This window comes from Saccoglossus kowalevskii, chromosome 20 (assembly GCF_978046115.1).
Source record: "Saccoglossus kowalevskii chromosome 20, keSacKowa6.1, whole genome shotgun sequence".
NCBI classification, from domain to species: domain Eukaryota; kingdom Metazoa; phylum Hemichordata; class Enteropneusta; family Harrimaniidae; genus Saccoglossus; species Saccoglossus kowalevskii.
Window position 1 is genome coordinate 30,870,968 of NC_140660.1, and position 72,089 is coordinate 30,943,056.

Below are 72,089 nucleotides of genomic sequence, written 5' to 3' on the forward strand. Positions count from 1 at the left end.
TCAAGCCTAGCAAGGTGTGATAGAATTGGCCTGTTATGTTCAGATTCAAATAAGAATGAACCACCAATTTGACAGGGAAGTGATACTTATAATGCAGCAAGCTGTTGTGGTAGAGTTTTTCTATTTTCCTGTCAAATGCATTTATTGGTCCACTGAAAAATCAAAATAATGTTCCCTGTATCTTATACTCTTATTGATCAAGGCATTTTAAAAATCATGGGTGTTAACTCCCCTCAAGTTATGACCCGTTGTCCCCTACATATAATGGTTGCATCTAATATTAAAATAAAGATGGTGGGGTATAGCGTTGATTCATCTCGCTCTACTCTGGATTACTTGGAGTCAATACAGATCATAGAAAGTTAGTATTTATATGCCTGTGTGTTTTTTTGTTTGTTTTTTCACTGTCTTTGACTTTCCCAGTATGTTTGTTGCTGTTGACAACAATTCAGTCCTCTGCCAGGCTTCAGTCAATGTTTTTCTTCACTATCTACCCTCGTTGGGCACTATGTAGCTGGTGTGGTATATTTATCACAGACAGTAGGGCAATTGTCACATTTAGTGCTCCAAGAAAATATTCTCTGTCCATGTGTATTTATATAAATAGATGCAGTTTCTTTGGCTTGAATAACATTCACTGGCTTCGTACATACAGGTATACTGGTTTACCTGTTTCTAGTTGAAATTTAGCCAATCTTATTAAGCAAGACAGTTGGACTTTTGCCACATGTCACAACACTCATTTCCAAGTGCCATAGCTTTAAACAAGTAGTCAAATCTGATATTGGCTGGAGCTTTAGTTTATATGGACATGGTAAATGGCAAACTAGATGGTCAGAAAGTAATAAAAATAATCACAGCTTTACTCCACCCACCCCACTATGAAGTAAAAGGCTGTTTATAAGGCCATGTATGATGGTTTCATGTTTCTTATGGAAAACAATTTTAATTATAAACTTCTATGCTATGCTTCTATTTACAATTTTTAAAAGCCTGGTTTCCATAGCAACATGCTAGGGTACAGCAATGAATTCCCCATTCAAACTTCACATATAGCTAATACACAATACTGTAAAATACTTTATTTTGGCTGGAATTAATTTTTGCTGAATATACTTTTTGGGCATTTTGTATGGAATTTATTTTCACTGATTTTTGACGAGTTGAATGTAAAATATAGGGAGAAAGGTATATTCGTTGGATTTTATTTTCACTGAATCATTCCTTCAGCGAAAATATCGAAAATAAATTTCAAGTGAAAATCAGGTATTCTACAGTACATTACGTATATTGATACATATAGACTCAATTCCTCAATTAAAGTGTACTGAAGTGTCTTTTTGGTCAAAAAATAATGTTTTTTCAACATTTATGCTTTGCATACACCAAATTTATTCAACTTTGGAATATATATTAAGTGTTATGAAACACAGCTTTAGGGAACACATAGTTTTGTGGTTCTAGAACATCTCAGGAGTGTTTTGGTTAAAAAAAATGTCATCTTCATTCACAAAGTAGGCCAGAAATTATTTTGTTTTCATTATTTAAGCTTCACATACTCAGTAGTATCATAGTTTTGTGGTTCAAACACATTTCAGGTGTATTGTTCAACCTGTTACTGTAACAGAATCAAATGATGATGGGTTTTGAGTCGTACACATGCAAGTTTTTCTGTGAAATCATGCTTTTTATTAGAAATTTAAGGAATTTTATTGACATCAGGATTCATTTCATTGACATTTAATTTAACATCCCTAATTGGTTGTAATTATATCAAAATTATATATGAATTTGAGAGCTCACATTTTATTGACATCCATTTATTTTTTCTGATTAATCTAAAGGAAGAACATAAATTAAATAATTGAAATTGTAAATTCAATGGTGAGGACATGTATTTTAAGATATACTCTGTATTCTTAGCAAAATACTCAAATTGATGGTGTGAACTGAAGGTTACTATGACCTTTAGATCCAGTTCATGATGACCTGTCACAATATAATGTACACATGACAACTGGAAATAAGGAGTACAATGTATGTTACATTACACATGACTAAGGAATTTTAAAAATAAATTTGACAGAAAAATAATACTTCATATAATTTTTTATTTTTTTGTTTTTTGGACTAACTTTCTAATGAACTACATGTATATGGCATCACATTTTGTAGGCATTTTGCCACAGAAGTCATATCCATGTTTAGGACTACATGACAGGGCTGTGTGGCCATTCTCTATCAAATGATAAGCTGGCGTCCACCAGGCTCGGTCAAACACAAGCACCTGTTGATCTTAACCAAGGTTCCCCCAAAGTCACATTTGTTAGTGAATAAATCTCAGCCAGTGGATTTGGCCATCCCATTGAGTCTGTGGCACACTCACCCAAGGGAGGGGTCAACCCTTTTGATGTTCAGCCTCAAGTGGGATTTGAACTTGGGACTACCGATCATGAGTCCGATGTAACAACCACTAGACATTTCTTCACAACTAAACAAAGTTAACATGGAATGTGTTACATACCATATCCATTTGCCTTCCTGACGATGACGAGTAATATATGCATGCATGCTTTGGTTGTTGCCATGTTTGGGGACTTATAATTCGGTCTCCATCTGTTTGTCTGTGCATCTGGAGTCGTATTTTCAGAACCCTCTTGACCAAATCTGTTCATTCTTTGCATGTGCCTAGTACTTTATCTGGGACATATACACATGAAGTGGTTTACTGATTCAATCCATGATCGGATCAAAGATGACTGACTGGCAGCCATTTTGTTTTTTGAAAATGTGGTATCTTGTGCTTGTTTGTCGGTTTGTGTTCAAATTTGGTACATACATAATACATGTTAGGATACATGTCTGACGATTCAATTCATGTTTGGTTCAAAGATGGCTGACTGGCAGCCATTTTGTTTTTTGAAAATGTGGTATGTTATGCATGCTTGTCGGTTTGTGTTCAAATTTAGTACATACATAATACATATAAGAATACAGGTCTGGCGATTCAATTCATTTTGGATCAAAGATGGCTGACTGGCAGCCATTTTGCTTTTCAAAAATGTGGTATATTATGCATGCTTGTTGGTTTGTGTTCAAATTTGGTACATACATAATACATGTTAGGATACATGTCTGACGATTTGATTCATGTTCGGTTCAAAGATGGCTGACTGGCAGCCATTTTGTTTTTTGAAAATGTGGTATGTTATGTATGCTTGTCAGTTTGTGTTCAAATATAGTACATACATAATACATATAAGAATACAGGTCTGGCGATTCAATTCATTTCGGATCAAAGATGGCTGACTGGCAGCCATTTTGCTTTTCGAAAATGTGATATCTTATGCGTGCTTGATGGTTTGTGTTCAGTTGATACTTGACCAACCACTCTAAATTATTCACTATGCTTTTGGTGCATATTACTTTATTTTATTAGTTTTATATATATATATATATATATATATATATATATATATATATATATATATATATATATATATATATATATATATATATATATATATATACCGTATATATATATCAGTTCTTTTTCTTTAGATAATGGCAATTTTTTGGTCAGAGCGCCCTCTAGTATTTGTGGAGAATCATGTTCATTTGGAATGCTCTGATTGGATGGAAGTTCAAGCCTAGCAAGGTGTGATAGAATTGGCCTGTTATGTTCAGATTCAAATAAGAATGAACCACCAATTTGACAGGGAAGTGATACTTATAATGCAGCAAGCTGTTGTGGTAGAGTTTTTCTATTTTCCTGTCAAATGCATTTATTGGTCCACTGAAAAATCAAAATAATGTTCCCTGTATCTTATACTCTTATTGATCAAGGCATTTTAAAAATCATGGGTGTTAACTCCCCTCAAGTTATGACCCGTTGTCCCCTACATATAATGGTTGCATCTAATATTAAAATAAAGATGGTGGGGTATAGCGTTGATTCATCTCGCTCTACTCTGGATTACTTGGAGTCAATACAGATCATAGAAAGTTAGTATTTATATGCCTGTGTGTTTTTTTGTTTGTTTTTTCACTGTCTTTGACTTTCCCAGTATGTTTGTTGCTGTTGACAACAATTCAGTCCTCTGCCAGGCTTCAGTCAATGTTTTTCTTCACTATCTACCCTCGTTGGGCACTATGTAGCTGGTGTGGTATATTTATCACAGACAGTAGGGCAATTGTCACATTTAGTGCTCCAAGAAAATATTCTCTGTCCATGTGTATTTATATAAATAGATGCAGTTTCTTTGGCTTGAATAACATTCACTGGCTTCGTACATACAGGTATACTGGTTTACCTGTTTCTAGTTGAAATTTAGCCAATCTTATTAAGCAAGACAGTTGGACTTTTGCCACATGTCACAACACTCATTTCCAAGTGCCATAGCTTTAAACAAGTAGTCAAATCTGATATTGGCTGGAGCTTTAGTTTATATGGACATGGTAAATGGCAAACTAGATGGTCAGAAAGTAATAAAAATAATCACAGCTTTACTCCACCCACCCCACTATGAAGTAAAAGGCTGTTTATAAGGCCATGTATGATGGTTTCATGTTTCTTATGGAAAACAATTTTAATTATAAACTTCTATGCTATGCTTCTATTTACAATTTTTAAAAGCCTGGTTTCCATAGCAACATGCTAGGGTACAGCAATGAATTCCCCATTCAAACTTCACATATAGCTAATACACAATACTGTAAAATACTTTATTTTGGCTGGAATTAATTTTTGCTGAATATACTTTTTGGGCATTTTGTATGGAATTTATTTTCACTGATTTTTGACGAGTTGAATGTAAAATATAGGGAGAAAGGTATATTCGTTGGATTTTATTTTCACTGAATCATTCCTTCAGCGAAAATATCGAAAATAAATTTCAAGTGAAAATCAGGTATTCTACAGTACATTACGTATATTGATACATATAGACTCAATTCCTCAATTAAAGTGTACTGAAGTGTCTTTTTGGTCAAAAAATAATGTTTTTTCAACATTTATGCTTTGCATACACCAAATTTATTCAACTTTGGAATATATATTAAGTGTTATGAAACACAGCTTTAGGGAACACATAGTTTTGTGGTTCTAGAACATCTCAGGAGTGTTTTGGTTAAAAAAAATGTCATCTTCATTCACAAAGTAGGCCAGAAATTATTTTGTTTTCATTATTTAAGCTTCACATACTCAGTAGTATCATAGTTTTGTGGTTCAAACACATTTCAGGTGTATTGTTCAACCTGTTACTGTAACAGAATCAAATGATGATGGGTTTTGAGTCGTACACATGCAAGTTTTTCTGTGAAATCATGCTTTTTATTAGAAATTTAAGGAATTTTATTGACATCAGGATTCATTTCATTGACATTTAATTTAACATCCCTAATTGGTTGTAATTATATCAAAATTATATATGAATTTGAGAGCTCACATTTTATTGACATCCATTTATTTTTTCTGATTAATCTAAAGGAAGAACATAAATTAAATAATTGAAATTGTAAATTCAATGGTGAGGACATGTATTTTAAGATATACTCTGTATTCTTAGCAAAATACTCAAATTGATGGTGTGAACTGAAGGTTACTATGACCTTTAGATCCAGTTCATGATGACCTGTCACAATATAATGTACACATGACAACTGGAAATAAGGAGTACAATGTATGTTACATTACACATGACTAAGGAATTTTAAAAATAAATTTGACAGAAAAATAATACTTCATATAATTTTTTATTTTTTTGTTTTTTGGACTAACTTTCTAATGAACTACATGTATATGGCATCACATTTTGTAGGCATTTTGCCACAGAAGTCATATCCATGTTTAGGACTACATGACAGGGCTGTGTGGCCATTCTCTATCAAATGATAAGCTGGCGTCCACCAGGCTCGGTCAAACACAAGCACCTGTTGATCTTAACCAAGGTTCCCCCAAAGTCACATTTGTTAGTGAATAAATCTCAGCCAGTGGATTTGGCCATCCCATTGAGTCTGTGGCACACTCACCCAAGGGAGGGGTCAACCCTTTTGATGTTCAGCCTCAAGTGGGATTTGAACTTGGGACTACCGATCATGAGTCCGATGTAACAACCACTAGACATTTCTTCACAACTAAACAAAGTTAACATGGAATGTGTTACATACCATATCCATTTGCCTTCCTGACGATGACGAGTAATATATGCATGCATGCTTTGGTTGTTGCCATGTTTGGGGACTTATAATTCGGTCTCCATCTGTTTGTCTGTGCATCTGGAGTCGTATTTTCAGAACCCTCTTGACCAAATCTGTTCATTCTTTGCATGTGCCTAGTACTTTATCTGGGACATATACACATGAAGTGGTTTACTGATTCAATCCATGATCGGATCAAAGATGACTGACTGGCAGCCATTTTGTTTTTTGAAAATGTGGTATCTTGTGCTTGTTTGTCGGTTTGTGTTCAAATTTGGTACATACATAATACATGTTAGGATACATGTCTGACGATTCAATTCATGTTTGGTTCAAAGATGGCTGACTGGCAGCCATTTTGTTTTTTGAAAATGTGGTATGTTATGCATGCTTGTCGGTTTGTGTTCAAATTTAGTACATACATAATACATATAAGAATACAGGTCTGGCGATTCAATTCATTTTGGATCAAAGATGGCTGACTGGCAGCCATTTTGCTTTTCAAAAATGTGGTATATTATGCATGCTTGTTGGTTTGTGTTCAAATTTGGTACATACATAATACATGTTAGGATACATGTCTGACGATTTGATTCATGTTCGGTTCAAAGATGGCTGACTGGCAGCCATTTTGTTTTTTGAAAATGTGGTATGTTATGTATGCTTGTCAGTTTGTGTTCAAATATAGTACATACATAATACATATAAGAATACAGGTCTGGCGATTCAATTCATTTCGGATCAAAGATGGCTGACTGGCAGCCATTTTGCTTTTCGAAAATGTGGTATGTTATGCATGCTTGTCGATTTGTGTTCAAATTTTGTACAAATGTACATATATAATACATGTTCGGATACATGTCTGGCGATTTGATTCATGTTCGAATCAAAGATGGCTGACTGGCAGCCATTTTGCTTTTTGAAAATGTGGTATATTATGCATGCTTGTTGGTTTGTGTTCAAATTTGGTACATACATAATACATGTTAGGATACATGTCTGACGATTCGATTCATGTTTGGTTCAAAGATGGCTGACTGGCAGCCATTTTGTTTTTTGAAAATGTGGTATGTTATGTATGCTTGTCGGTTTGTGTTCAAATTTAGTACATACATAATACATATAAGAATACAGGTCTGGCAATTCAATTCATCTCGGATCAAAGATGGCTGACTGGCAGCCATTTTGCTTTTCGAAAATGTGGTATGTTATGCATGCTTGTTGGTTTGTGTTCAAATTTTGTACAAATGTACATACATAATACATATAAGAATACAGGTCTGGCGATTCAATTCATTTCGGATCAAAGATGGCTGACTGGCAGCCATTTTGCTTTTCGAAAATGTGGTATGTTATGCATGCTTGTCGGTTTGTGTTCATATTTTGTACAAATGTACATACATAATACATGTTAGGATACATGTCTGGCGATTTGATTCATGTTCGAATCAAAGATGGCTGACTGGCAGCCATTTTGCTTTTTGAAAATGTGGTATATTATGCATGCTTGTTGGTTTGTGTTCAAATTTGGTACATACATAATACATGTTAGGATACATGTCTGACGATTCGATTCATGTTTGGTTTAAAGATGGCTGACTGGCAGCCATTTTGCTTTTCGAAAATGTGGTATGTTATGCATGCTTGTCGGTTTGTGTTCAAATTTTGTACAAATGTACATACATAATACATGTTAGGATACATGTCTGGCGATTTGATTCATGTTCGAATCAAAGATGGCTGACTGGCAGCCATTTTGCTTTTTGAAAATGTGGTATATTATGCATGCTTGTTGGTTTGTGTTCAAATTTGGTACATACATAATACATGTTAAGATACATGTCTGACGATTCGATTCATGTTTGGTTCAAAGATGGCTGACTGGCAGCCATTTTGTTTTTTGAAAATGTGGTATGTTATGTATGCTTGTCGGTTTGTGTTCAAATTTAGTACATACATAATACATATAAGAATACAGGTCTGGCGATTCAATTCATTTCGGATCAAAGATGGCTGACTGGCAGCCATTTTGCTTTTCGAAAATGTGGTATGTTATGCATGCTTGTCGGTTTGTGTTCAAATTTTGTACAAATGTACATACATAATACATGTTAGGATACATGTCTGGCGATTTGATTCATGTTCGAATCAAAGATGGCTGACTGGCAGCCATTTTGCTTTTTGAAAATGTGGTATATTATGCATGCTTGTTGGTTTGTGTTCAAATTTGGTACATACATAATACATGTTAGGATACATGTCTGACCATTCGATTCATGTTTGGTTCAAAGATGGCTGACTGGCAGCCATTTTGTTTTTTGAAAATGTGGTATGTTATGTATGCTTGTCGGTTTGTGTTCAAATTTAGTACATACATAATACATATAAGAATACAGGTCTGGTGATTCAATTCATTTCGGATCAAAGATGGCTGACTGGCAGCCATTTTGCTTTTCGAAAATGTGGTATGTTATGCATGCTTGTCGGTTTGTGTTCAAATTTTGTACAAATGTACATACATAATACATGTTAGGATACATGTCTGGCGATTTGATTCATGTTCGAATCAAAGATGGCTGACTGGCAGCAATATTGCTTTTTGAAAATGTGGTATGTTATGCATGCTTGTTGGTTTGTGTTCAAATTTGGTACATACATAATACATGTTAGGATACATGTCTGACGATTCGATTCATGTTTGGTTCAAAGATGGCTGACTGGCAGCCATTTTGTTTTTTGAAAATGTGGTATGTTATGTATGGTTGTCGGTTTGTGTTCAAATTTGGTACATACATAATACATATAAGAATACAGGTCTGGCGATTCAATTCATTTCGGATCAAAGATGGCTGACTGGCAGCCATTTTGCTTTTCGAAAATGTGGTATGTTATGCATGCTTGTCGGTTTGTGTTCAAATTTTGTACAAATGTACATACATAATACATGTTAGGATACATGTCTGGCGATTTCATTCATGTTCGAATCAAAGATGGCTGACTGGCAGCCATTTTGCTTTTTGAAAATGTGGTATATTATGCATGCTTGTTGGTTTGTGTTCAAATTTGGTACATACATAATACATGTTAGGATACATGTCTATTGCGATTCGATTCATTATCGGAGCAAAGATGGCTGACTGGCAGCCATTTTGTTTTTTTGCTGGGAAAGGCAAAGCTTTGACCAGCTTTGTTATTAGTCCAAAAAAATTGTTCAGCTTGGAATGTGTCTGAATCCCTCATTAGTATGCAAGAATGTGGGAATGTACCAAGAAAATTGTTTTTCTGGAGTAAATTGTAGTGTATTTTACTTATGAAAGGTCAAAATGTTCATGGAGATTTTATGAAAATGTGTGGATGTTAACAGAATGATGTCATGTGGTCACAGTTGTGCAATAAATGATGGACTTATTTGGGCATAGCGATAAAATGTGTGACCGAAGTACTCACACCTGTGCATGATTCCAATAGTTTGTGCTGTGAAGAAACTTCATTAGAAAATAAGTATTGTGTAATTTGTAGTGAGAATGTATTCAAAATGTATGTGAAATCATGGTACTGTTTTGACATTATACAACTTGCAGTTCCCTTTTGATGGATTTTATGTGACTGGCTGTGTTATCGAACTGTATTATTATGTAAATCTGCCCAGGAAAATCTGCAAGCAAAGTTTCAATTGCCATTTTCACGTGGAGTCTGCACAATTGTTCGTCTCGTGTTCCCCGGTGCATTTAAACATCCCTTTTTGGGGACTTCGTGTGACTGACCATGGTGTTTGTAAACTTTAGTTGAACTGTAGTAATGTGTATTAAATCTGCCACAATGTGGAGTTGCCATCGTCTCTTGTTTACCAACTCATTTAAATACGTTTGTGCCTCAACGAGGACTGAAAAGTGATTTTCATTTACTTCGTCTGTTATAAATCAACTGTATTAGCTTCCTTTGAACTTCCTATTGCCATCGGGATTGTGTCTGCTACACTCGACGGTGTAGTTCGTATCGATCTTCTTGTATGAAATGCACCTGAACCTGGAAATCGATGGCAAATTGTGATGTCACGTAATGTCTTATCTTGTTCTTGATCGAAATACGCTTGGCTATGAACTTCCACATACACACGCTTATGGGAAAAGTGCATCGTTGGTAATACTGTATTGATCGAGGTGAAACAAACATGGCTGCTGTAATGCCTGTTGTTTGACTACATCGCTCGTGTTTCTCTTCCTGTCGTAGAGTTCTCTGCTTTCTTTTATTTTTTTATTTCAATTAAACAGCGATTTGGTTGTGACCATGCATTTAGTCATTGTTGACTGTTTTTCTCAAATTGGTTGATTGTCATAGTAACATACACTAAGTACAATTAAACGTCCGGAGTTGAACAGTAGTCATTTCTAACATGATTATTTAATTTAGTTTAATTCCTTCAGTTAAAAATTGAGTTTCCAAAATAAATAAATAAATAATAATATGTACCCTCATGTATACTTCAAGTTTTCATTAAAACAAAGACAAAGTCTTTGAAATTGCTTTTCTGCCTGTTCGCCAATCCATTGCTCCAAAACACACCTTTAAATACTCTTATTTTCCCAGCATCGAGATGGCTCTGCCAACTCTTGTTGAAAATGTGGTATCTTATGCGTGCTTGACGGTTTATGTTCAGTTGATACTGGGCCAGCCACATTATTCCCTATGCTTTTGGTGCATATTACTTTATTTCTGGCATGAATAATATTTCTTCTAATTCCAACGGGGACTATGTCATTATCAATGACTTGTTTTTTCATCGTTTGTTTTATGTTTTACATCCTGTGAATGATCTTTTTAAGATAGATTGTAGTTGTTGGGTGTCTACTAACTATATACTTCTAAGTTTCTGAGACGGAACATATGGGAATATGCGCATACACAGACACAAACTGGGAGAGGAAACATTGAAGCTATCTTTGGAATTGTTCCTTTTCCCCTCAATCATTTAGAAGGAAAGAACCAGGCTAGCTCCCACAGTCACCACACTACATTCGGTATCTAGTAAGACCCTTACTGATTGCCTATTCACCAAGCATTTAAACTATCGACATTGCCAACTCCATAGATGCATTGTCAATACCAATATTTGTCATTGTTGCCATAGAAATGGGACTACCCTTTTTTGTTTTTGATATATCACCCAAATAAATATCACCAGCTCATTCTTTGGATCAAAAAGTTGATTACCTGTACCAGTGGCATTGCTATATATACCTGTGGATGCCATGGACATAATTTGTTGCATAACATGTTACTTTCTGATGCTCAATTTGACCACAGCAGAAATGCTGAACTTTACTGGTTGTGTCATTTTGAGTTTTATCAGAGGTACTCTGCACTTGTGTTGACTTTACAGGCTGGGTTGCAGTTTTCTGTGGTTTGGAACAGAGATAAACAAATATCCTGGATGTGTTTACTAATTTATAACACATCCCAATTCTGACACCAAATGTCACAGGGTTGAATGATATTCTGCACAAACAATCCTGTTCGTGAAGGACACCACTCATTACTCGTGATTGTGAGTTTTTTTTACCTGTCAAATACAGGGCCACATTACACCTGTGAATAAATAACCTGATTTTGTAAATACGGGGTGTAACTTCACTCGCATAAATTGAAAACACAATATTGGGAAAATAATATTGTGAATATACTTATAAACAAACTAGAACGTACAATAAATAATTACATATAACTCCCAAACATTACAATCAATAATAACAATAAATACCACTACAGCCTCTGAAATTCCCTACGCTAGTATGCATGTGTGTATGAAATAATGTTACCGGTAACAAAAGTAGTGGTCTTTGTGCTAAGCCAGCAGTGTTTTCTATCAAGATGAAAACATTACAATCAATAATAACAATAAATACCACTACAGACTCTGAAATTCCCTACGCTAGTATGCGTGTGTGTATGAAATAATGTTACCGGTAACAAAAGTAGTGGTCTTCATGCTAAGCCAGCAGTGTTTTCTATCAAGATGAAATTGATGATTTCCTTGTCTTCAATCAGCACGCTATTTGGTGGCTTGGGATGTTTGCATCACAGTTAGATTGGTAGAGCTTCCTTGGTCAATATGCAGTGCACATGCAGTGGTTTACTGATTCAATCCATGATGAATCAAAAATGGCTGACTGGCAGCCACTTTTGTTTTTTGAAAATGTGTAATCTTATGAATGTTTGTGTTCAAATTTGGTACATACATAATACATGTTAGGATACATGTCCATGACGATTCGATTCATGTTCGGTTCAAAGATGGCTGACTGGCAGCCATTTTGTTTTTTGAAAATGTGGTATGTTATGCATGCTTGTCAGTTTGTGTTCAAATTTGGTACAATAGAAAATACATACATAATATATGTAAGGATACATGTCTGGTGATTCTATTCATGTTCTAGGATCAAAGAAGGCTGACTGGCAGCCATTTTGCTTTTCGAAAATGTGGTATATTATGCATGCTTGTCAGTTTGTGTTCAAATTTGGTACATACATAATACATGTTAGGATACATGTCTATTGCGATTTGATTCATGATCGGAGCAAAAATGGCTGACTGGCAGCCATTTTGTTTTTTGAAAATTTGGTATCTTATGCATGCTTGTCAGTTTGTGTTCAAATTTGGTACATACATAATACATGTTAGGATACATGTCTATTGCGAATTGATTCATGATTGGAGAAAAGATGGCTGACTGGCAGCCATTTTGTTTTTTGAAAATGTGGTATCTTATGCGTGCTTGACGGTTTGTGTTCAGTTGATACTGGGCCAGCCACTCTAAATTATTCACTATGATTTTGATACATATTACTTTATTTCTGGCATGAATAATATTTCTTCTAATTCCACTGGGGACTATGTCATCAATGACTTGTTTTTTCATCGTTTGTTTTATGTTTTACATCCTGTGAATGATCTTTTTAAGATAGATTGTAGTTGTTGGGTGTCTACTAACTATATACTTCTAAGTTTCTTAGACGAAACATATGGGAATATGCGCATACACTGTACACAGACACAAAACGGAAGAGGAAAAATTTAAGCTATCTTGGAATTGTTCCTTTCCCCTCAATAATTTGGGAGGAAAGAACCAGGCTAGCTCCCACAGTCACCACACTACATTCGGTATCTAGTAAGACCCTTACTGATTGCTTATTCACCAGGCCTTAAACTATCTACATTGCCATAGATGCATAGTCAATACCAATATTTGTCATTGTTTCCATAGAAATGGAACTACCCTTTTTTGTTTTTGATATATCACCCGTATAAATACCACTAGCTCATTCTTTGGATCAAAAAAGTTGATTACCTGTACCAGTGGCATTGCTATATATACCTGTGGATGCCATGGACATCTTTTGTTGCATAACATGTTACTTTCTTTACTGGTGGTGTCATTTTGAGTTTTATCAGAGATATTCTGCACTTGTGTTGACTTCACAGGCTGGGTTGCAGTTTTCTGTGGTTTGGAACAGAGATAAACAAATATCCTGGATGTGTTTAATAAATTGTAACACATCCCACTTCTGACACCAAATGTCACAGAGTTGAATGATATTCTGCACAAATAATCCTGTTCGTGAAGGACACCACTCATTACTCATGATTGTGAGTTCTTTTTACCTGTCAAATACACTCTCAATAAATAATATGATTTTAATGTATCCCACTGTGGATAGCCATCATACATGTTGTAAATACGGGGTGTAACCTAACTCGCATGAAATGAAAAAAAAACACTGTAATATAAACACATGTTTATAAAATACAATGTGTTTGCCAGGAGCTTGCCTAGGTGGCATTGTGACGTGTATGTATGTACACAAATTGTCCTACCTAGCTGTGTAATCACACTGTCTAGAGGCTCAACATATATGTAGATAAACACAATAGATAGATTTTCTGATGAACCCTGTAACAGTCATATATGTCACCTTATTTATACCTGTTGAATAAGAGAGAGGAAATTAATAAGCTTATGTCTAAACTGAGACTTAGCAACCACAAATTAGAAATAGAGCTAGGACGTTACAAGAGACCAAAAACACCAGTTGACAACAGAGTTTGCAGAATGTGTAACGTACTTGAAGATGAAATACATTTCATTACATCCTGTAAACTCTATAATACAGATCGTGAGAAACTATATATGGTCTTCACTGAACAATTTCCAGATTTCCAGTCTGCCAGTAATATTGAAAAATTTAAGTATATCATGAATACATCAGAAATAAAACTCATTAAACATGTTATTACCTATCTTAAATCATCTTATACTTTACATGCTAACTTCCAAGCACAATGAAAATTTTCTTATTTAAAGCATTATTAATACTGTACCTAGTAGTAGTTGTGTCTTTTTTATGTGATTTAGTCACTTCTTTTTGTTATACTTTTATTACAATTAGCTACAATTGAGATGTAATTTTACAATACAGCGTAATAAAGTTATTATTATTGTATATGTTTGAATAGATATCTGAATTTTCACATTCTGTTTTGTTTTTTAAGTATTTTCTGGCAACTAACAATTTTGTACATTGCTACTGATTTTTTTAGTTGGTAAACCAACAACTTTGTTGCCAATAGGCAATAAGGGAAAAACAAGCACAGAGGGCGCTGTTTATGTCAAATCATTGATACATGTATCTAGCTTAATTCACTAATAATTTGACTGGCCTGGTCCCTTCTGATTTTAACTTTGCCTGTATCATCTAAAGGGGGCACTGTTTATATGAAATCACTAATATCTAGTGTTATACATGAAATTGTCTATAGTAACAAGTTTTGATAATTTGCACTACTTTAATGATTGCATCAAGATTTTTTTTTTTGTATGATTTTTTTTATTTTTCACACAATATAAAAATATACAGTAACAAAAGCATACATACACAAAAAAAACTGAAACGAAAACATGAATGAGATGTTAGCTAATATGTGGTGTTTTCTATTTTGTACCCTTCAAAGCCAGCTGTCATGTTTTGTTTGTACTATTCCACTAGCCAAAAAGAAATTATTTACAATTACCAAATAACATTTTAACAAGTTCGCTTACTTGGTATTAATAAAATTGAGCAATGTTGACTACTGGCTTGAATGAGTGGCTATCCGTTAATCCAAATTCTAACTGCTTCCCATTTCTGATAATGATATAATATTTTGCCTCTATTTAAAGCAAGTTGATATATGTTCATGGTCTTTTATGTATGCCTTGAAACCAAAGAATGATAAGATTTTTGCTTCTCCTCTACATTTGTATATGTATTTTTTAAACAATAAAATAAAATGCTTCAACATAATATTTTTCACCTCATAGATGCCAAGTATAATATTTTGTACATTGCAATCTGTAATAAAATTACAGTTTTGCTGCAATTTTTCCCACAATGACTGTACACAGTGGCGTTCCACAAACAAGTGCTCTATGGTTTCTTGATTGCATCAAGATAGGGATATTTGTTTCTGACTGTTTGATGCGAATGTAGACAGGAATTTTGATTTAATCACATTCGTTAGTAACAACCAATCATAAGACAGGCCATGAACCACACCGAGGTTACAACTAAATTAGCCTCACTCAACTGGTCTGTAACCTGTCTTGTGATTGGTTCTTGACAAATTGTGAATAGGCCACGCCTCCAACTGTGGCATGCATTCGGGCCAACCATTAATTATTCATAAATGGAGTCAATTTGTGTAGTTGTCATGATTTATTCTGTAGATATAGGTGAAATATAGGTAAGGCTTTGGCAAAATTTGAAAGTACAACTAATATTCTTCAACCTAAGTTTTTTTTTTATAGATTTTATTTTTCATTCTGTTCGTCTGTTTTTTCTAGTTGAAAAAATGTGAGCTGGCTTGAGCCTTCATTCCTTGTCTATTTCTTACACAAGATACCAGCCGACACCCCCCCCCCCCTGCACATAGGGAGTGCGTACAGTTTGTTATAGTTCCTGGGCTCCATGTGGTTTGATTTAGATTTTGTGAACTACGACAGCAAAAGCTTATTCTGTATTTGTATACATTTACACTGCTTTTCCATGAATATATGTCAGGATTCTTCATAGTTTATTTTATGTGTTGACTTTCTATCCACACGTGTGGATTGAGTGATTTAATAGATGACCTTTGACCCATAGAGGGTGTGTTTACAGTTTTATGCAATTGTGAGATATTGACGATTGTTCATGGATATTTTTATTTTAGTTATTGTCGGAAAATTGTTGGCTGTCACAAGGACTATTTAAAACCAGTTCCGTTTATTCATGACTTTTTTGTTGTGAATTTGCCAGGCTACTGATTCTGTGTTGTTGAGTCAGTCTGTCAATTTTCTTGATTTTATCAGCACGGATTCTTGATGAATATTATATTGCATATGAATATTCTGGCAAGTACCCTATTCACTGCGTTGGATATGTGAGGAGTTAGTAATATTTTATACATTTACCCAACTTGTAGGAAGCCGCCTCAATTTGACTGGCATCTTTGCTTGTCGTCTTGTGTTTCAGTTCTGATAAGCTGCACCAATCCAAATAGAGATGCTGACGGAATGAATGTTTTATCTGTTATTATCTTACTCACATGGTTTCCAACGAACGAATAAATTTAAAAGTTGAATTTAATTTCTGTCTTTTATGTCACAACTTGCAGGTGTGACACTAGCTTGGTTTATTAATAATTTGACTGGCTTTCTGATTTAACGTGGTTCATATATAAAGTGCATGATAGACAAGGAGGAAACATCCTTATTGTTGTCTGGTGTAAAATGTAGGGCTTGAACTTTTTAAATCCCAAACATGTCTTGAGCATATAGAAATAAAGTAGTGGATATCAAAGTAAAAAAAAAATTCTATTTTTTTCTGGCCTGTATATTTTCTGTCAAATATTTGCTTAGTTTATATATAATTGTCTACATTTTGGACACTTTTTATGCAATTAATATTACATATGTGCCATTCCAATTGGAGACTTTGAGATTGATATTGTACTTTCTTACTTTTTACTTACTTTTATGGATGTATGTGGACATTTGTTATTTTGGCCAGACAGCTTTATTTTAATTGGGCATGGTATTATCATAAATCTTTTCCAAGGATACATAATGGGAATGCTGAAATGCTCTGGGATAACGCTCAGGCCTGATTGTTCTTTTTGTTGAAATCTGTGCACATTTATTACCTAATTTGCATATTAATAATTAACACATTTTAAACATTTTTATTAGTTTCTCAGGTACTAGTTTGCAGATTTCAATGAAAACTTGGTACATAGATTCCATGTGATATTGCTCAGACCTGATTGGTTTTAGTTGAAATCTTTTGCATATTAATTACTTAATTTGCCTATTAATTAATTAATTTTAAGCATTTTTATTTGTTTCTCATGTACTTTCGAACAGATTTCAATGCAACTTGGTACATAGATTCCATGTGATATTGCGCAGACCTGATTAGTTTTAGTTGAAATCTTTTGCATATTAATTACTTAATTTGACTATTAATTAGCTAATTTTAAGCATTTTTACTCGTTTCTCATGTACTTTTTAAGAGATTTCAATGCAATTGGTACATAGATCCTATGTGATATTGTACATAGATTCTATGTGATATTGCTCAGACCTGATTGGTTTTAGTTGAAATCCTTTGCATATTAATTACCTAATTTGCATATTAATTAGCACATTTTAAACATTTTCATTAGTTTCTCAAGTACTAGTTTGCAGATTTCAATGAAAACTTGGTACATGGATTCCATGTGATATTGCGCAGACCTGATTGGTTTTAGTTGAAATCTTTTGCATATTAATTACTTAATTTGTCTATTAATTAACTAATTTTAAGCAATTTTACATGTTTATCATGTACTTTCGAAGAGATTTCAATGCAACTTGGTACATAGATCCCATGTAATATTGCGCAGACCTGATTGGTTAACGCTCAGACCTGATTGTTCTTTTTGTTGAAATCTGCGTACATTTATTACCTAATTTGCATATTAATTAGCACATTTTAAACATTTTCATTAGTTTCTCAAGTACTAGTTTGCAGATTTCAATGAAAACTTGGTACATGGATTCCATGTGATATTGCGCAGACCTGATTGATTTTAGTTGAAATCTTTTGCATATTAATTACTTAATTTTGCCTATTAATTACCTAATTTTAAACATTTTTCACTAGTTTCTCGTGTACTATTTTACAGATTTCAATGAAACTTGGTACATGGATTCCATGTGATATTGCATAGACCTGATTAGTTTCTTGTTGAAATTCGTTGCATATTAATTACCTAATTTGCATATCAATTACCTAATTTGCGTATCAATTAACTCATTTTAGGCATTTTCACTAGTTTCTCATGTACTGTTTTACATATTTCAATGAAACTTGCTACATAGATCCAATGTGATATTGTGTAGACCTGATTAGTTTTTTGTTGAAATCCTTTGCATAATAATTACCTAATTTGCATATTAATTACCTAATTTGACTATTAATTAGCTTATTTTAAACATTTTTCACTAGTTTCTCATGTACTATTTTACAGATTTCAATGAAACTTGGTACATCGATTCCATGTGATATTGTGTAGACCTGATTAGTTTTTTGTTGAAATCCTGTGCATATTAATTACCTAATTTACATATCAATTAACTCATTTTAAGCATTTTCACTAGTTTCTCATGTACTGTTTTACAGATTTCAATGAAACTTGGTACATAGATCCAATATGATATTGTGCAGACCTGATTGGTTTTTGTTAAAATCCTTTGCATATTAATTACCTAATTTGACTATTAATTAGCTAATTTTAAACATTTTTCACTAGTTTCTCGTGTACTATTTTACAGATTTCAATGAAACTTGGTACATGGATTCCATGTGATATTGCGTAGACCTGATTAGTTTTTTGTTGAAATCCTGTGCATACATGTATTAATTACCTAATTTGCATATCAATTACCTAATTTGACTATTAATTAGCTAATTTTAAACATTTTTCACTAGTTTCTCGTGTACTGTTTTACAGATTTCAATGAAACTTGGTACATAGATCCAATGTGATATTGTGCAGACCTGATTGGTTTTTGTTAAAATCCTTTGCATATTAATTACCTAATTTGACTATTAATTAGCTAATTTTAAACATTTTTCACTAGTTTCTCGTGTACTATTTTACAGATTTCAATGAAACTTGGTACATGGATTTCATGTGATATTGCGTAGACCTGATTGGTTTTTTGTTGAAATCCTTTTCATATTAATTAACTAATTTGCCTATTAATTAGCTAATTTTAAACATTTTCACCATTTTCTCATGTACTATTGAACAGATTTCAATGAAACTTGGTACATAGATATTTAAATTGGACGTGGTTTCTCTGGTGTTGCTATTGTGAACTAGTTATGGCACTTACGAGACATTGTAATATTATATATGATTAGTAAATTCCTGACACATATGGTCAATCAGATGTCATCTTTAAACATTGCCTGCCGACACAATTTCTCCTATTTATATTGGCTGTGAATGTTTTCAGCAGTCGTTATGTTAACTGTCAAGTTTGTAGGCATGTGTTTGGGTGGTATTCATTTTTATTTTCAAAATATATGATCATCATTGTTTTTTTTAGGGAAATCAAGTCCCAGCATAGTTTTTTCGTGAATTATTTCATAATATATTACAACAACCTTTATCATGTCAGTAGTTGTATTATTGTTGTAATTAATGATGCAAAATATGGATGAAGCGGGAGTATCGACCAACGCGCAGTAGAGGTTGATTGTGACCGGTACTGTCTGAGTGCATATTTTACAGTATTCTCATAATAACCTTGTTAATATACATTTTTTCCTCCCATGGGAATTACAAAATCCAAAACATTGAGAACTTTTTTTATTATTAGAGAATGCGTATGCACATAATCATTCCATATTTGGAATTCATGTTTCCTAATATGGTAGGATGAAAATACCCAATACCCAGTGCAATACCGCAAAATTATGGCACCCTGTAATATATGGTGTTACAGTGACAAACATATTATATGAGGTTATTACGAGGATACCTCAAAGTATACACGGAGATAGTACAGCGGGAGTATCGATGCGCAGCACACTGTCTGAGTGCATACTTTAAAGTATTCCTGTAATAACCTTATTATTATACATTTTTCCTTCCAAGAACACATGGGAATGCTGAAATCCAAAAAGTTTAAAACAGATTTGGTGAACGTTTTTGTGTGGAGTCCGGTCAAACTCCGTGTTTTTTTTATTATTAGAAGTAATCATTCCATATTTGGAATTCGCATTTGCTTATATGGTAGGATGAAAATACTCTGTAAAATATGGCAAAATTGCGGCACACTGTAACTTATGGTGACAGATGTATAATAATACTCATTATCTCATATGCTGGAAATATGGATTTTGAAATTAAAACTAATTTTGATTTCAATTAATGAATGTATGAAATCAACATTTAAGGTATACGAAATAGTACAATTGTGCCAAATGTTTGAATAATCATTTCTGTTTGAAATTTGAACTATGTTTTATTGTATCTATTATTTTTAATGGTAGCTCTTTCTGGTTGACTCCCATGTGCAATGCACACAATGGGAGTATTTGCATCTGTGTTTTGAATTGCATTGTAATTGATTTAAATTAAACTCTAATGAAAATGCAACCCTATATAGGAATGCGTTAAAAGTTAATTCAATTATAGTTGATCTAATGTGTGTCGTTACAACAATAGTAAGACGTGCATGTATGTGTGTCTTTTCCACTAATATCTCAAAAAAACAATTATCAGATATTAATGAAACTTGGTACATAGATGCTCTGAGTTAACGCTCAGACATGGTTAGTTTTTGGTTGATATTCATGTGTATTAATTACCTAATTTGCATATTAATTAGCACATTTTCACTTGGTACATAGATGCCTTGGAATATTAAGCAGACCCCATTTGTTTTTGTTGAAATTCTTTGCATACTAATGACCTAATCTATATATTTATTAGCCAATTTTAAGCATTTTCATTTGTTTCTCATGTACCATTAAACAGATTTTAATGGACCTTGGTACATAGATGTCTCTAATAATGTGTAGACCTGATTGGTTTTTGGCTGAAATCTGTGCATATTTATTACCTAATCTGCATCTTAATTAGCTAATTTTAAGCATTTTTACTTGTTTCTCATATACTATTCAACAAATTTCAATGAAACTTGGTACATAGATCGCCTGGGATATTGCGCAGCCCTGATTAGTTTTTTGGTTAAAATTCTTTGCATTTTAATTGCTTAATTTGCATATTAATTAGCCAATTTCAATGAAACCTAATACACAGATGCTTTGGGAAAATTCTCAGACCTGGTTAATTTTTGGTTGAAATCTGTGCACATTAATTAACTAATTTGCATATTATAATTGAATCTTTGGAACCACCTTAATCATTGTTTGCAGTTATATTTTGTTAAATGCCACAATTGCTCTAATAGAAGCACATGTGCTAACTGTATATATATATAGGAAATACTACCAGTATTCTTTATTTGTACTTCATGCCACCAATACTTTCAACAATACCTAAGCTTTCTTTGATTTCCTTCTTCTGATATTTGTCTTAGTTGGTTCATACTGCCCTCTGGTGTTCATACTTGGATTTTGCTTTTGTTTTTTTATTCCAGAGAATGCTAATATCAATGTCCTCCACTGGTGCGTGTTCAGGTTATGTAATTATTTACAGAAGACAAATTTATGTACAGCATCACATAAGTTCCATGATTTGTTTTTAATAATTATTTACTGTGTGGTTCATATTTTGATAGATTTTTGGATTGGTCTAATATAAGTGTTGTGATACAGATTTGTGTCTCTGTGTAGGATTGTGTGGTTTTATAAACTCCACTGTCACCATGGTTATTAGTGTTCATATCAGTGGCTGTCCGTCGTCTTCTGTCCATTGTCCATTCACTAAGAAATACAATGTACATTTTCATCTTCTTCTTGAAGACTACCAGCTCAATTGTTACGTAACTTGGGAAGACAACTCTGTAAAATTTGTTTATTTCATGACAATATAATTAATTCTATATTTATAGCGAATATTTGTGTCTTCTTGAACACTACTAGCTTGAACCAGAATGTGTAATCCCTTGAATACGGTTTCAGCCCTAAATATTTGCCCATTTTCTTCAGCTAGTTGTGTTAATGTGATCAATGTTTTATAAAGGCAAGTCCCACAACATAACGGTAAGAATCTGCACTGTGAAGATCAGTACAGATGAGCTATAAAGGCAAGTCCCACAACATAACGGTAAGAATCTGTACTGTGAAGATCAGTACAGATGAGCTATAAATAATTCTCGTTCCCATAGTTCCTTGCAGTTAGAACACAGAAAGTAACTCTGCCACTATACACCTTTTACTATGTGTATTCTTGGTATGTTTTTGTTGTTAGAGTGTATCAATAGCAACCACACCTCATCAAATTATTAATCATAATGGTCTATGTATGATATTGTGTACAATTTTGTAACTATTGGCAACTTCACATGCGCCACTTGTCATCTTACCATCAGTTGCAAGATGATCTGTTTAACCCTTTTCCGGTCAGGGGAGTTTCACGCTATCAGGTTAAGTCGTTGAAAAACGGTCATGATTCAATGCACTCCAGTAGCCAGCATCTGTGCATGCTATCCTGCCAGACATTTTTGCAAAAATAGGCCATAGTTAACAGACTGTATCAACCACAGTTTTCACATTTTTTGCAATCTGTTTGCATACACACTTCATTACCACCATGGACAACAATTTCTCGTATAAAAAAAATCACCGTTTTATTTCAATACACATTTTTTACTGTCGTTAAGTAACGATGTTTTGCCCTTTGTACAGTCTCAATAAACACGTGTTAAACATTGAAATAAATATTGCTTAATTGAAAACACATTACAAGCAAGTACAAGGTCACTACATGAATGCAAGTTCGAAGTAAGAAGAAAAAAAACGCGTGAGTATGGGGATATTTGGGACATGTACGGGGGAAAACGTGTTTGACGTACTGGACCCGTTAGCGTACATTTCAAATTGCAACGTATATTCAACGACTTGAACTACATGTGTAACATATTACAACGTACTTTCCGTGACTTAACTGATGTTATATTCAAGCTCTAACGTATATTAACCGACTTGACCGTATGAGTAAGTCCACACTTACAACGTATATTTAACGACTCAAACTGAGACTGAAACGAACGAGAACGTAATTGCAACAACTTGATCGGGGTTACCTTCACACGGCAACGTATATTCACCGACATGACCACATTAACCAACTAAATATTTCAACGTATATTTAACGACTTGAAATAAAACGAACTAGCGAGAACGTAACTGCAGGGACTTGGCGTGTATATATACTCACGCAGAAACGTATTTCCACCGACTAGACCCGATGAACTATCCTGACATTAAAACGTATAAATACCGACTGAGCATGAAACTAAATTAACGATAACGTATTTTCACCAACTCAAACTATTGTACAGTTCGTGACGCTGTAATAAATCCCAAATTTATTTGTTGTACGCCTTTCTTAGTCGTCCACCCCGGCGGGCTGCTCCCATGCATCTGCCTGATGTCGAGGGCTGCTCTTCTGTACTTCGCGTTTGTGTTCCCACGGTGTGTTTTCCCCTCAGTGCCATGTTGTGATGAAACGAAGCGAAACATTCGCCCGCGTGAAGGTGAACTTTACAAATTGGGCATCCTTTTGATGTTTCTGATAATCGGCCACTCACAGTTTTTCTCCCGTCCTTGCTGCACTGCTTACACGATTTTTGACGCCCGGATAGTCTGCATATTTCGTGCGAATCCATGTTTTCACTACGAATAAATGACGTGTTACTTGGAAGAGAGCCAACTTCTCTTATGGATTTTTGAATTCTACTCGAGTGTCCACCAATCAGTTGTTTACCTGTGCGGATATTGAAGAATTTGTGCGTTACTTTAGTCGTGCGATTCAATGCCTTGAAACATTCATAAGCATTGACCAATGCAACATCTATGAGGTAACAGGCCATGTAGATCCACCAACGATTGTTTTTTCTGCCCGTGTGATAGTATTTTCGCCTTTGGTTAGAACAATCCACGCCACCCATGTGATGTCTGTAACATTGTAACGATACAGGCACGTGTCTCTCGTCATCTACTGCTTCTGCCGACGTAGCCAGTGGGGGATAGACTGTATTTAAAATCAATATTTGCGCGCTGTCATCCTGGTATGCAGTAATATTGATAGTGTCGTCTGGTCTAGTTGCTGCTTTCATTTCACCAATTTTCAATTTCAGCTTCTTGCTTTTCCCTTCAGGAATTAATTGCGGCGGCATGGTTTTCCGATTTCGTCTGCTAAAACTACCGACCATGTACACTTTCTTGTCTTGTAATTCAAGGGCTGTGTTAACTGACGTAAAAAGCGAATCACAGAAAAGAATATGGTTTTTTTCTGTGAAGGGCTGTAGCAACCGGTGTGTTGTCTTCTTGATTGTCCCAGTTTCTTTCTTTCTCCCCTCAATTGTAGTTTTATATTTCACCCCCAAATATGGTTCAAAGTTTGCAATGTAAGACGTTGTCGAGTCGCACACCTGCCATATTTTGAAGCCATCACGGTCGGGTTTGTGGGGCAATCTCTGCTTAAACTTGGACCGTCCCTTGAATCTAATCATACCCTCATCAATCGAAATTTCCTGTCCCATCTGGTAGTATCGCCGACAATTTTCGAGTACGGGTTTCAGCCACGGGTTGATTTTATACAACGGGTCGGCCTCTGATCGTTGACGGCGACGTTCAATGTCAGGATCCCGCCGTGGGTCATTTACTGGATCAGCTAAATGAAAATAACGCATTAGCATTTGAAATCTGGCCCGAGTCATTACTGATGCAATTCCCATGTTCTGCAGAAAGGGGTCACTCTACCAATAATCGTCGATTGCTGATTTGTGATCAACACCCATACATATCATCACACCAAAGAATGCTTGCATTTCAATGAAATTTGTATTACGCCAGCGGGCATTCAATTTTTTTGCAATGCATTTTTGATGATATTTGGCGTATTTATTAGTCTCGGTAGAAGCCAGTTCTATCAGTTCTGGTGGGATAAATTTGTAGAAATATTCCACCTCACGAGCATATGAAGGCAGTTCGAAAGTTGGTCCAGGTTCGGGTTCAAAAACTGGAATAGTAAATATATCGCCGTCTTCCTCCGTGGCCATTCTCCATTCACCAGTGCCAGAGGCAACATAATCGAATGTAGCACCAATTTCTGTGTCGGATTCAATTTCAATGTCGCTATCGAGTACAGGTGGGTAACGTTGCTCTAAAAAATCGTCATTCTCAGCACGATCTTCATCGATTTCTGAATCTGTATCGTCGTCAGTTGCAACTATGAAATCATCTGGTATTTTGTGTCGTAGCTCACCCGTTTTTTCATCCAATACAAGTTCATCATCACGCGTGTCCATTGGCGATGCGTGTGCATACACAACACGTTTTTTAATAGTTTGTTTTTCGGGGAAACTCGCAAGTGTTGATTGTTCTGTACCGCATACATTTTCTTGTACCATTTCTTTGGTGACATCGACGTTTTGTTGCGTACTCGCTGGGTCGATATTTTCAGGCCCCTGCTTTTCTGCGTTGGCAGTTGTGGCGGATGTCGACGGTTCCGAATCGCAAACATTGTCTTGCAAAAATTGTATCACATCTGCGACGGCACGTTGTATTTCAGCGTGACCAACTTCCGTTTCTTCGGCATCTGCTTTGTCGGCAGCTGGCGATTCAACCACTTTACGGTTCGTCTTCGATTTACGTTTGCCTCCTGGTTTGCCCCTGCAGTCCTTCAAACGGTTTTCTTCTGTAATCGCATGTTCATTGACAGAGGAGACAGTCTCCGACTTGCGTTTGTTCTTATTCTTTTTACGCCTTTTCTTGAGTGGACTATTATCACTGGTGTCTGTGGTACGCTCGGCTGGTAACTCACCGACGTCAAATGTTTCCTTTGCTTTGGATTTCTTTCTTTTTCCACGCTTTGCTGGTGAAAAATCTGTCGTGTCAATGTCAAACTTATCACTCCCCGTGCCACTGCACGATTGACGCGTTTTCTTTAGTTTCCTTCTTGCCTTCATAAAACACTTTCTATCTGTATAGGACGGCATATTAACGTATGTGTCGGAAAGGAGGCACACAGCGAGTCTGGGCTTTATCTCACTTTCTTCGGCCATATTTATACTGAACGACCAGATGTCCACAAGACTGCATCTCCCCACAATTTGAATATTTATTGTTATGTAAATAAATATGTTATTTTTTTTGAACACAGATTGGTTACAATTTGCATACACATAAAATTGCATATGCTAGCTCAGACGGTGAAATCACGTGGACTTTAATATTTCCCACCAGCTGTCCCGGTCATTTTACGTTGGTGATTGCCGACATTCCAAGCTCAGCTGTTGGAATCCGTTATGCTATTCATTCTAAGTGCCGGGACTATTTGCCAAGCTGGTCAAAATACGTTACTACCGTTATAACCGTGAATCGTGTCGTTCAAATACGGTTGTAATGCTGCAGTTTGCAATGTGGTCAAGGCGGTTTTTTTACGTCGTCGCAAACGTCGCGTTGTGACGGTAAAATAGTGAAATGAGCAGACAAGAGTATCGAATTACATTCTTTATTACTTGGTTAATTTATTTGACTTGGCGTAATCGAAAAAAAATTCTCTCCCTCCATAATTTCGCAAGTGTAAAATATCAGGTTCCGTACAACGTATTATAAACGCTTGACCGTCTGAGCAACCTAAATAACAGGCCGTTTTTCAACGACTTAACCAGTTAGCTAGCTGGAGTGGGAAATTCTAGCATACCCATATTGACGGCGGTTTTTCACCGACTTGACCGGAAAAGGGTTAATGAAGGCCAAGAACACAAAATAATTGACTAGCAATATATTAAAACAGCTAACAAGTACACTAGCAATACACTACACTACATAGTCAAATCATTTAGAGAAAGATTTACAGATTCCATTGTAATGTGAGTACATTCTGTATCATGCGTGTCACTCCATCATATATCATATAATCATCAAATGGTTTCTAGATGAAACCTGGGGTCTACATCAGACAAATGACATTGATGTCATCTGCGATCAAGTGTTATTGTATTTAACCACAAGCCAATTATGAATATGTTGTAAATATGTAAATATGTTGTTAATATTTTATTATATCTTGCTTTTACTTTCATTAATGAAGTTGGTCGTGGTTGTTACGTTACATGTGGTCCTGGAGGAAGTGGCAAAACATCTTTGATACGACAAATCTGTGGTCTGAAATTTAAGCGTAAACATAAGATAACTGACGGGGCAGATATTTCAAAGATTCACACTAGTAAATCAGGACCCTGGAAATTAATACATGAAGGTAAGACATTTGCAATGCATGATTCATTATATAGAAATGACCCTCTTCTACAACTGATAATAGAACCATTGCTATGTTCCTTAAAATATGTAAATGAAAACATTAAATAAGTTGTCTAAAATTGTCTAAAATTGGTAGCAGGCTTCATTTTCACCAGCAGATTATATTGTCACACTTGAAGTGAGAATAGATTTGTTACCAATACATTCTAACAAAGTGTTAGAAAATGGCCTAATTCACTACGTTCAATTACCCACCATAGACTATGGTCAGTCAAAATGACTATTTTGAACTGTAGGCATTAATCAGCAATTCTGCCAATGACGGTGAGATAGAATCTAGGTCAGGGGAAGCCCCATGACCCCAAAATTCTTTTTCCTTATGTCATGAACCACGTGACCGAGCCCATATGGCGGCGCGATCAGGGCGGAATATCCACTCTGCTTCTTCTCCGCATCTAGTTGAGATCAAGTCTAGCGTCTCTGCCTGGATCACCTGCTTTTTTTCCTGTCTCGGTTTCTGCTTGGGTTGTTGCCGCTGCACGGCATCCGACATTGTAGCTGGTAGGAAAAGTTGTCCTTGTCATTTTTACCCTCGTGTCGTTTTTCCCCTTTGTGTGTAGTATTTTTCACAACAAAGAAATAAAACCCGGGCGACGTAGCTTAATCACTTGTTGGTTTCGTTACGTCTCCTTTTCCCACTGTAATTCGCTTCCCTCATGCATGTCGTCTTCATTTTACGCTTGATCTATGTATTTAGAAATGAATAGATGTAATGACAGCACCAGGGCTCGCTGCCATTTTTTTCTCTCCCTAGTTTCGAGTCGACTGTGCAGTGGTTATATTTATCGGTTAAAAAGTGAGTTGCGTGTTTGGCATGAGTGGAAAGCCCTCATGCTCGGCTACCGGTGCTTCATGTACCGGGACTTCAAGTAGGAGGCCTGATGGTGGAGGTACCAATATTTTTTCTCGGTCACCCCCCGCTGATCGGAGGGAATCCTCACAGTCTGTTTTTTCAGGCGGTGGTTTACCCGATTTTACCGGCTGCAGGAACACAAAAGCATGTTTGTATTCAAACACGTCTCTTCTGGGGAACCTCCATTCCCAGCCATGGCTCTCCCACTAATATGGGGTGAGGCCGAGGCTCAGGCTAATTGCACCAGGCCTCATATGGAGCCTTGGGCACTGAATGCCAACAGGGTGCTGGCAGCCTCCGATCTTGGGGCAGAGCTTTCAGGGCAGGGCACACTTAACCCCCTACTTTCAGCCAACCAGGGTTCCTCGCGTGGTAACGGTACAACGGTAACGAATTTATTATTGTGTCCAGTCTCCGCTGTGGTTTTTGACTCCCTTCTTACCGACCCACGGCTGTCCCCAAGAGGAACTGAACCTGTCATGAGACGCACAGTCGAACATGCTCTCTCTCACATATTTAAAGTGAAAGAAGACACAGTTCGCTTGTGTCGGATACAGCCGGTACTTCAGGCGGTCCCTCAGAGTCTTTCATCCATAATGACTCAGTGAGCCAGGCTTTTGGGGTGATGCGTTCCATGGGCGTTCTCGCCAGCTCAATCGGAGACGACCCATCCCACCCTGAGGGCAGAGTTGCTTGAGCGCATTATTGTGTGCGCCCAGGACTCTGGAGACCTCGGAGGCAGGACGTACCAGCCTCCTAGACCAGGCGACACATTTACAGGTGGGCCACTGCACATCTACGTGCGACATCCCTTAGTGTCACCTGGCTCTCTTGGCCGGGGTCACTACTGTGCTCTGAGGTGCAGCCTTAAACGCATGTGTTTTTTGCCGACAAACTGAGTCAGGGGGTACATTCTCACCTCAGTGACGCAGACAAGACATCTTCCACCCTCTTTGTTCGGGGAATGGCGGATACAGTCTCGAAGCTTCAGAGTGCAATGAACCAGAGGGTTCAGATCGAATCCGCTAGCCAGTTGGCCCTGCCAAGGGTAAGCAGAAGGCACCCCAAGCACAGAAAACACAATGCCCTAGGGCGTCTTCCGCTAGCCAGAGTCAGCCAGGAGGCAAGCCCTCATACCCTTCCACGGGAGGGAAGAGTAGCAATGTGCCCCCAGGGAGGAAAGAGCCAGGTGGTGGCTCCCCACCCTCCTCGGGTGGTCGTCCACCCCGGCAGCGGGGGAAACATGTTTTGACACTTACCTCTGCAACCGGGGGGACAGGCATGTGTTTGGCAAGTGGCCAGGTCACAACTTAGTGACTACTTCAGGCCTTGGGAAAACTCACCTCATGGGAGAAGAGAGCACCCCTATTCACAACCCACATATCCCTGTCGTACACAGATTGCACCGGTGTAGTTTGGGAGACAGCGGGTTACCGATCCCTGGACCTTTTCCAGGTGTTGACATCCTGTTACGGGATACTGCTGAAATCTCCATCTCCCCCGTCAGTGTCTCCCCTATTGGGCACTGCCAGGGGACTCTCGCAAGGCGAAAGCAATCAGACACGAAGTAGCAGTTTTGCTGGGAAAGGGCGCCATACACAGGGTAGATCAGCCGGAACTAAGGCCAGGCTTCTACCCAAATGTGTTCGTAGTACCAAATCTACAAGTGGCAGGCGTCCAGTTTTGGACCTAGGCAGACTGAATCAGTACATGCTCCTCGATCGGTTCCACATGGAGATGCCATTCAAGGTTCTTCTCTCCATCCACGGTTTCGACTGGCTAGCCCCACTAGATTTAAGCGGGGCCTACCTGCGCATACATATGCACCCAGCGAGTTGCCATCTCCTTCGAATCGCCCAGCTGGGCCAAGTATTCAAATTTCGGGTGCCCCCCTGCTCGGGTTATGCACAGCGCCCTACGTGTTCACCAGAGTGATGAAACGGGTAGTGCTGATGCTTCACCAATGTCGGTACACCCCAATCCGTACCTAGACAACTGGTTACTACACAACCCAGACAAGTGGTTAATAGCCAAACGTGTCAGGCTAACACAGGATTTACTTCACCATTTGGGCACGTTAGTAAATCGACGTCCCATCTCAACCCAACGCGCAGTTGGTGTCCCTGTGCATGGAGTTTGACACAGAGGTGGGCTTGGTATAGCTTTTTTAAGTGTGTTGCTTAGCGCTAAGCAGCCTAGCCGAACGCCTAGTCAGCGTTCCCTCAGTGTCCTTCCGAGAACTAAAGTGGATCATCGGAATGATGACCTAGGTTCGAAGGGTGGTTCCCCAGGCTGCACTACGCAGCCACCCGGTATAACGCTTGTTATAACACCAAGCTCTCCTATGGGAACTAGATAGGGGGGTTTTGATCTGGGACCAAGTGAAGGAAGTTCTGCCCTGGTGGTCGTCACTGGCCAACCACGGACAGGGGGCCCCCTTGGACCCACTCTCCGCAGGTATGACTCTGGTAACAGATGCCTCCCCCCAGGGTTGGGGAGCACATCTATTGGATGAACAAGCCCAAGGATATGGCCCCGCATTAGTTTCGGGACTACCATATCAACCGCCCCGAACTGAAAGCAGTGTACTTAGCACTACCACGCTTTCTACCCGTAGTTCGAGACCACAGAGACCTGCTCAGCACAGGCAATGCAGCGGTGGTCTCCTTCAAGAAGGAGGGGGGATGCGTTCCCCATCGTTGTCAGTCCTAGTGGAGCAAATCCTTCTATGGTGTCTGGAATACAATGTGGAGCTAATTGCACACCACCTTCCAGGTGTGAGGAACACCTGCATATTATCATTGGTCGCACCCAATTGGCCAAGCAAGGCCTAGTTTCCACTTCTGTCGGAAATGCTAGTCGAAACACCAGCAGTGCTTCCGGACTTACCAGACCTGTCGTCCCAACCAGACGGCGCACTACGAATGAGCCCAGCAGGTATCACTTACACGCGTAGAGGCTCTTAGTAGACCTGCACATATGAAAGCCTTATCTGAGCGGGCTGCCAACATCATGGCCAGGGCGAACAGGGATTCCACCATCGCGAGCATACACTGATTGGTGTAGCGGAAGGGAGATTGATCCATACCCATCCCTCTATTGGCCAGGTAGCAGGCTCCCTCATCTACCTGTTTGACGAAGTGGGTTTGCCCGACGCAGCGATCGTTGGCTACAGGTCGGCCTTGTCCCCCACCATTGAGAGCGTACGGGAACAAGACTAGCCGATTGTCCTATTATTAGGAGACTATTTACTGCTTTCCAGATGCCAAGGGTAAGCGAAGGGCACCCCATGCACAGAAAACACAATGCCCTAGGGCGTCTTCCGCTAGCCAGAGTCACCTCATGGGAGAAGAGAGCACCCCTATTTATGTACGAGTGAAAGATGTTTTCAATAAGCGAGCAAGCGGAAAATTAAGTGGTTATGCAAATTAATTAAAATTAAGTAACACACCTCTGTGAATGATAACATGAACTGTAAAACAGTTCACCAGCAATATACCGGTATATGTATCTTATAAAAATTTGCTGAGAAAAAAAAAATGGTGAAAAATGTTATCACTAAAAATACTTAATTTGTACTATGTACAATGTAATCAACTAACATTGGGTTGTTACACTCAAAACTGATAATTACTAATTATAACAGTTTTTCCTCAATTAATAATCTGTGTTCAACTTAAATTTGTATTGGAAGTAGTAGTATATGTAAGATTATTTTGCAGGAAAAAAAACACAGATCTGGTAATTAGTATACCTTGCCTTCACCTCAAATCATTAGAGGCAATATAAGATGTTGATATCACTGTATACTGTACATTTTTGTGTAACATGTTTTATATATTTTCAAAATAGTTCGTGATGAACTGAAGGCAAGACAAAAGGAACTATCTCCCACAGATGAGTCAAGACGTGATGAAAAACATGGTGACATCCCATCCGTCAGTGATGCAGAAACAGCACATCAACAACCTGAGAAAACATCCAAAGAAGATGAGCTGCAACGTTTGGAAGAACGATTAAAACAAGCAGAAGATGTTGGTATAACAGATCATGAGGTCACTTTCTATGACCTTGCAGGTCAACGTGTATATAACATGACTCACCAGGTTTGTTTACTTTTTTTACAAATAATGAATAACACAGACATGTTTAGGCTCTCTAGTTCTACTTGAACAGTTTTGTGTTTCCATAATCCCAGCTGCCTTCCCATTTCGAAGAATCTGGCAACTGGTTGGCTTGTCTTACTTGCATAGCAGACTGATATAATGTGATTCTTTAGGGTAAAGGTACATGTATTCTGTTTTTTGGTAATAACAATATTGATAAAATGGGATGCATATTTCATGGTTAAAAGCATTATCGATCACATGACTCTTTCTGTCATGTTTTTTCTGGGCTGATTTCATTCAAAATACACACACACACATCATGACATACATATGCGCATGTTTTATAATCCAATTCAGGGTGGCCAATCGATGGCCATTTTAGAGCTAAAAATTCATCAAATCGTGCAATTCTACATCTGATGTCAGTCATGCATTGACATATTTCATTCAAACTTTGTTTTCAGATTGGATTGAAAATGGTTGACTGGCAGTCATTTTGGTTTAACAGTTAATCTTAATAACTTGAGTGCTTTCTAAACCATTTTGATTCTAAACAAAAATAAAAATAAAATAACCAACACAACTGTGCATTAAACTTCCATTACTATGTTTAAAGTTACAAGATATTACAGATATACAATGTCAAAGATTCCAGCATACTGACTGTGTAGAGGTTAAAAATTATGCCTTATAATGGATCACAACTATTCCTTTACATAATTGCAAGTATATTTTCTGTTGATTGTATTTTCTAGATATTTATGCCAAGTAATGGGGTCTACATTTATGTGACTGATTTATCAAAAGATCTTGATGCTGTATGTGTTGATAAAAAGGGAAAACCGACAATGGAAGGCAAGACATCAAAAGGTATTGTTTGTCAGGTTTTCAACAATATTGTGTACAAGTTCAGACAATGTTGACTCTTACTAATTCTTATTTAATGTTACAATATTGCCAATGACTACTTACAAATAACAGTCTGAAATACAAATACAAATACAAAAAAAAAATTGTTTGAAAAATACACAATCATAGCATGTATTTTTTTTATTTCAGAAACTATTCTCAGTTGGATTAATTCAATTCACGCCCGTGTATCCACAAAGACAGACTCACAATATAAATTCAAACCAAGTATTGTTATTGCAGGAACAAAGATAGACAAGATCACAAAGGTAATTTTACATGACACTATACAGTGAATTTCATTAAGGCATGAATGTGAAATTCATAACACATTTACACTTCATTCTGATTGAAATAATGGGAGACATTTGAAACACTATTTATGTATGTGTCGTTGCGGGTTTTCTTCTGTTTACTTCCACGCATACAATATGATAAGACAATCTTTATTTTGTTTTCAAACTTTATTTAAAATTTCAACTTTTATTTTGTGTACACTACATTTATGCCTTCATGATTTTTCATAGTATGAGTGCTTGTCAACAACAAGCCATCTCTCCAAGATATATTGATTATCTCTTATCTGATTGATTGCACTGCTTGCATCAAATCCATCAGGGAGTTAGCATTGCTAGGCAACCCAGGATCAACTCAGCCTCTAACTACACTGCTGTCATGAACAATTACAAAGTTGTAATTCCATTTTTGACTTATTGAAAACCTAAATCAGTTCTATTGCAAATGGAACAAGTCATCTGAAGATGACACAGCCCTCACTTGTCAGATATGATTATCGTTGGGTATGAATTATAAAGTTTGAATGTGTATGTATAAAATCTGGTAGGAAGTTGAAAATCAGCATTACAAGGCACATACACGATATCGACATATCAAGTAAGTCTATATCAAGTATGGTCTTATTTGGACTAATAATTCACAAGATATTAACAAAAAACAATAATTAATTTAATATGCAAATGCCCATTAATTAAGTTGAAACTCAATATTGGATAGCATATATCTTATATTGACAAATCAAGTCTCTACCAAGTTTGGCCTGATTTGGACTATTAGTTCACAAGATATTAACAAGAATTCAAATTAAAAATTAAATATGCAAATGAGCTCATTAATTTATTCCTTGAAAAAATAAATCAATGTTGAATCTTTGTACCAAGTCTCAGCAAAATCGGTCCAGGCATCTCCAAGAAATGATGATGTCCACGCCCAAAAATGGTTTTTACCGGATTTTGACATTCAAAATAAATAAATCCATGTGATTATTTATACCTCCTCACCATGTCTTTGTACCCAGTACCATTGAAATCAGCCAAGGCATTTCTGAGAAATATCAATGAACAGACAAAATCCATGATTAACAATTAAAATGGCTGCAAGTCGGCCATATTTGATCATTTTAACAAGTCTCAACAAAATCGGTCAAGCCATCCCTGAAAAATGACGATGAATACACATGGACCAATTTGACTGAATTTTGGCATTAAAAATGGCCGCCAGTCGGTCATATTTGATCGAATCATAAATAAACTGACATGCACATGTATGGTTGACCACTCTGTCTTTGTACAAAGTTTCAACAAAATCGGTCCAGCCATCTATGAGAAATCACTCTGGCCGGACTGACGAACGGATGAAGGCGAACCTACAACCCCCTCACAGGTGGGGACTGAAAAGCAGCAAAATGAAGGCTCTTTTTTGTCAATGAACTGCTGATTTTAAACAACAGATTTAGTCACCTTGTGGACAAATCACTTCTTCATGACAAAAGCTCAGATATTCAATAATCTTGCTACTTCCATTTATATTCTGTGAATATTGTCTGTCACTGATTTTAGGGTGAGAATGCCCCTGTGTGTGGTCCACACAGTAGTGTTATCACATTGGACTCTAGAAGAGGAACAACCTCTATTGTATCCAGGAGGTTAACACCACACTATCTGTCTCTCTGTTAAGAACTTACCTCCACAAACAGACAGACAATACTGACCATCAAGAAAGACTATACCTTGGTTATAACTTGTTATCACAATTGCACAGACAATACTGGCCACACATAAAGACTATCTATCATCTGGTTAAAATTTACTGTCACAAACACACAGACAATACTGTTCACCAATAGAGCCTCTGATTTTATTATTTTGTTGTATCAACCATAATTCTAGAAAGCCAAAATTAAATGAATGCAGAAAATGTAACAATCAAAATTTGTTATCATCCAAATTAATTCAGCACATTATTTGTTTACACATGCAGGATAGAGTTAAGGTTATCAAGGAACGTAAGAAGGCTATTTATGATTTGTTGACAAAGGAAACTGAAGGAGCAGCTACATATCTCCTCGCTGAAGGTACAGAGGTGTTTGCTGTCAGCAACAAGCCTGTAAGGGAAGTAAAGGGAATCAATGAAATTGAAGAGCTTAAAGAGATGCTACTGAAACTTGCACAAAACAAGACATATCAAGTACCAGATAAATGGGTGACGTTGGAGCTTACAATAAAGCGTGATACACTGAAGAAGGATCAACTGAAAATGGATCGGAAGGAGGTCTATCGTGTTGGTAAAGATATTGGTTTATCTAAGAAAGATGTTGATGAGGCGTTAGCATTTTTTCACAGTATTCGTGATATCATACATTTTGCAGATGACGAAGACTTAGGTGATGCTGTTATTACTCATCCACAGCGGTTGGTCGACCTGTTCAGACTTGTAATCACTGAGATGTACAATCAAGATGAAGTGGTTAAAATTCCGATTCTCTCCAGGATGTGGGCTAGGTTACATGATCATGGAATACTTAATGTGAAGTTGGTGGAAGAAATACTGAAGAAGGATGTTCAATTTGACAACAAGGAGATTCTCTTAGAAACATTCAAAATGTTTGACATCATAATTCCAAAGCCTGATACCAATACAGAGTACTACATGGTGTGTCTCCTGAAGAAAGCCGGAGAAGCAGAGGTACTATCTCCAAAAGGCAGTAAATCCAGTTCCTCACTCTACTATCACTTCAGGCGAGGATTTTTACCGGATGGTTTCTTTCACCAGTTAGTCATAAGATGTCTAAATAAATGGCCAGATGCTAAGCTGTACCAAGATGATGCAAGGTTTCTTCTTGGAAATCACCATTATCTCATCATGTCCAAGAAGACCTCTGACATCAAACTGTCAGTGATGACTGACAAACCAGGAGCTGTAAATCCATCACATGGTCCTGAAGTAAGACAGCTTGTAGAAGAGCATGCAGGCATTCTTGTGAAGAGATACAACCCTGGCTTATCATACACAGAGTGCTTGAGATGTGACTGCGGTGATCATAACTCCAGTCAAATCGCACCTAAACCTGAGGTCCTTGACGGTATGGATGATGGATGTGTAGAAGTCAAGCATAGTAAGCCTTTGGTCTGCCAAAGAGGAACTCAAATGAGTGATAGTGGTCGTTCATTCTGGTTCCCTGAATGTAAGTATGTTGTGTTAAAATCATGTTTGCTGGAATTCTCAATTTCATAGAACCATATACCTCTTATTATGACAACATGTTATGGTTAACTTGGCAGAGAAAAACAGTTCAATGGTTTTGCTTGCAACATTTAATTTATAACTAATATCTACTTCATTTATATTATTCAGCTAGAACCTCATCCAAGGATACAACAGTTACTAAAGAGAGGTTCAATGACATGCTTGTAACACTTCATTTATAACTAACATCTACTTCATTTATATTATACAGCTGCCACCTCATCCAAGGATACAACAGTTACTAAAGAGAGGTTCAATGACATGCTTGTAACACTTAATTTATAACTAACATCTGCTTCATTTATATATTATACAGCTACCACCTCATCCAAGGATACAACGGTTACTAAAGAGAGGTTTAATGACATGCTTGTAACACTTAATTTATAATTAACATCTACTTCATTTATATTATACAGCTACCACCTCATCCAAGGATACAACAGTTACTAAAGAGAGGTTTAATGACATGCTTGTAACACTTAATTTATAACTAACATCTACTTCATTTATATTATACAGCTAGCACCTCATCCAAGGATACAACGGTTACTAAAGAGAGGTTTAATGACATGCTTGTAACACTTAATTTATAACTAACATCTACTTCATTTATATTATACAGCTACCACCTCATCCATAGATACAACAGTTCCTAAAGAACAGCGGTTCAATGAAATGCTTATTACACTTGGTGAGAAAATGGGAAAGGGTAGGTGTAACAATCATGCTTTGATTTAATTATGTGCTAATCTGTTTTCTTTCAAGATTGGACGTTATTTATCATTTAATTTTAAAATAACTCATGGTGTACATTAATCACACATAATTATTTGATGTGATTTTCAACAAGATGATATGAGTGTCAAACACTTTGATTTTATCGTATGGTTTGTTGAATACAGGTTCATATACAGTTATGAGGGAATTACTGAAAACTGTTACTGAAAAGGAATTAATTTGTAATATTTGTTGTTATAAACATTTTCATAGGGAGTGTGCGTGATGATGTAATATGAGACAAAGTACCATTTGATGAAGTTTGAAAGTTGCTAAGAAGTTGATTTATAAGAATTAAAATAACTTCATCTTGATTTTTTACAGAAAACTTTATAAAACTGAAGCAACATTGTAATGGTGTCTATATACCAGAGGGGATTTTAGAGACAAAGAAAAATGCATATGAAATATTTGTATGTTTGAAAGAGCGTGATAAAATCACAATGGATGACACTAAATTGTTAAAAGAACTGTTGAAGAAAATTGGTAGAACAGATCTGGTGACAGTTGTAGAGCAGTATCACCAAGGACCCTAGGAGGTAAATATAGTCTATTATATTACAAATTATTTTAGTTCAAGTTTAATATTTAGTAATTTTTTCATAAATGCATACAATTGTAATAATTTAGATCACAAGATATAACCATGGGATTATGTATTGTTACTATAAAGTTTACATCCATACACCATATTGTCTATAATTGTTTAAGCTGATAAATATATTAAATATTAACAGTCATTTTAGTTCTAGTCTAATATGTACAACTTGGGGGTAAATATTATCTATAATTGTTTAAGCTGATGATTATATTAAATATTAACAGTCATTTTAGTTCTAGTCTAATATGTACAACTTGGAGGTAAATATTATCTATAATTGTTTAAGCTGATGATTATATTAAATATTAACAGTCATTTTAGTTCAAGTCTAATATGTACAACTTGGAGGTAAATATTATCTATAATTGTTTAAGCTGATAATTATATTAAATATTAACAGTCATTTTAGTTCAAGTCTAATATGTACAACTTGGAGGTAAATATTATCTATAATTGTTTAAGCTGATGATTATATTAAATATTAACAGTCATTTTAGTTCAAGTCTAATATGTACAACTTGGAGGTAAATATTATCTATAATTGTTTAAGCTGATGATTATATTAAATATTAACAGTCATTTTAGTTCAAGTCTAATATGTACAACTTGGAGGTAAATATTATCTATAATTGTTTAAGCTGATGATTATATTAAATATTAACAGTCATTTTAGTTCAAGTCTAATATGTACAACTTGGAGGTATATATTATCTATAGTTGTTTAAGCTGATGATTATATTAAATATTAACAGTCATTTTAGTTCTAGTCTAATATGTACAACTTGGAGGTAAATATTATCTATAATTGTTTAAGCTGATGATTATATTAAATATTAACAGTCATTTTAGTTCAAGTCTAATATGTACAACTTGGAGGTAAATATTATCTATAATTGTTTAAGCTGATGATTATATTAAATATTAACAGTCATTTTAGTTCAAGTCTAATATGTACAACTTGGAGGTATATATTATCTATAGTTGTTTAAGCTGATGATTATATTAAATATTAACAGTCATTTTAGTTCTAGTCTAATATGTACAACTTGGAGGTAAATATTATCTATAATTGTTTTAGTTGATAATTATATTAAATATTGACATCTCTGAAAATCTACGATACATAAACTTGTCAGACTTGTGTACAAGTGTAGAATATGATACTTGGATGTAAATGGTAATTTTTGTAAAATATTAAAATACATAATTTAGTTTAAATCTATTTCAATTATATTAAAAATATTATCATGAATGTTTATTCATGTTTCAGGTTGATAGAACTACATCATGCAATATTGAAAAGATGTTTGTAAATATTACATCTCACTGCATGGATTGTATATTGGTTGCTATGCAACAAGACTGGGAGCTCACTGGATGGACATGCTGGAATTATGGAACATCCACCAATCATACCCAGAAATTGAAAAAATTGTTATTTTGAATTTGTGTAACTCGCTAGTATTAGAAAAAATAAACCAGTCTTTATTATTTCAATCATATTCATTAAATTGAAAAAAATGTTATTTTGAATTTGTGTAACTCGCTAGTATTAGAAAAAATAAACCAGTCTTTATTATTTCAATCATATTCAGAAAATTGAAAAAATTGTTATTTTGAATTTGTGTAACTCACTTGTATTAGAAAAAATAAACCAGTCATTATTATTTCAATCATATTCAGAAAATTGAAAAAATTGTTATTTTGAATTTGTGTAACTCACTTGTATTAGAAAAAATAAACCAGTCATTATTATTTCAATCATATTCAGAAAATTGAAAAAATTGTTATTTTGAATTTGTGTAACTCGCTAGTATTAGAAAAATAAACCAGTCTTTATTATTTCAATCATATTCAGAAAATTGAAAAAAAAATATTTTGAATTTGTGTAACTCGCTAGTATTAGAAAAAATAAACCAGTCTTTATTATTTCAATCATATTCAGAAAATTGAAAAAATTGTTATTTTGAATTTGTGTAACTCGCTAGTATTAGAAAAAATAAACCAGTCTTTATTATTTCAATCATATTCAGAAAATTGAAAAAATTGTTATTTTGAATTTGTGTAACTCACTTGTATTAGAAAAAATAAACCAGTCATTATTATTTCAATCATATTCAGAAAATTGAAAAAATTGTTATTTTGAATTTGTGTAACTCACTTGTATTAGAAAAAATAAACCAGTCATTATTATTTCAATCATATTCAGAAAATTGAAAAAATTGTTATTTTGAATTTGTGTAACTCGCTAGTATTAGAAAAATAAACCAGTCTTTATTATTTCAATCATATTCAGAAAATTGAAAAAAAAAATATTTTGAATTTGTGTAACTCGCTAGTATTAGAAAAAATAAACCAGTCTTTATTATTTCAATCATATTCAGAAAATTGAAAAAATTTTTATTTTGAATTTGTGTAACTCGCTAGTATTAGAAAAAATAAACCAGTCTTTATTATTTCAATCATATTCAGAAAATTGAAAAAATTGTTATTTTGAATTTGTGTAACTCACTTGTATTAGAAAAAATAAACCAGTCATTATTATTTCAATCATATTCAGAAAATTGAAAAAATTGTTATTTTGAATTTGTGTAACTCACTTGTATTAGAAAAAATAAACCAGTCATTATTATTTCAATCATATTCAGAAAATTGAAAAAATTGTTATTTTGAATTTGTGTAACTCACTTGTATTAGAAAAAATAAACCAGTCATTATTATTTCAATCATATTCAGAAAATTGAAAAAATTGTTATTTTGAATTTGTGTAACTCACTTGTATTAGAAAAAATAAACCAGTCATTATTATTTCAATCATATTCAGAAAATTGAAAAAATTGTTATTTTGAATTTGTGTAACTCACTTTTATTAGAAAAAATAAACCAGTCATTATTATTTCAATCATATTCAGAAAATTGAAAAAATTGTTATTTTGAATTTGTGTAACTCACTTGTATTAGAAAAAATAAACTAGTCATTATTATTTCAATCATATTCAGAAAATTGAAAAAATTGTTATTTTGAATTTGTGTAACTCACTTGTATTAGAAAAAATAAACCAGTCATTATTATTTCAATCATATTCAGAAAATTGAAAAAATTGTTATTTTGAATTTGTGTAACTCACTTGTATTAGAAAAAATAAACCAGTCATTATTATTTCAATCATATTCAGAAAATTGAAAAAATTGTTATTTTGAATTTGTGTAACTCACTTGTATTAGAAAAAATAAACCAGTCATTATTATTTCAATCATATTCAGAAAATTGAAAAAATTGTTATTTTGAATTTGTGTAACTCACTTGTATTAGAAAAAATAAACCAGTCATTATTATTTCAATCATATTCAGAAAATTGAAAAAATTGTTTTTTTGAATTTGTGTAACTCACTTGTATTAGAAAAAATAAACCAGTCATTATTATTTCAATCATATTCAGAAAATTGAAAAACTTGTTATTTTGAATTTGTGTAACTCACTAGAATTAGAAAAATAAACCAGTCTTTATTATTTCAATCATATTCAGAAAATTGAAATACTTGTTATTTTGAATTTGTGTAACTCACTAGTATTAGAAAAAATAAACCAGTCTTTATTATTTCAATCATATTCAGAAAATTGAAATACCTGTTATTTTGAATTTGTGTAACTCACTGGAATTAGAAAAAATAAACCAGTCTTTATTATTTCAATAATATTCTGAAAATTGAAAAACTTGTTATTTTGAATTTGTGTAACTCACTAGTATTAGAAAAAATAAACCAGTCTTTATTATTTCAATAATATTCAGAAAATTGAAAAACTTGTTATTTTGAATTTGTGTAACTCACTAAAATTAGAAAAAATAAACCAGTCTTTATTATTTCAATAATATTCAGAAAATTGAAAAACTTGTTATTTTGAATTTGTGTAACTCACTAGAATTAAAAAAACAGTCTTTATTATTTCAATAATATTCAGAAAATTGAAAAACTTGTTATTTTGAATTTGTGTAACTCACTAGAATTAAAAAAAATAAATCAGTCTCTGTTATTTCAGTCATATTCAGAAAATTTTGTAAAAGTGGTCAATTTGAAACTTTTTTACGACGTTTTGATAGATTGTTTACTTATTGTATTTAGTAGTGGCAACTTTGCAAGGCTATAATCGTGAAACACATCCCTGGTAATCACGTGATCGTACCAATATCTGCAGTGATTGGCTGATCGCATGTTTACTCGGCCACGCCTTAGAGACTTGACTTTTAAGATAGAGAGTTTGTAACTTTTTGCAAGAGAAGGAGAAGTGTGAGAGTACTCTACAGCGAGGGGTTACCTCAGCTGACTGATTGAAAGAATAAAGTTGGACTATCTGTAATGAACTAATGTGTATTGCTTTGGGTTGAATCTGGTATCTCTATGTGTAAATGTTATCAACATCAAGTCTTACTGTCAAATTCTGTGTGCTAGGAGCCCATATGGAAAGATGGATTTGTCAGTTGTCTTGTCTCACAATTGACTCCCTAGCACACAGAGTTTGACATCAAGACTTGATGGTGATATTGAGTCATGCTTGGCTTGTTGAATTATGTCATCCAGGGAGCTAGTTGCGTAGGATATTCACCTCCCCACATTGCATATCTTGTCTGCTTTATTTGCTGTGAGTGGTATGTCATCGGCTGATTATGTGGTGCAGGGAGCCAGTTGAGTGGGATATTCATCTCCTCACATTGCAAATCTTGTCTGCTTTATTTGCTGTGAGTGGCATGTCATCGGCTGATTCTGTGGTCCAGGGAGCCAGTTGAGTGGGATACTCACCTCCTCACATTCCAAATCATGTCTGCTTTATTTGCTGTGAGTGGCATGTCATCGGCTGATTCTGTGGTCCAGGGAGCCAGTTGAGTGAGATATTCACCTCCTCACATTCCAAATCTTGTCTGCTTTATTTCCTATGAGTGGCATGTCATTGGCTGATTATGTGGTCCAAGGAGCCAGTTGAGTGGGATATTCACCTCCTCACATTGCAAATCTTGTCTGCTTTATTTGCTATGAGTGGCATGTCATTGGCTGATTATGTGGTCCAAGGAGCCAGTTGAGTGGGATATTCACCTCCTCACATTGCAAATTTTGTCTGCTTTATTTGCTGTGAGTGACATGTCACCGACTGATTCTGTGGTTTAGGGAGCCAGTTGAGTGAGATATTCACCTCCTCACATTGCAAATCTTGTCTACTTTATTTGCTATGAGTGTCATGTCAGTGGCTGATTCTGTGGTCCAGGGAGCCAGATGAGTGAGATATTCACCTCCTCACATTGCAAATCTTGTCTGCTTTATCTGCTGTGAGTGACATGTCACCGACTGAATCTGTGGTTTAAAGAGCCAGTTGAGTGAGATATTCACCTCCTCACATTGCAAATCTTGTCTACTTTATTTGCTATGAGTGTCATGTCATCGGCTGATTATGTGGTCCAGGGAGCCAGTTGAGTGAGATATTCAGCTCCTCACATTGCAAATCTTGTCTACTTTATTTGCTATGAGTGGTATGTCATCGGCTAATTCTGTAGTCCAGGGAGCCAGTTGAGTGGGATATTCACCTCCTCACATTGCAAATCTTGTCTGCTTTATTTGCTATGAGTGGCATGTCATCGGCTGATTATGTGGTCCAAGTAGCCAGTTGAGTGGGATATTCACATCCTCACATTCCAAATCTTGTCTACTTTATTTGCTATGTGTGACATGTCAACGGCTGATTATGTGGTCCAGGGAGCCAGTTGAGTGGAATATTCACCTCCTCACATTGAAAATCCTGTCTGCTTTATTTGCTATGAGTGGCATGTCAACGGCTGATTCTGTGGTCCAGGGAGCCAGTTGAGTGAGATATTCACCTCCTCACATTGCAAATCTTGTCTGCTTTATTTGCTGTGAGTGTCATGTCATCGGCTGATTCTGTGGTCCAGGGAGCCAGTTGAGTGAGATATTCACCTCCTCACATTGCAAATCTTGTCTGCTTTATTTGCTATGAGTGTCATGTCATCGGCTGATTATGTGGTCCAGGGAGCCAGTTGAGTGAGATATTCACCTCCTCACATTGCAAATCTTGTCTGCTTTATTTGCTATGAGTGGCATGTCAGCGGCTGATACTGTGGTCCAGGGAGCCAGTTGAGTGAGATATTCACCTCCTCACATTGCAAATCTTGTCTGCTTTATTTGCTGTGAGTGGCACGTCAGCAGCTGATTCTGTGGTCTAGGGAGCCAGTGGAGTGGGATACACACCTCCTCACATTGTATATCTTGTCTACTTTATCTGCTGTGAGTGACATGTCATCGGCTGATTATGTGGTCCAGGGAGCCAGTTGAGTGAGATATTCACCTCCTCACATTCCAAATCTTGTCTACTTTATCTGCTGTGAGTGACATGTCATCGGCTGATTATGTGGTCCAGGGAGCCAGTTGAGTGGGATATTCACCTCCTCACATTCCAAATCTTGTCTACTTTATTTGCTATGAGTGGCATGTCATCGGCTGATTCTGTAGTCCAGGGAGCCAGTTGAGTGGGATATTCACCTCCTCACATTGCAAATCATGTCTGCTTTATTTGCTGTGAGTGGCATGTCATCGGTGATTATGTGGTCCAGTGAGCCAGTTGAGTGTGATATTCACCTCCTCACATTGCAAATCATGTCTGCTTTATTTGCTGTGATTGGCATGTCATTGGTTTATTATGTGGTCTAGGGAGCCAGTTGAGTGTGATATTCACCTCCCCACATTGCAAATCTTGTCTGCTTTATTTGCTATGAGTGGCATGTCATCGGCTGATTCTGTGGTCCAGAGAGCCAGTTGAGTGGGATATTCACCTCCTCACATTGCAAATCTTGTCTGCTTTATTTGCTATGAGTGACATGTCAGCTGTTGATTCTGTGGTCTAGGGAGCCAGTGGAGTGGGATACACACCTCCTCACATTGTATATCTTGTCTGCTTTATTTGCTATGAGTGGCATGTCATAGGCTGATTCTGTAGTCCAGGGAGCCAGTTGAGTGGGATATTCACCTCCTCACATTGCAAATCTTGTCTGCTTTATTTGCTATGAGTGGCATGTCATCGGCTGATTATGTTGTGCAGGGAGCCAGTTGAGTGGGATATTCACCTCCTCACATTCAAAATCTTGTCTGCTTTATTTGCTGTGAGTGACATGTCATCGGCTAATTCTGTGGTCCAGGGAGCCAGTTGAGTGGGATATTCACCTCCTCACATTGCAAATCTTGTCTGCTTTATTTGCTGTGAGTGGCATGTCATCGGCTGATTATGTGGTGCAGGGAGCCAGTTGAGTGGGATATTCACCTCCTCACATTCCAAATCTTGTCTACTTTATTTGCTATGAGTGGCATGTCATCGGCTGATTATGTTGTGCAGGGAGCCATTTGAGTGGGATATTCACCTCCTCACATTCAAAATCTTGTCTGCTTTATTTGCTATGAGTGGCATGTCATCGGCTGATTCCGTAGTCCAGGGAGCCAGTTGAGTGGGATATTCACCTCCTCACATTGCAAATCATGTCTGCTTTATTTGCTGTGAGTGGCATGTCATCGGTGATTATGTGGTCCAGTGAGCCAGTTGAGTGTGATATTCACCTCCTCACATTGCAAATCATGTCTGCTTTATTTGCTGTGATTGGCATGTCATTGGTTTATTATGTGGTCTAGGGAGCCAGTTGAGTGTGATATTCACCTCCCCACATTGCAAATCTTGTCTGCTTTATTTGCTATGAGTGGCATGTCATCGGCTGATTCTGTGGTCCAGAGAGCCAGTTGAGTGGGATATTCACCTCCTCACATTGCAAATCATGTCTGCTTTATTTGCTGTGAGTGGCATGTCATCGGCTGATTCTGTGGTCCGGGAAGCCAGTTGAGTGGGATATTCACCTCCTCACATTGCAAATCTTGTCTGCTTTATTTGCTATGAGTGACATGTCAGCTGTTGATTCTGTGGTCTAGGGAGCCAGTTGAGTGGGATATTCACCTCCTCACATTGCAAATCATGTCTGCTTTATTTGCTGTGATTGGCATGTCATTGGTTTATTATGTGGTCTAGGGAGCCAGTTGAGTGTGATATTCACCTCCCCACATTGCAAATCTTGTCTGCTTTATTTGCTATGAGTGGCATGTCATCGGCTGATTATGTTGTGCAGGGAGCCAGTTGAGTGGGATATTCACCTCCTCACATTCAAAATCTTGTCTGCTTTATTTGCTGTGAGTGACATGTCATCGGCTAATTCTGTGGTCCAGGGAGCCAGTTGAGTGGGATATTCACCTCCTCACATTCCAAATCTTGTCTACTTTATTTGCTATGAGTGGCATGTCATCGGCTGATTATGTTGTGCAGGGAGCCATTTGAGTGGGATATTCACCTCCTCACATTCAAAATCTTGTCTGCTTTATTTGCTATGAGTGGCATGTCATCGGCTGATTCTGTAGTCCCGGGAGCCAGTTGAGTGGGATATTCACCTCCTCACATTGCAAATCTTGTCTGCTTTATTTGCTATGAGTGGCATGTCATCGGCTGATTATGTGGTCCAGGGAGCCAGTTGAGTGAGATATTCACCTCCTCACATTCCAAATCTTGTCTACTTTATTTGCTATGAGTGGCATGTCATCGGCAGATTATGTTGTGCAGGGAGCCAGTTGAGTGGGATATTCACCTCCTCACATTGCAAATCTTGTCTGATTTATTTGCTGTGAGTGGCATGTCATCGGCTGATAATGTGGTCCAGGGAGCCAGTTGAGTGGGATATTCACCTCCTCACATTGCAAATCTTGTCTGCTTTATTTGCTATGAGTGGTATGTCATCGGCTGATTATGTGGTCCAGGGAGCCAGTTGAGTGAGATATTCACCTTCTCACATTCCTAATCTTGTCTGCTTTATTAGCTATGAGTGGCATGTCATCGGCTGATTATGTGGTCCAGGGAGCCAGTTGAGTGGGATATTCACCTCCTCACATTGCAAATCTTGTCTGCTTTATTTGCTGTGAGTGGCATGTCATCGGCTGATAATGTGGTCCAGGGAGCCAGGTGAGTGGGATATTCACCTCCTCACATTGCAAATCTTGTCTGCTTTATTTGCTATGAGTGGTATGTCATTGGCTGATTCTGTGGTCCAGGGAGCCAGTTGAGTGAGATATTCACCTCCTCACATTGCAAATCTTGTCTACTTTATTTGCTATGAATGGCATGTCATCGGCTGATTATGTGGTGCAGGGAGCCAGTTGAGTGGGATATTCACCTCCTCACATTGCAAATCTTGTCTACTTTATTTGCTATGAATTGCATGTCATCGGCTGATTATGTGGTCCAGGGAGCCAGTTGAGTGAGATATTCACCTCCTCACATTCCAAATCTTGTCTGCTTTATTTGCTATGAGTGGCATGTCATCGGCTGATTATGTGGTCCAGGGAGCCAGTTGAGTGGGATATTCACCTCCTCACATTGCAAATCTTGTCTGCTTTATTTGCTGTGAGTGGCATGTCATTGGCTGATAATGTGGTCCAGGGAGCCAGTTGAGTGGAATATTCACCTCCTCACATTGCAAATCTTGTCTGCTTTATTTGCTATGAGTGGTATGTCATTGGCTGATTCTGTGGTCCAGGGAGCCAGTTGAGTGAGATATTCACCTCCTCACATTGCAAATCTTGTCTACTTTATTTGCTATGAATGGCATGTCATCGGCTGATTATGTGGTGCAGGGAGCCAGTTGAGTGGGATATTCACCTCCTCACATTGCAAATCTTGTCTGCTTTATTTGCTATGAGTGGTATGTCATCGGCTGATTATGTGGTCCAGGGAGCCAGTTGAGTGGGATATTCACCTCCTCACATTGCAAATCTTGTCTGCTTTATTTGCTGTGAGTGGCATGTCATTGGCTGATAATGTGGTCCAGGGAGCCAGTTGAGTGAGATATTCACCTCCTCACATTGCAAATCTTGTCTACTTTATTTGCTATGAATGGCATGTCATCGGCTGATTATGTGGTGCAGGGAGCCAGTTGAGTGGGATATTCACCTCCTCACATTGCAAATCTTGTCTGCTTTATTTGCTATGAGTGGTATGTCATCGGCTGATTATGTGGTCCAGCGAGCCAGTTGAGTGAGATATTCACCTCCTCACATTGCAAATCTTGTCTGCTTTATTTGCTATGAGTGGCATGTCATCGGCTGATTCTGTGGTCCAGAGAGCCAGTTGAGTGGGATATTCACCTCCTCACATTGCAAATCTTGTCTGCTTTATTTGCTGTGAGTGGCATGTCATTGGCTGATAATGTGGTCCAGGGAGCCAGTTGAGTGGGATATTCACCTCCTCACATTGCAAATCTTGTCTGCTTTATTTGCTATGAGTGGTATGTCATTGGCTGATTCTGTGGTGCAGGGAGCCAGTTGAGTGGAATATTCACCTCCTCACATTGCAAATCTTGTCTGCTTTATTTGCTATGAGTGGCATGTCAGTGGCTGATTATGTGGTCCAGGGAGCCAGTTGAGTGAGATATTCACCTCCTCACATTGCAAATCTTGTCTGCTTTATTTGCTATGAGTGGCATGTCAGTGGCTGATTATGTGGTCCAGGGAGCCAGTTGAGTGGGATGATCACCTCCTCACATTGCAAATCTTGTCTACTTTATTTGCTATGAATGGCATGTCATCGGCTGATTATGTGGTGCAGGGAGCCAGTTGAGTGGGATATTCACCTCCTCACATTGCAAATCTTGTCTGCTTTATTTGCTATGAGTGGTATGTCATCGGCTGATTATGTGGTCCAGCGAGCCAGTTGAGTGAGATATTCACCTCCTCACATTGCAAATCTTGTCTGCTTTATTTGCTATGAGTGGCATGTCATCGGCTGATTCTGTGGTCCAGAGAGCCAGTTGAGTGGGATATTCACCTCCTCACATTGCAAATCATGTCTGCTTTATTTGCTGTGAGTGGCATGTCATCGGTGATTATGTGGTCCAGTGAGCCAGTTGAGTGTGATATTCACCTCCTCACATTGCAAATCATGTCTGCTTTATTTGCTGTGATTGGCATGTCATTGGTTTATTATGTGGTCTAGGGAGCCAGTTGAGTGTGATATTCACCTCCCCACATTGCAAATCTTGTCTGCTTTATTTGCTATGAGTGGCATGTCATCGGCTGATTCTGTGGTCCAGAGAGCCAGTTGAGTGGGATATTCACCTCCTCACATTGCAAATCATGTCTGCTTTATTTGCTGTGAGTGGCATGTCATCGGCTGATTCTGTGGTCCGGGAAGCCAGTTGAGTGGGATATTCACCTCCTCACATTGCAAATCTTGTCTGCTTTATTTGCTATGAGTGACATGTCAGCTGTTGATTCTGTGGTCTAGGGAGCCAGTTGAGTGGGATATTCACCTCCTCACATTGCAAATCATGTCTGCTATATTTGCTGTGAGTGGCATGTCATCGGTGATTATGTGGTCCAGTGAGCCAGTTGAGTGTGATATTCACCTCCTCACATTGCAAATCATGTCTGCTTTATTTGCTGTGATTGGCATGTCATTGGTTTATTATGTGGTCTAGGGAGCCAGTTGAGTGTGATATTCACCTCCCCACATTGCAAATCTTGTCTGCTTTATTTGCTATGAGTGGCATGTCATCGGCTGATTATGTTGTGCAGGGAGCCAGTTGAGTGGGATATTCACCTCCTCACATTCAAAATCTTGTCTGCTTTATTTGCTGTGAGTGACATGTCATCGGCTAATTCTGTGGTCCAGGGAGCCAGTTGAGTGGGATATTCACCTCCTCACATTCCAAATCTTGTCTACTTTATTTGCTATGAGTGGCATGTCATCGGCTGATTATGTTGTGCAGGGAGCCATTTGAGTGGGATATTCACCTCCTCACATTCAAAATCTTGTCTGCTTTATTTGCTATGAGTGGCATGTCATCGGCTGATTCTGTAGTCCCGGGAGCCAGTTGAGTGGGATATTCACCTCCTCACATTGCAAATCTTGTCTGCTTTATTTGCTATGAGTGGCATGTCATCGGCTGATTATGTGGTCCAGGGAGCCAGTTGAGTGAGATATTCACCTCCTCACATTCCAAATCTTGTCTACTTTATTTGCTATGAGTGGCATGTCATCGGCAGATTATGTTGTGCAGGGAGCCAGTTGAGTGGGATATTCACCTCCTCACATTGCAAATCTTGTCTGCTTTATTTGCTGTGAGTGGCATGTCATCGGCTGATAATGTGGTCCAGGGAGCCAGTTGAGTGGGATATTCACCTCCTCACATTGCAAATCTTGTCTGCTTTATTTGCTATGAGTGGTATGTCATCGGCTGATTATGTGGTCCAGGGAGCCAGTTGAGTGAGATATTCACCTTCTCACATTCCTAATCTTGTCTGCTTTATTAGCTATGAGTGGCATGTCATCGGCTGATTATGTGGTCCAGGGAGCCAGTTGAGTGGGATATTCACCTCCTCACATTGCAAATCTTGTCTGCTTTATTTGCTGTGAGTGGCATGTCATCGGCTGATAATGTGGTCCAGGGAGCCAGGTGAGTGGGATATTCACCTCCTCACATTGCAAATCTTGTCTGCTTTATTTGCTATGAGTGGTATGTCATTGGCTGATTCTGTGGTCCAGGGAGCCAGTTGAGTGAGATATTCACCTCCTCACATTGCAAATCTTGTCTACTTTATTTGCTATGAATGGCATGTCATCGGCTGATTATGTGGTGCAGGGAGCCAGTTGAGTGGGATATTCACCTCCTCACATTGCAAATCTTGTCTACTTTATTTGCTATGAATTGCATGTCATCGGCTGATTATGTGGTCCAGGGAGCCAGTTGAGTGAGATATTCACCTCCTCACATTCCAAATCTTGTCTGCTTTATTTGCTATGAGTGGCATGTCATCGGCTGATTATGTGGTCCAGGGAGCCAGTTGAGTGGGATATTCACCTCCTCACATTGCAAATCTTGTCTGCTTTATTTGCTGTGAGTGGCATGTCATTGGCTGATAATGTGGTCCAGGGAGCCAGTTGAGTGGGATATTCACCTCCTCACATTGCAAATCTTGTCTGCTTTATTTGCTATGAGTGGTATGTCATTGGCTGATTCTGTGGTCCAGGGAGCCAGTTGAGTGAGATATTCACCTCCTCACATTGCAAATCTTGTCTACTTTATTTGCTATGAATGGCATGTCATCGGCTGATTATGTGGTGCAGGGAGCCAGTTGAGTGGGATATTCACCTCCTCACATTGCAAATCTTGTCTGCTTTATTTGCTATGAGTGGTATGTCATCGGCTGATTATGTGGTCCAGGGAGCCAGTTGAGTGGGATATTCACCTCCTCACATTGCAAATCTTGTCTGCTTTATTTGCTGTGAGTGGCATGTCATCGGCTGATTATGTGGTGCAGGGAGCCAGTTGAGTGGGATATTCACCTCCTCACATTCCAAATCTTGTCTACTTTATTTGCTATGAGTGGCATGTCATCGGCTGATTATGTTGTGCAGGGAGCCATTTGAGTGGGATATTCACCTCCTCACATTCAAAATCTTGTCTGCTTTATTTGCTATGAGTGGCATGTCATCGGCTGATTCAGTAGTCCAGGGAGCCAGTTGAGTGGGATATTCACCTCCTCACATTGCAAATCATGTCTGCTTTATTTGCTGTGAGTGGCATGTCATCGGTGATTATGTGGTCCAGTGAGCCAGTTGAGTGTGATATTCACCTCCTCACATTGCAAATCATGTCTGCTTTATTTGCTGTGATTGGCATGTCATTGGTTTATTATGTGGTCTAGGGAGCCAGTTGAGTGTGATATTCACCTCCCCACATTGCAAATCTTGTCTGCTTTATTTGCTATGAGTGGCATGTCATCGGCTGATTCTGTGGTCCAGAGAGCCAGTTGAGTGGGATATTCACCTCCTCACATTGCAAATCATGTCTGCTTTATTTGCTGTGAGTGGCATGTCATCGGCTGATTCTGTAGTCCGGGAAGCCAGTTGAGTGGGATATTCACCTCCTCACATTGCAAATCTTGTCTGCTTTATTTGCTATGAGTGACATGTCAGCTGTTGATTCTGTGGTCTAGGGAGCCAGTTGAGTGGGATATTCACCTCCTCACATTGCAAATCATGTCTGCTTTATTTGCTGTGAGTGGCATGTCATCGGTGATTATGTGGTCCAGTGAGCCAGTTGAGTGTGATATTCACCTCCTCACATTGCAAATCATGTCTGCTTTATTTGCTGTGATTGGCATGTCATTGGTTTATTATGTGGTCTAGGGAGCCAGTTGAGTGTGATATTCACCTCCCCACATTGCAAATCTTATCTGCTTTATTTGCTATGAGTGGCATGTCATCGGCTGATTATGTTGTGCAGGGAGCCAGTTGAGTGGGATATTCACCTCCTCACATTCAAAATCTTGTCTGCTTTATTTGCTGTGAGTGACATGTCATCGGCTAATTCTGTGGTCCAGGGAGCCAGTTGAGTGGGATATTCACCTCCTCACATTCCAAATCTTGTCTACTTTATTTGCTATGAGTGGCATGTCATCGGCTGATTATGTTGTGCAGGGAGCCATTTGAGTGGGATATTCACCTCCTACCATTCAAAATCTTGTCTGCTTTATTTGCTATGAGTGGCATGTCATCGGCTGATTCTGTAGTCCCGGGAGCCAGTTGAGTGGGATATTCACCTCCTCACATTGCAAATCTTGTCTGCTTTATTTGCTATGAGTGGCATGTCATCGGCTGATTATGTGGTCCAGGGAGCCAGTTGAGTGAGATATTCACCTCCTCACATTCCAAATCTTGTCTACTTTATTTGCTATGAGTGGCATGTCATCGGCTGATTATGTTGTGCAGGGAGCCAGTTGAGTGGGATATTCACCTCCTCACATTGCAAATCTTGTCTGCTTTATTTGCTGTGAGTGGCATGTCATCGGCTGATAATGTGGTCCAGGGAGCCAGTTGAGTGGGATATTCACCTCCTCACATTGCAAATCTTGTCTGCTTTATTTGCTATGAGTGGTATGTCATCGGCTGATTATGTGGTCCAGGGAGCCAGTTGAGTGAGATATTCACCTTCTCACATTCCTAATCTTGTCTGCTTTATTAGCTATGAGTGGCATGTCATCGGCTGATTATGTGGTCCAGGGAGCCAGTTGAGTGGGATATTCACCTCCTCACATTGCAAATCTTGTCTGCTTTATTTGCTGTGAGTGGCATGTCATCGGCTGATAATGTGGTCCAGGGAGCCAGGTGAGTGGGATATTCACCTCCTCACATTGCAAATCTTGTCTGCTTTATTTGCTATGAGTGGTATGTCATTGGCTGATTCTGTGGTCCAGGGAGCCAGTTGAGTGAGATATTCACCTCCTCACATTGCAAATCTTGTCTACTTTATTTGCTATGAATGGCATGTCATCGGCTGATTATGTGGTGCAGGGAGCCAGTTGAGTGGAATATTCACCTCCTCACATTGCAAATCTTGTCTACTTTATTTGCTATGAATGGCATGTCATCGGCTGATTATGTGGTCCAGGGAGCCAGTTGAGTGAGATATTCACCTCCTCACATTCCAAATCTTGTCTGCTTTATTTGCTATGAGTGGCATGTCATCGGCTGATTATGTGGTCCAGGGAGCCAGTTGAGTGGGATATTCACCTCCTCACATTGCAAATCTTGTCTGCTTTATTTGCTGTGAGTGGCATGTCATTGGCTGATAATGTGGTCCAGGGAGCCAGTTGAGTGGGATATTCACCTCCTCACATTGCAAATCTTGTCTGCTTTATTTGCTATGAGTGGTATGTCATTGGCTGATTCTGTGGTCCAGGGAGCCAGTTGAGTGAGATATTCACCTCCTCACATTGCAAATCTTGTCTACTTTATTTGCTATGAATGGCATGTCATCGGCTGATTATGTGGTGCAGGGAGCCAGTTGAGTGGGATGATCACCTCCTCACGTTGCAAATCTTGTCTACTTTATTTGCTATGAATGGCATGTCATCGGCTGATTATGTGGTGCAGGGAGCCAGTTGAGTGGGATATTCACCTCCTCACATTGCAAATCTTGTCTGCTTTATTTGCTATGAGTGGCATGTCATCGGCTGATTATGTTGTGCAGGGAGCCAGTTGAGTGAGATATTCACCTCCTCATATTGCGAATCTCGTCTACTTTATTTGCTATGAGTGGCATGTAATCGGCTGATTATGTGGTCCAGGGAGCCAGTTGAGTGGGATATTCACCTCCTCACATTGCAAATCTTGTCTGCTTTATTTGCTATGAGTGGCATGTCATCGGCTGATTATGTAGTCCAAGGAGCCAGTTGTGTGGGATATTCACCTCCTCACATTCCAAATCTTGTCTACTTTATTTGCTATGTGTGACATGTCAACGGCTGATTATGTGGTCCAGGGAGCCAGTTGAGTGGAATATTCACCTCCTCACATTGCAAATCTTGTCTGCTTTATTTGCTATGAGTGGCATGTCATCGGCTGATTATGTGGTCCATGGAGCCAGTTGAGTGGGATATTCACCTCCTCACATTCCAAATCTTGTCTGCTTTATTTGCTGTGAGTGGCATGTCATCGGCTGATAATGTGGTCCAGGGAGCCAGGTGAGTGGGATATTCACCTCCTCACATTGCAAATCTTGTCTGCTTTATTTGCTATGAGTGGTATGTCATTGGCTGATTCTGTGGTCCAGGGAGCCAGTTGAGTGAGATATTCACCTCCTCACATTGCAAATCTTGTCTACCTTATTTGCTATGAATGGCATGTCATCGGCGTAAACTTATTGCAATTTGCGCGATTTGGGCCCAGTTTGTTTTTACAAGCTTTCTAAGTTTCATTTATCATTATTTAGTAAACAGGTCTCTGAAACGATTTAATATATCCGTAAAATACGTGGCAATCGACGATTGACTTTGAAACGTTCGAAATTTCGAACAAACTCCCGGCACACCTAGCGCGATATGTGTCAGATCGGTGTAGAAGACGCCGAACTGCAGCGTCAATGATGATGGCTGATATTGGTTGATGTCAACTGGGACGCGATGTTACGTTGTGGCTGAGGTTGCATAACAGAAGGTATTGATGTTTGGCACGGGTTTGATGTGCTATAGTTAGGGGTGGCTACTTGATTATTTAAAATGCCAGAAATTTCTCTGTGTTGGTTTTCTGATATAGTGCTGTAGGCATTGACGGACTGAATGTTACAATGACCGGAGATCTGCATTATTTGTGTCGGTGGTATATTTTGGTCACTTAGTTTCTGGATGAGATGCTTTCTGGCACTATGATTTGTGAGGCGTTTGTTTGGGGGTAAATTTGCTGCAGTTGCCATATTTTTCATCAGGGAACCTATTTTATTAATCCCGATAGGCTGGTGACGGAACCACTGCTCACCCGGTCTGGGCAGTCCGCGAGAATGCGTGGCCATGTAGTATGGGTCGTCACTATTTGTGTAACTAGCTGGTCGTAAACTGAGGTATTTTTTTGAAAATAGCAACTGGACATCTTCTGGGATTCGCAGGGACGTCCCACATCTTTGGCTTCACTTTTCTGGTATCCCTTGGATTTTCTCCAGTCCGAGTTTTAGTTTGCCGTTCAGAGAACTCAAGATATTCACGACCGCTACTATCAGTACATAGGCTCACATCTCTCCAACACATGTTACGGTGCTCGGTATTACCCCTCAGACCAAAATGTACTGTGTTATAAAACCACATGGTATTTATTATGGCTTCAGGACTGTGGGACCCAAACTGTCCCGATTCCCACAGAATTTCGATTTCCTCATCTGTAGCCGCCTCAGCTGTTCGCGGTAGGTTGCCCTTACCATCTTTCTTTAATTTCTTCTGTTTTGCTTTTATTGTTTCCCGCACCTCATTAAACTCAATACTACTGATCAGTGCCGTCGCTGTCAGTGGTCTGTGCTGTCGCTTCACCCAAGGAAGCATTTTCTGTGACGAAAAGAAATGTTACATTTGTTATTATAAATATAAAAATAAATTCATGTTGTGGAATCATTTTATTTAGTACTCGCAGTATTGTGATGTATTTTTACCCAATGCATTATGCGATCATACAATACGCCGAGTGATCATGATCTCAGTTTATCAGTTCTGACGAAAGAAAAAAACGTAAACGTACCTTCACTTGGTCTTTCTTGCTCATCATTCATAAATTCTGTCACGTCTATATCAAAAGTATTGACTAAGTCGCCCATACATGTATGTATCATGATTTTGAACGTTCGATCAGCTGAAGGTTTGTTTACTTTGAGATGCAAATTTGTACGATTGACAGCAGACGAAACATTGTCATGCCCGAACTATTTTCGGGTTGGGAGAATTGTGACCGTGATTAATATCTTTAATATTTTGTTTATTTAACAGCGATAAAATCAGAGATTATATAGCATCTAAAAATCTAATAAGTATAATATGTAATAATTTCTACATAATTTGTCATTAAAATCTGCCTCATCATAAGTGTTGCATAATTCAGTACTAACTTTGCTGATTAGGTCAAAGGTGAAATTAGCTGTATTGGGCAATCACATCACAGACTTAAAGTGTGATATCACTTTCAAAGTGTGTAATACCAAAAATATCACACGGGTGTTATTACACCGAAAGTGCATGATACATGTGATAAACAAAGATCAGTGATTACTTGAAATCGATACCAGGAAGGGGGGTAAAAGAAAAGTTATATAATAATAACTTTATTACACTACTAAAAAACCTTCAGAGGGTTTTTGTATGGTAAGGAACATAAATACATACAATACATAAGAGATAAAAATAAAATGTTAGTAAAATAAAATAAAAGAAATAAATTAATTACTTTCTGTGGTTTTAAAAATTGTGCTCTTTAAGTATTTTGCTAAAGCTATATTATTCTCCATAATCTTTTTAAATATGGAATTCACATCCATTGTGTAAATATTTATTGAACACTCATCAAACAGTTTTTTTCTTTGTTCTATATAGCCAGTACAAAATAGCAGGAAATGTTTTTCATCTCCTAATGCTTTAGTGTTACATTTATTACAGTGTCTATTTTCTAATTCTATTTTGGGCTTTGTTCTTCTACCTAATTCTATTTCTAAGTTGTGGTCACTCAGACGGAATTTTGAAAGCATTTTCCTGAGGCTGAAATTTGAAATGTTTTGCAAATAATTTTCCATATTATAGCTTACTTTGAATAGTTTGTATGTTCTCAGTTTTGTTCCCCTATTTTCATTGGTTTCACTGAAATTTAGTTTTTCTCTCCATCTTTGAATATAAAACTCAGATAGTCTGAGTTTTACTTTTTTTAGTATTTGATTCCAATTTTCTATATTGTGATCATTTTTTATTTTAATTAGATCATGTCCCAGTGTAGCATTAATAGTCCTTACCCAGTTTGAATTAATTTTTATCATTTCATCCAGGGCTAATTTTAAAATGTGATTATCTGGCAGACTATATAGTCTATGGCAGTATTTAATTTGAGCCAAATTAATTTTTAATTTTACTGGTAACCTACCAAGTTCTGCTTTCAAACCACTAATTGGCGTCATTTTACTCACTCCTAGGATAAACCTGTAAAAATGACTGCAAACTTGCTCTAAACTGTTACTGTCAGTTGTGATTTCATTGGCCCAGATTTCTGCACCATACATGAGTATAGGTGAAATTAATTGGTCGAAAATTTTCAAACTAAGTGCTGGTGAGATTATTTTGTGGTTTAAGACTGTTTGTCTGATGCTGAAAAGAGCCTTCATTGATTTATTTTTTAACATAGATAAGTTTGTTTTAAATTTTCCATTTGGAGTAAATATTGCCCCTAAATAGCATAACTCGCTAACAGCTGTTATGTCTTGGTTGTTGATTTTAAAATTCATGTTTTTAATCAGTCTGTTGCTGCAATTAAATACCATGACTTTAGTTTTCTTTACGTTTACTTCTAAATTCCAATTTATACAATAGTCATTTAATTTGTTCAGACAGCTTTGTAGGCCGTCTTCCGTTTCTGAAATAAGTGCAAGGTCATCTGCATATTGGATGCAATTTATAGGTTTCTCGCCCATTAGAACTGGTTTATCAATTTGATCCCCAAATAATTCTGGCAGATCGTTCAGAAAAATGTTAAATAAAGTTGGTGATAAATTGCAGCCTTGCTTAACTCCACAGGTAGACTGAAATCCATCAGTTATACCCTCTGACAATTTAATTTTATATTTAATATCCTTATACATAGATTTTATTATTTCATAAAAGTTCCCTGTGATACCACTGTTTTGTAACTTGAGAAAGAGTGCATCCCTCCAGATGCTGTCGAAAGCCTTTCTAAAGTCAACAAAACATGTGTATAACCGTCTTCCAGAACTGCTGCTTTTATTTTTATTATAAATTGTTTTTTCAACTGCTGTTTTTAACAGGAAAATTGCGTCTGTCGTTCTCCTGTCTTTCCTAAAGCCAAACTGCATGTCGGTAAATAAATTATTTTCTTCCAAGTATGTGGTCAATCTTTGATTCATTATGCCAGTAAATAGTTTTGAGAGACAACTTGTTAATGCAATAGCTCTATAATTACCAAGATTTAATTTGTCGCCTGATTTGTGTAGTGGAACAAGAATCGTAGATTTCCAGGTTGCAGGAAATTTTCCACTATCTAGAATACAGTTGAAAAGTTTCTGTAAACATCTTATCATTAACTTATTTTTGGTTTTCAACATTTCATTGGCAATGCTGTCATCAGCAGCTGATTTATTGTTTTTTAGTTTGCTAACAGCGCTAAGAATTTCTTTGTATGTGATATTTGAGTTTAGATATTGGTTGGGAATTTGTCGCATTTCTTTTTCTATAAGATTATTTTGTAACTCATGATTTTTAATGTTTGTTTTATTATAGAGTTTTGAAAAATGATCAATCCAATTTTTTCCGGATATTGTTGTGTCTTGATTTTTGGTCTTTTGATTACGTAGGCTTTTCAGCACAGACCAGTACTCATTTTGGTTGGCACTGTCCATATGTTCAAGTTTGGACACCAACATATTTTTATATTCTCTTTTTTTATATTTTATAAGTTTTGTATAATGCTTTTTAAGAGTATAATATTGGTGTTTGATATACGGGTTGGTTGGTTGTTTTGTTAGCAACTTAGAGGTACTAATTAATTCCCTTTTTAGTGTAGAACACGACTTATCAAACCATTGTTGTTGTTTTGGATGTTTATAGTTTTTATTATTTATTGTTCTTTTATTGGTTACTTTTTTAAGGCAATTATCTGCTGCATTAATTAATATTTTGTTGAATTGATCTGTTGGTTCATTGACATCACTGTCTTTGAAATCATTGGCAAGGTAGTTTTTGAACATTGTTTCAAAATTTGAATTTTGTAACATGATTTTGTACTTTTGCTTTGCCTCAACGTCCCAAATGAATTTTTTACAGTGCGGTTTCAATTTATTCACAAGCTTTGTGTTCTTGGTGTGATTGTAATTTACAGTTAGTGAGAAACCAATAGGACAATGATCTGACAAGTAATTAATATCATGAATTTTAAGATAATCAATATGTCTGTGTAAATCCTTTGTGCTAATGCAGTAATCAACTGTACTTGAACCGACCGGATTATGACAGGTAAAGTTTCCATTTAAATCACCTATCTTCCTACCATTGGCTATTAAAAGATTATTTATAGTACAAAGATCGACTAATTGTTTGCCAAACTTATTGTTAGTTTTATCTTGGGTGTGCCTTTTTTCAAAATTTTCTAAAGTGTAATTATTTGGAGTGGGTACATGAATGTTATCTCCAAATGCAATGTAATCAATTAGATTTCCAGTGCGACTATTGAAATCACCTGTTATAATTACCTGGCCCTGATTGGAGAAAACTGTTATTTCTTTTTCTAAAATGCCAAAGTAGTCAACATCTAAGTGATAAACCGAATTTTCGGGTGGAATGTATATACAACCCAAATAAATATCATTTTCTAATGAGAAAAATTCCTTGTCCAATTTACACCAAAGGAAGTCGTTAATTTCAGACTTTATTTCCCTCAGCCCTCCCCTCAACCCTGATTTAAACAAAATTGCCACTCCCCCAGAGTTCCTCCTACTTCTAGCTGATTTGCATTTTCTGTCTGTTTTAAAATAACTATAACTATCTAATACATCTAATGAACTACTATTACTACCTAGACTACCTAACCACGTCTCTTGTAAGCACAAAATATCAAATTTCTTTAAAATAGAAGTAAAATCAGATTCTACACACTTAGCACCAAGGCCGTGAATGTTCCAACTACCTACATTAAGATTAGTCTGCCTAATACTGTTGACAGTTTTTGTTTTCATCATTATTCTATTCTCCACGATACGGGGTTGCAGGCCACAAATTTTTGTTTTTTAAATGAAAAGTAATAAAAAATTTAAAGTAAAATATAATGACATAACATTTTATTAGTCCCCGTTCGGACGAAGTCCGAAAACGGGGACTTATAATTCGGTCTCCGTCCGTCCGTGTGTCCGTGTGTCCGTGCGTCCGTCCGGAGTCATATCTCAGAATCCCTTGGACAGATTCCGTTCATTCTTTACATGTGCCTAGTACCTTATGTGGGACATATGCACATGCAGTGGTTTAGCGATTCAATTCAAAATGGCCGACTGGCAGCCATCTTGTTTTTTGAAAATGTTGTATTTTGGACATGCTTTGTCAGTTGTCATTCAAACTTGGTACATAGATTATACATGTTAGGATACATGTCCATGACGATTTACTTTGCAATTGAATCAAAGATAGTCGACTAGCAGGCATCTTGTTTTTGTTTTTTTATGCAATATCTTGGACGTGCTCTGTCAGTTTTCATTCAAATTTGGCACATACATGTACTTTATACATGTTAGGATGCATGTCCATGACAATTCGTTTCAAAATCTGGTCAAGGATGGCCGATTGACAGCCATCTGACTTTTTGGCCTTACTACTATATTTCCACAATTTATGTACCATTTTCATTCGTATTTGGCATATACATCATACATATCAGTGTGTTTCATAATCAGATCAAAGATGGCTGAATAACGACTGTTTTTATTTTGGCCATATTACTATGACACAATGTAAATAAACAATCTGTTGTGTATGCCACTTGGAACTCAAGTTTCAAGGACATGCTCGCGACAATCCCTCCGCTTTAATATGACGAGCACAAAGAAAACTTAACGGGGACTGTGTCATTTTCAATGACTTGTTATTTAATAATTTATTGAAATACATAAGTTTGTCCAACTCCCTGTGCTGTGACTGTGACTGTGAAAGTATAAAGTATCTGTAAACATAATACAACCTAATTTCTTATTCATTATTTCAGGTGGGTTACCATTGGCAGACATTATCTGTAAACATAATACAACCTAATTTCTTATTCATTATTTCAGGTAGGTTACCATTGGCAGACATTATCTGCAAACATAATACAACCTAATTTCTTATTCATTATTTCAGGTGGGTTACCATTGGCAGACATTATCTGCAAACATAATACAACCTAATTTCTTATTCATTATTTCAGGTAGGTTACCATTGGCAGACATCTGTAAACATAATACAACCTAATTTCTTATTCATTATTTCAGGTGGGTTACCATTGGCAGACATTATCTGCAAACATAATACAACCTAATTTCTTATTCATTATTTCAGGTGGGTTACCATTGGCAGACATTATCTGTAAACATAATACAACCTAATTTCTTATTCATTATTTCAGGTGGGTTACTATTGGCAGACATTATTTGCAAACATAATACAACCTAATTTCTTATTCATTATTTCAGGTGGGTTACCATTGGCAGACATCTGTAAACATAATACAACCTAATTTCTTATTCATTATTTCAGGTAGGTTACCATTGGCAGACATCTGTAAACATAATACAACCTAATTTCTTATTCATTATTTCAGGTGGGTTACCATTGGCAGACATTATCTGCAAACATAATACAACCTAATTTCTTATTCATTATTTCAGGTGGGTTACCATTGGCAGACATCTGTAAACATAATACAACCTAATTTCTTATTCATTATTTCAGGTAGGTTACCATTGGCAGACATTATCTGTAAACATAATACAACCTAATTTCTTATTCATTATTTCAGGTGGGTTACCATTGGCAGACATTATCTGCAAACATAATACAACCTAATTTCTTATTCATTATTTCAGGTGGGTTACCATTGGCAGACATTATCTGCAAACATAATACAACCTAATTTCTTATTCATTATTTCAGGTGGGTTACCATTGGCAGACATTATCTGCAAACATAATACAACCTAATTTCTTATTCATTATTTCAGGTGGGTTACCATTGGCAGACATTATCTGCAAACATAATACAACCTAATTTCTTATTCATTATTTCAGGTAGGTTACCATTGGCAGACATCTGTAAACATAATACAACCTAATTTCTTATTCATTATTTCAGGTGGGTTACCATTGGCAGACATTATCTGCAAACATAATACAACCTAATTTCTTATTCATTATTTCAGGTGGGTTACCATTGGCAGACATTATCTGTAAACATAATACAACCTAATTTCTTATTCATTATTTCAGGTGGGTTACTATTGGCAGACATTATTTGCAAACATAATACAACCTAATTTCTTATTCATTATTTCAGGTGGGTTACCATTGGCAGACATCTGTAAACATAATACAACCTAATTTCTTATTCATTATTTCAGGTAGGTTACCATTGGCAGACATCTGTAAACATAATACAACCTAATTTCTTATTCATTATTTCAGGTGGGTTACCATTGGCAGACATTATCTGCAAACATAATACAACCTAATTTCTTATTCATTATTTCAGGTGGGTTACCATTGGCAGACATCTGTAAACATAATACAACCTAATTTCTTATTCATTATTTCAGGTAGGTTACCATTGGCAGACATTATCTGTAAACATAATACAACCTAATTTCTTATTCATTATTTCAGGTGGGTTACCATTGGCAGACATTATCTGCAAACATAATACAACCTAATTTCTTATTCATTATTTCAGGTGGGTTACCATTGGCAGACATTATCTGCAAACATAATACAACCTAATTTCTTATTCATTATTTCAGGTGGGTTACCATTGGCAGACATTATCTGTAAACATAATACAACCTAATTTCTTATTCATTATTTCAGGTAGGTTACCATTGGCAGACATTATCTGTAAACATAATACAACCTAATTTCTTATTCATTATTTCAGGTAGGTTACCATTGGCAGACATTATCTGTAAACATAATACAACCTAATTTCTTATTCATTATTTCAGGTAGGTTACCATTGGCAGACATTATCTGTAAACATAATACAACCTAATTTCTTATTCATTATTTCAGGTAGGTTACCATTGGCAGACATTATCTGTAAACATAATACAACCTAATTTCTTATTCATTATTTCAGGTGGGTTACCATTGGCAGACATTATCTGCAAACATAATACAACCTAATTTCTTATTCATTATTTCAGGTGGGTTACCATTGGCAGACATTATCTTTTCGGACAAATTGTTCATGTACAGACTAAATAATGTTGGGCTAATATTGCAACCCTGTTTAACACCAGTAAATGAACCAGATTTACTTGTCAACCATTTGCCTGTTTTTGAAGTGTAAACCACCCCACTATACATACTTTTAATTGTATTAAATGTGTTTTAATTGTATTACCATGTATACTATATTTTTGCAGATTCCAGTATAGACCATCACACCACATACTGTCAAAAGCCTTTTTTGTAATCCACAAAACAAGCATATATTTTCTTTTTTGAATTTTCTGAGTATACATATCTATCGATAATTGATTTTAGAATAAATAAACAATCTGTTGTTCTCCTATTCCTGCGGAAACCAAATTGAAATGGTGAATAAATTTGTTTAGTTTCCAAGTAGTCTACTAGCCTGTTATTTAAAAGTGCAGTATAAAGTTTGTCTAAGTAGTTTGATAATTCTACTCCTCTATAATTGTCTGGATCAGATTTTGGTTCTTTCTTGTAAATCGGTGAATTGATGCTACCCTTCCACATGGGTGGAAATTTACCACAATTTAGAACTTTATTAAATACAACAGTAATTGGCTTTAATAAATAGATTTGACCGTCTTTTATAAATTTATTTACTGATTTGTCTTCACCCGCAGACTTGCTAAGTTTTAACTTTCCAAATTATTTTTCATATCTTTAGTTTCATTCATAATTTGTTCTTGTAACCGGGTATCAAATTTGTCATTATTTTGCATACAATTGAAGTATATAAAGTGATTCAACCATGTATCTGGTTTAATTACATCTTCATTTTTGACACTTTCTATTTTTGAGAATTTTTTGAATTTCTGCCAAAATTGCTCTGGATTTGTTGTGAAACAATTTTATCCCACAAGTCTTGTTATATAGCTTTTTTTAAATTTTTATAACTTTGTTATATTTTTTCCTCAATAACATAAACTGGCCTTCAATGTAGGGATTATCTGGATATTTCTCCACTAATTTAACAGTATCTTAAAATTTGTTTCTCAACTGCCAACAATCCTCATCAAACCATTGTTGTAGGTTTTGTTGTTTGTTGTGTTTTCTTTTATTTTTATTCTGCATTATATGTGTAATTTCTTTTCACTGATTTGTCAGCTGCAGAACACATAATGTCAGTTAATTCTGTAACTGAAGTATCAATGTCTTTATCTTTACAATTAAATGACACTATCCTGTCAATGATATCTCAGCTATCTATGGCATTTTGATACCGTGTAATTGATCCCAAAACCCATAAATATATGTCTGATATGGCGGTAAATACCATATCATTATCATTGTCAGGTGACAATAATTCTCTTGTTTACATTGTTCAGGGGTAGACTATTTGGAATTATGGGGGGGGGGGGGCATTTTGATACCGTGTAATTGATCCCAAAACCCATAAATATATGTCTGATATGGCGGTAAATACCATATCATTATCATTGTCAGGTGACAATAATTCTCTTGTTGACATTGTTCAGGGGTAGACCATTTGGAATTATGGGGGGGGACATTTTTAGTCCCCTTTCGGACGAAGTCCGAAAATGGGGACTTATAATTCGGTCTCCGTCCGTGCGTCTGTGCGTCCGTCCGTCCGGAGTCATATCTCAGAATCCCTTGGACTTGTTTCAGGTGTGGGGGCTACGAAAGCTGCAATGTTAACATTCACTCACAACTTGTTTCAGGTGTGGGGGCTATGAAAGCTGCATTGTTAATATTCACTCACAACTTGTTTCAGGTGTGGGGGCTATGAAAGCTGCAATGTTAACATTCACTCACAACTTGTTTCAGGTGTGGGGGCTATGAAAGCTGCAATGTTAACATTCTCTCACAACTTGTTTCAGTTGTGGGGGCTACTAAAGCTGCATTGTTAACATTCACTCACAACTTGTTTCAGGTGTGGGGGCTACGAAAGCTGCATTGTTAACATTCAGTCACAACTTGTTTCAGTTGTGGGGGCTACGAAAGCTGCAATGTTAACATTCACTCACAACTTGTTTCAGGTGTGGGGGCTATGATAGCTGCAATGTTAACATTCACTCACAACTTGTTTCAGGTGTGGGGACTACGAAAGCTGCATTGTTAACATTCACTCACAACTTGTTTCAGGTGTGGGGGCTACAAAAGCTGCAATGTTAACATTCACTCACAACTTGTTTCAGTTGTGGGGGCTATGATAGCTGCAATGTTAACATTCACTCACAACTTGTTTCAGTTGTGGGGGCTATGAAAGCTGCAATGTTAACATTCACTCACAACTTGTTTCAGTTGTGGGGGCTACGAAAGCTGCATTGTTAACATTCACTCACAACTTGTTTCAGTTGTGGGGGCTATGATAGCTGCAATGTTAACATTCACTCACAACTTGTTTCAGGTGTGGGGGCTACGAAAGCTGCAATGTTAACATTCACTCACAACTTGTTTCAGTTGTGGGGGCTACGAAAGCTGCAATGTTAACATTTTCTCACAACTTGTTTCAGGTGTGGGGGCTACGAAAGCTGCAATGTTAACATTCACTCACAACTTGTTTCAGGTGTGGGGGCTACGAAAGCTGCATTGTTAACATTCACTCACAACTTGTTTCAGTTGTGGGGGCTATGAAAGCTGCAATGTCAACATTCACTCACAACTTGTTTCAGGTGTGGGGGCTACGAAAGCTGCCATGTTAACATTCACTCACAACTTGTTTCAGTTGTGGGGGCTATGAAAGCTGCATTGTTAACATTCACTCACAACTTGTTTCAGGTGTGGGGGCTACGAAAGCTGAAATGTTAATAGTTCACTCACAACTTGTTTCAGTTGTGGGGGCTACGAAAGCTGCAATGTTAACATTCACTCACAACTTGTTTCAGGTGTGGGGGCTATGAAAGCTGCAACGTTAACATTCACTCACAACTCGTTTCAGTTGTGGGGCTATGAAAGCTGCAATGTTAACATTCACTCACAACTTGTTTCAGGTGTGGGGGCTACGATAGCTGCAATGTTAACATTCACTCACAACTTGTTTCAGTTGTGGGGGCTATGAAAGCTGCAATGTTAACATTCACTCACAACTTGTTTCAGTTGTGGGGCTATGAAAGCTGCAATGTTAACATTCACTCACAACTTGTTTCAGGTGTGGGGGCTACGATAGCTGCAATGTTAACATTCACTCACAACTTGTTTCAGTTGTGGGGGCTATGAAAGCTGCAATGTTAACATTCACTCACAACTTGTTTCAGTTGTGGGGGCTATGAAAGCTGCAATGTTAACATTCACTCATAACTTGTTTCAGGTGTGGGGGCTATGAAAGCTGCAATGTTAACATTCACTCATAACTTGTTTCAGTTGTGGGGGCTACGATAGCTGCAATGTTAACATTCACTCACAACTTGTTTCAGGTGTGGGGGCTACGATAGCTGCAATGTTAACATTCACTCACAACTTGTTTCAGTTGTGGGGGCTATGAAAGCTGCAATGTCAACATTCACTCACAACTTGTTTCAGGTGTGGGGGCTATGAAAGCTGCAATGTTAACATTCACTCACAACTTGTTTCAGGTGTGGGGGCTACAAAAGCTGCAATGTTAACATGCACTCACAACTTGTTTCAGGTGTGGGGGCTATGAAAGCTGCAATGTTAACATTCACTCATGGGTCGACACGGGTGACATCATGGGTCGATATGGGTGACATCATGGGTCGACACGGGTGACATCATGGGTCGACACGGGTGACATCATGGGTCGACACGGGTGACATCATGGGTCGACATGGGTGACATCATGGGTCGACACGGGTGACATCATGGGTCGACACGGGTGACATGTGTCGACACGAGTGACATCATGGGTTGACACGGGTGACGACATAGAATGTGAGTGACGCCATAGGTTGATATGAGTGACTTCATAGGCTCGTATTATCCATGAAACAAAGTTGAAATTATTTTTTCATTTCTTTTATTTCTAGGGTGAATTTGTGGATGGAACAGAAACTCATTTCAAAGTATGTGATCATGTGTGTTATATAAAAGCGGTTAGCAGCGGTGAAAGACATGATTGGATCGTACACACACTCTTTGTAGGTGGAAACAATATATATGAATCAAGGGAAGAATCAGGCTGACCACCCCTACTTACATCATAGTTTACTCCAAGAATTCAATTTCCTGTTGATTATAATACATATCCTTATACCTGAATTGATGAGATGTATGACCTTTAACCTCCCACATCCTGGCATTTTGTGACTTGCATTTTTATAATAGGTTATAACCAAGAGTTGTTAAGGTGTTAACCATTAGAATCTGGGTGGGGGAGGGGGGTGGAATAACTTGCACATGAACAAATTCTGTCTTGAAAAAAAAACTTGCACAGTTTTCTTCCCTCCCAGAGTTTCTAATGATTCACCCCCTTAGCTCTGTAAAACGTGAATTCATCTCCATGACTTGCCAAACTGTCATGGCAACACTGCATCTGGTGATGATTAGCAAAACATATTTTTAGAGAGTTGCTAATAGCCTGGTGTGTATTTAGGGGAAAGCTAGCAAGGCCACACCAACAAATTATCTTGTTCATCTGATTTTTCTTTTGAAAAGCTTGTAACAACTAGTGTACTGTGAAATACTTTATTTTAGCTGGAATAAATTTCGCTGAAAAGACATTTTTGGTGTTTTGTATGGATTTTATACGAGTTGAATGTAAAATATACGAAAAACAGTATATTCGCTGGATTTTATTTTCACTGAATCATCCTTCAGCGAAAACTAGTTCCAAGCGAAAATAAAGTATTTTTTGTTTATACTCATCTTGGATGTTTTTCAAAAAATGAAAAAAAAAACAATATTGCAAACATATTTCAGACAGTTTTTAATCAGTAGTGAACAATTGCTATGAATGTGGTTTATTCTTATGATTTTTTAGTCTGTCGAGTAATGTTACATTTAAATGAACTGTTAATAGCACAGCTTGCATGACATATGTATAGACCAATTTTATTTGTCTTGATGAATATTGTTCAGACACAATGATAATGTGATTTCTTAGAGAATTTATCCTTTATTCTATATGTAATCTAATTATGGTGTAATATCATTGGTTTTTTTTATTCAACCACTTTAGGTATAATAGTTAGTCTACACAACATTCAATTTAAATTATGAAATGAAATTTTTTATTATGTTTTTCTGTACTTATTGAATTCTTCACATTTTAAAAGTGTAATTTCTTTTGATAAGATCCATTGTAATGTAGTGGAATAATATGTACAACAGGTTTGCTCTTACATGGGACCCAAGCTGATTCTTTTGGGGAATGATATCACAGAATTTAGTTGAACTGATTGTCAACCATAGTCCAGTTATTCACTTGTAATCTACCAAATATCATCAGTACAGATTCAAAGATGGCCTATCACAAATACCATTTACTTTCAAACTGCTTTACTTTTATTAGGGTTTTTATAGACGTGTGCATTTGTTTATGTTTCAAGTATGCAGTAACTTGTTGACAAAAATCAGTAATTCTCACCCAAAGATAAAATTATGACGTTGTTTGTTGCAGTTATTAAATATACATGCATGTGTTCTGTTTACTCAAACGTATGGGCTACGTTGTCATAGCAATTGTTGATCAGTGAAAACATTTATCATCAGACATTTGTATGCTGATTGGCTTAAGTGAAAACGACTTCCTATTTAACTTTTTGACATTTTTTTATTACTCATAAACAAAAAAATACAGAAATAAACAAAAATAAATAAAGTTTGTAAATTGCAAGATGCACAAACCAACATTGGGTAAAGTTTCCCCACTTCACCTGAAACAATTCCATAGTGTTATTTTTACTACATGTACAATTTTCCATAACTTATACAGTGAAGCATAGTATGTGTATATAAAACATTATGATTTAGTTTCCACTGGAATTCTTGGAGTTTTGTTTCATTGGTAACTCTAAAATCATTTCCCAATTAAATCATTTCTCATTTAATTGAACTGCGGAAATAAGTTTTACTTTTTGGTGGAATAAAATAAATATGATAGAGCTTTCTGTATTACTTTACATGTTATCGTATTCTATGGACAAACCAATGGGCAATTCTGGTCTAACAAAAAAGGGAGTACAGCCTCTACATTCTAGTGGTATAGCGGATATTGTCTGAGAGTAAATCCAATTTGTTGTACCAGTAGTTGTGTCCAATATTTAATTTACCCATTTGAAATAAAAAGGTCTGAGATATAAACAATGCCCTTTAAAATGAAATCTAAATAACACACACTCTTGTTATCAATGAGAATGTTGGCATTATTCCAAATTATATTGTTAGCAACTGTTTGAACTGGTATTGTAATTTCCACCAACTGCACAATAGACTGTGATAGAAAGAAGGTAAAATAACAGGTAGTAGCTCAATTGTATAAGTCATCTGAAGATTACACAACCCCACTTGTCAGATGTGATTATAGTTGGCTATGAATTATATAGTTTGATTGTATATGTATAAAATCGGGTAGAAATATTAAGTTGAAAATCAAAAGCATGTTACTCAAAGTGAACGGGTAGGATATTGCTATTAAATTTGGTAAAATTTGCATCAATTTTAACAAAAATTCACAATTGAGTCAATATTAAATAGTGAAATACATGAACTATTAAAAGAATGGCTGCCACTAGTCTGCTATATTGATTAAAAAAATGATGTGCATATACACCAGTGGTCTCTGTCAATCTATAAAGTTTGAAGTGCACTCATCTCGTAGAAATAATAACATGCCAAAAGGCTGGACTTTACTAGATTTGGACTGCTTTGGCGCCTTGTCAGGTAAGAGTGCAGTAGCCGAAAAGAACTGTTTATTCTTGGCAGGACTACCATAACTGCCAGTAAAATAACCAATCCCTTGCCACAACATGCTTCTATTAATTTTTCACACCAAGGTTCATATGCTTGGAGTCTGATAAAATTCCAACTTTCCAGGAGTATATAGGTTACAAGATATTAACAAAAATTAAATATGCAAATGAGCTCATTAAGTTGAAAGTCAATATTGCATAGCACATATCTTATATTGGCCAAGTAAGTCTATACCAAGTTTGGTCTCATTCGGACAATTAGTTCACAAGATATTGTGAAAAATTCAAAATTAATTAAATGTACAAATCAGCTCGTTAAGTTGAAACCCAATTGCCTAGCATACATCTTATATTGAAAAATCAAGTCTCTACCAAGTATGGTCTGATTTGGACTATTAGTTCACAAGAATTCAAATTAATAATTAAATGAGCTCATTTATTCCTTGAAAAAATAAATCAATGTGCAGTGCCAGTGGTCACTCTGTCTTCACTCAGAAAAATCGGTCCAGGCATGAAATGATGGACACTCCCTAAATACTGGATTTTACAGGATTTTGACATTCAAAATTGCCGCCAGGCAGCCATATTTGATCAAACCAAGAAATAAATCCATGTGAATATGTATGCCTCCTGTGTCTTGTACCTAGTATCATTGAAATCAGTCGAGGCAAACGTCAATGGACAGCCAAAAGCCATGATTAACAATGAAAATGGCTACCAGTCAGCCATATTTTATCATTTCAAAAAAGTAAAACAACGTGAATCTGTATGGGTGGTCTCAACAAAATCGATCAAGCCATCTCCGAGAAATGACGATGGACACACCACAAGGACCAAATTTGACAGAATTTTGGCATTAAAAATGGCCACCATTCTGCCATATTTGATCGAATCAGAAAATAAATTCACATGAACATGTATGGTTGACCACTATGTCTTTGTACCAAGTTCCAAAAAAATTGGTCCAGCATCTCCGGGAAATCACTCTGGACGGACTGACAAAGGCGAAATTACAAGCCCCTTCCCGAACTGACAAAGGCGAAACTACAACCCCCTCCCGGACTTTGTTTGGGTGGGGGC